The following is a 72,089-nucleotide window of genomic DNA, read 5'->3' on the forward strand; positions in this document are numbered from 1 at the left end:
ACATTTTATATTACTTTATTTCATTTGCTTTTCCCCAGACCCTTTGAGATAAGTACAATTATTACAACCACTTAAAAACATGACACTGAATGCTGGAGAGGCTGGGTACCCTGCCCATGGTCACAAGGTTAGTAATGAGCAGAGTCAGGATTCGAACCGAAAGGCGATGCTATCAGATAAGTTAGGCAAAAGAGAGCCCCGAAGTTGCAGTTGTCTGCAGGTGATTTCCTTGAAGAGGAAGAAAACAACATGGTAGCCTAGGAAGAACCATGAGTCAAAGATCCAGGAACCAGGACTGAGAGAACACAGGCTTGCTTTTCTGAGAACCTTACCACTTGTTAGTTGGTAAACTTAGGAAGTCCCCTTTCCTCCACTGGTCTGTTTCACAGTCTATAATATGAGGGTGGGGAAGGTGGATAGGATACTTCTCCAAACGCCCGTGATCTGTCTCCCTCTCTGGCACCTAATCTGAGAAAGGAAGTGTTCCTTTTCTTTGGCTCCCTCTGCTGACATGGAACAAGAGAACACATTGGTTGCCCAAACCATTTTGGGTTTATTTCAATCATTAATCAAAGGTTTGTCCTTTCCAAGGTCACAGTGGGCACCTGGTTACCTGCTGAGAAAACTTAGACCAGTAATAATTGTAAGTCACTTCCTGATCACCACTCAGCAAAACAAAAGAAGTGAAGGTCTAAAGTAATTCAAGATTTTATTGTATATGTGGGAAATCATAGAATCATCACCACCACCATCATCATCATGATGGAAATAAACAAGAACTAATATTTATTAAGCACAGACAATAGGCCACTATCTATCTAAAGTACTTTCTCTTCTTTAATTTTCAATTTATTCTTAAAGTAACCCAAAACTGCTGTTTATCATCCTCACTTTGCCCTGGAGGGAAGTTAAAATCCCAAGTCCTCCTTTTCCAGTTGAAGAAATTGAGGCCCAGGGACGTTAAGTGATTTACCCAAAGTCATACAGCAGCTGACTGCTGGTAGAGCTAATACTAGAAGCGAGTCCAGAAATCTCTTACTTACTTATTTTTTTTGTCCAGCTTCTTCAATGTAAAGTCTGGCTGAGGAGATAGAACTAATATACTAAGAAATAATTAACAGGAGGAAGCATGTAATTAGAAGCTTAGATTTTGAGGTTGAAGGGGGCCTTAGAAGCTATCTTATGTGAATTTTTGCTTTGACAGAAGCTTCTTGGGGCACCTAGGTGGCTCAGTTGTTAAGCGTCTGCCTTCTGTTCAGATCATGATTCCAGGATCCTGGGATCGAGCCCCACATCGGGCTCCCTGCTCAGTGGAAGCCTGCTCCTTCCTCTCGCACTCCCCTGCTTGTGTTCCCTCTCTCGCTGTGTGTCTCTCTCTGTCAAATAAATAAATAGAATCTTAAAAAAAAAAAAAAGAAAAAGAAAAAGAAAAAAGGAAAAGAAGCTTCTCTTCCTATCCTTGACTTTGAATACTTAGTAGTTGAGTTGAAACGTACCTCCAGTCCCAATCCTGTTCCCTGGAGCTATATAGGGTATATATATATATTTTTTTTAAAGATTTTATTTTATTTATTTGAGAGAGAGAGAGACAGTGAGAGAGAGCACGAGCGAGGAGAAGGTCAGAGAACGAAGCAGACTCCCCATGGAGCTGGGAGCCTGATGTGGGACTCGATCCTGGGACTCCAGGATCACGCCCTGAGCCGGAGGCAGTCGTTTAACCAACTGCGCCACCCAGGCGTCCCTATATAGGGTATATTTAAGCCATCTTCTGTACACAGTCCTCCCGAAATTTGGAAACAACCCTTGTGAACTTGTAAAGCATCATGTCTGTGCTAAAATCCCCGAATGTATTTGTTTTTCATATTATATATAAATCCTAAAATTAAAATTCCTTACAAACCTCATTGTCCTGCTCCAATGAACTCCAAAGATGGCCTCCAGTGAATGACTCCTCCTGGTATCTCTGTCCTTGTGTAGGCCCTCCCATCCTGAATTTTGGCTGTCCTTTGACTGACATTGGCAGAAGTGACTGTGCCAGTTCTGGTATTAAGCCTTAAGAAAGCCTGACACCTAGCGTCTCTGTGCTCTTGGAAGCTAGCCAACATGTAAGAAGTCTGGCTGCCCCACTGGGGAGGAAAGGCCCTGGAGGGTAAGGCACCGTATGGAGGCGGAAGGCCTCAGCTCTGGGAGTGACGCGGCCCTCTTGAATGTTCCTGCCCAAGGGCCTCTAGAGTATTTCAGACCCAGCTGCCAACTGACCACAACTACAAGAGAGTTTCCAAGCAAAATCAAGAGAAGAACCACACGACTGAGAACATTCAACACACAGAATCATGAGAGATAAGGATAACATTTATTGAGCTACTAAGTTTGAGTGGTTTGTTCTACACCAATAACTGAAACAGACCACTCAAAAAAACCTTCCAGAACCCGAATTGGTTGCCCACTGCCGAGGATGGGAGGAATAATGCCCGTTTATCCTCACACTATTAAGGCTGTCCTGGCTTACTTTGCATTTAACAGTCATATCATCAGATTGAATGTGTAGCTAACTACACATCTCCAGCATTTGTCACAGGATGGTTATTTGGCTACTTCTCTTCAATGTCTTCCTGAAAGGTATTAGGGACACAAATAAAAGATTTTATATCTTTTTCCTTGATAATTTTCATCTCGCCTGTTGTGACTCATCATTCCAGCTCGATGAAATTTTTGGAAAAACATTTTGCACCGTTATCTAAGATAATAATGATCTCTTGTGCTCTCTGCAATCTGAGAAACATACCATATATATCTTATTCAAACCACTGTGATAAAATTGTTGAATGGGACCAGGCAGATTTCAAGTCCTTCAGACGGGCACCGAAGGCTTCCATGAGGAATAGGTTTGTTCTACTGATTGGGTGACTCTTAGGAAACGATCGTTCCAGATCCAGGTGTGTGCAGCCTGTTGTTCCCTGAGCTGCTTTTCTTTTGTTCTTCACAACAATATCGCAGAGCATTTGCCTTCCCTGAACTTCGTGGGTATAACTTTCCAGTAAGGTGGTTCCAATTTAGTCTGACATGATTGGCTCTTAATCAACTCATGTAGGCTCCTAACAAACAGGACTTTATTTTCTACACAGTCAGAGACAATTTGTGGTAGAATTTGAACAGCCCAGGTTTGGCGTTAAACACACCTGGGTTGAAAGACTGGCTATTTTTAATTGAGAGCTAAGCCAAATTGTTCAGCTTTTCTGAGCCTCCATTTCAGCTGTAAAATGAGGATAATGATACTTTCTTTAGGGGTTTGATGTGCCGATCAAAATGAGAGACGGTATGGAAAACGTTTAGCGCCTTGCTCATCGTGTAATACGTCAATACATGTTGGGTTTCATTATTTTTCCTGTTTTATTACGGTAACAATGAGTTGTTACTCAATCAGTAGTTTCTAAAATTGACCTCTTTTCTTTGCACTTCTCTGAAGATTTGAATAATATATGCCTATCCCTAGTCTTATAGTGCTGTGTTGAAGAATATAGCAAAAATAAAAATAGTGCTTCCTTCTATCTGCCATCTGTTAACATTAACCATCTGCCCGAAGCTATGGGCCTATCCCTTTTTTCCTTCCTGCTCAAAACACTGATTAAAGTGTGTCCCCCACCTCTGCGCCCAACCCATACCTTTTGTGTTCCTGGCATGTTTCATGGGGCTCAATTCATTTGAGGCTCCAACCTCCCTCAGACACCCATTGGGGCTACTCTCTTGCTCCTGCCGTATTTTCATAGGTCTGTCATCCTGTCATAGGTCTGTCAACCCAGGAGTAGGTTAGGCCAGTACTAGAAGTTACATAGCTCTGCCAGGATGGGGTAGATAGCAAGTCAACCCTAAGAAGTCATGAGATCTGGGGTTAGGGAGTAGGGTTTGGAGAAGCAAGGGAAATTGGGGCACCAGAAAGGGAAATGAAGTAGAATTACATTAGCAAGGATATGGGTACCAAGTCATAGAACCAGACACAAAGCTGATACAGTGAGATCCTAGAAAGTACCAAATCCAGGTTTCCTCCCATACCACCCCCCCACTACCCCTAAGGCTGAAGGTGTTGGATCTTAGGTCTGAGTTGAATTGTAAGTAGAAATAGGTGGACCTCAGTGATGCAGAGAGCCCAGTGAGGTACAAAGATGTCCTCTCAGAGGGTTTCCAAGATTCCTGACACTTGCTTATCCCATCCAGTTCTTGAAGTTGGTTTTGAGTTAAATCCTGGAGAGCCTTTCTTAACCGATTTCTGAGACTTTTGAAACATGGCCTCATTGTAAGTCTAGATAGAAACCTATCAGATGTCTTTCTTTCAGCAAGATGACAATATATGACTACAGCTGAGTGGGATCCAGGTCACTGCTGACTCTGAGTACTCAAAATGTCAATTTTATGTTAGAACAGATCTGATAAGAGTGGAGAGAGGCAGTGATGGGGTACACTTCACAGGGCAGTCATCTTTAATCCACTTTAACAACCTAAGGGAATGGTACTGGTTATAATCCTTCAGATGTCTATAACATCAAGGTGCCCTTAAATGTCACTCAAAAGCCATCTCCGACTTTTACCATTTCTTAACCTTTTAAAGCAAAACAAAACAAAATACCCCTTCCCATTTTCTTTTAAGAGTTGGAGAAATAAACCTCACCACAAGCCCACCTCCTAGAGAGAACATCTCTTAACATTTTGGAGTGTATGTGAGCTAGTTTCTTTCTGCCCCTCTCTCATCCATCCATCCTTCCTTCTTGTCCTCCTCCTCCTCTTTCTCTCCTTAGACCTCAAGGACAGAGAGTTGAATTATTTATACCTCTCAGTCATGGCACATTATTAACATTTGCATGTCCTTGGTTTTGCTTCTATTTTATTTTATTATTTTCCCCCTTTATCCTGAATATTTGTTCCCAGTCCTCACTGCTGCCACTGGTAGCCATTCTAAGATGCTCTATTCTTGTATTTGCATGCATCATTAAAGAATATATTGTATTTGTAATTTACATAAAAGGTACTTGCTCTAGGTCTTGTTCTGTTTCTTTTTATTTTTTAATTCAACACTACTTTTATGATCTATTTAGAGTGCAAAATGTCTGGCTCATTGCTGCTGGCTGCTGTATGGTGGTTGATAACAGACATCCGCCATATTTCATTTATCTATTTCCTGAGTCATTGACTTCTAGATTATTTCTGATGTCCTGCTATCAAAAACAACACAGTGGGGCGCCTGGGTGGCTCAGTGGGTTAAAGCCTCTGCCTTCGGCTCAGATCATGATCCCTGGGATCGAGCCCCGCATTGGGCTCTATGCTCAGCGGGGAGCCTGCTTCCTCCTCTCTCTCTACCTGCTTCTCTGCCTACTTGTGATCTCTGTCAAATATGTAAATAAAATCTTTAGAAAAAAAGAAACAAAAAACAACAACACAGTAAACACGCCCATGCATATGTCCCTATGGATCTGATTACCAGAGGTATATGGATAGGAGTGAGACTGAGGATTCATAAGCATACAAATATCTACTATAACTAAATGCTTCTAGGTTGTGGTCATGTCAAGTGTGCCTGGCTGGCTCAGTCAGTAGAACACGCAGCTCTTGCTCTTGGGGTCATGAGTTCAATCCTCATGTTGGGCGTAGTGCTTGCCTGAAAAAAAAAATGCTAATCTAAATGGTCATAACTTTTTTTTTATTTGAGAAATGACTTGCTTACCATAAAATTCTCTCTCTTAATGTGTGTAATTCAGTGGGTTTTAGATTATTCACAGACTTGTGCATATAATTACAGAACATTTTCAGCACCTCCAGAAGAAATCTGGTTACTATTAGCAGTCACGCTCTCTTTCCTCTTCCTATGGACCATGTTCATCTGTTTTGTTTCTTAAATTGCACATGTGAGTGAAATTCGTCTTTCTCTGACTTTTTTTTGTTAATTTTGTTAATTTTATCTATTGTTTTTCTATTTCTTGTTTCATTAATTTTTACTCTAGTACTTATTATTTCATTCCTTTTGCTCACTCTGTTTTGTTTTGGTTTGGTTTGGTTTTTTTTATTCCAGTATAGTTAACATGCTGTGAGGTTAGCTTGACCTTCTTTTTCAGTATCTTAAGGTAGAAGATTAGGTTGTTGATTGGTGATCCTTCTCTTTTAATATACATATTTATAGCTATAAATCTTCCTCTGAGCAATGCTCCCACTGCATCCCATAAACTTCCATATGTCATGTTTTCATTTTCATTCATCTCAGAATATCTTCTAATTTCCTTTGTGATTTCTTCTTTGACCCATTGATTATGTAATAGTGTGCTGTTTAATTTATACATACTTGTGAATTTCCCATATTTCCTAGTTATTGGCTTTTCATTTCATTTCAGTTGTGGTCAGAGAACATATTTTGTGATTTCATTTGATTTCAATCCCTTTAAATTTATTGGCCTACCTGTGGTCCATCCTGGAGAATGTTTCATGTGCGCTTGAGAAGAATATGGTTTCTGCTGTCTTATGGGTTGAGTGTTCTACAGATACTGTTAGGTCTATTTGGTTTATGATGTTGTTCAAGATTTTTATTTCCTCTGTCTAGTTGTTCTTTCCATCATTGAAAGTGAACTAGTAGTATATTTAACTATAACTGTTGAATTGCCTGTTTTTCTCTTTAATTCTGTACATTTTTGCTTCGTATATTTTGGAGCTCTATTTTTAAGAACATGTATGTTTATACTTCTTATGTTTTCTTGATAGATGGGCTCCTTTTTCATTTTTAAACGCTTTCTTTGTCTCTGGTAACACTCTTCATTAAAACCCATTTTTCTGATTTTAGTATAGATACTTCTCTTTTGATTGCCATTCATATGGTAAGTATTTCAAGTAGTGCAGATCTGCTAGTGGCAAATTCTCTGCTTTTGTTTATCTGGGTAAGTCTTAACTTTTCCTTTATTTTAAAGGATAGTTTTGCTGGACATAGAATTCTTTCTTGACCATATTTTACTTTTATTACTTTGAATTTACTATATTCCACTGACTTATGTCCTCTATAGTTTTTAAAGAGTTCTTGTATTATTATTATTTACACACAGTGAATTGCACCGATTTTTTAAGTGTAAGGTTTGATAAGTTTTGATGTATGTATTCATCTATATACTGTCTAACCCAATCAAAAACTATGAAACTTCCATATTTATAGGAAATTTCCTCTAGCCCTTTTATAACCAATACTATTGTCCACCTCTACAGCATCTACTACTCTGATTTCTTTTTCCTGTCCTTGAGCTCTATAAAAATAGAATCATATATTATGTACTTTTTATGTCTCGTTTTTTTACTCTGTATGTTTTAAAGATTTATCCAAGTTGTGGCATGTATAATAACGTTATTTTTTATTGTTGACTAATGTTTCATTGGAAGAATATACTACAAATTTCATATCCATTTTCCTGTTGATGGTAACTTGGATTTTTTCCAGATTAGGGCTATAATGAATAAAAACATTAGTAACATTCTTTTTTTTTTCTTCTTGAGAGAGCGAGCGAAAGGAAGAGAAAGAGAGTGAGCATGAGTGGAGGGAGGGGCAGAGGAAGAGAGAAACAGACTCTCTGCTGAGCAGGGAGCCCGATGTGGGACTTGATCCCAGGACCCTGAGATCATGACCTGAGCCAAAGGCAGATGCTTAATTGACTGAGCCCCCAGGCACTTCTGAACATTCTTGTATAAGGTTTTTTGGTGGAAATATTTTCTGTTTAACTTGGGTAAATACTTGAGAGTGAAATGCACGGTTATGGGACATATGCATGTGTAACTCATTTAGTCTGTTCAACAGCTGGGTATTGACTCTGGTTCCTACTGGTTAGGAAAGTCCTACATCTGACATACTTTGAGATCTCAAAGGGTTGAGGAATCATGGAGAAATTGTTTTTGGCATAAAAAACATTTTCACAAAGTAGTACCACTTTACACTTCCACTGATAATATATGAATTCAGATACTGTTATTTGACTTTGTCCAGTCTATTCTGGAATTAGCTTTTCTAGGGCCTGTAACATGATGTATTATCGTGATTTTAATTTGAACTTCACTGATACTCTTATTGTCCATTCATATACATTCCTTAATAAAGTGTCTACTTAAGTCCTTAGCTCACTTAAAAATTTGATATGTTTGTCTTTTTTATTGAGTTGAAGGAGTACTTTAGATGTTCTGGGTACAAGTCCTTTGTTAGCTAATAGGTATTACAAATATTTTTTCCCAGTCTGTGGTGCACACATTCATTTATTTTCCATCTTCCTTCCTTCCTTTCTTTCTTCCCTTCCCTCCCTCCCTTCCCTCTTCCCTCTCTTTCTCTCTTTCTTTCTTTTTTTAAGATTTTATTTGTTTGACAGCATGAAAGAGCACAGGCAGGGGGAGCGGCAGAGGGAGATGAGCTTGGTCGATCAGTCTATCTATCTACCTACCTATTTATTATCTATCTATCTATCTACTTATTTTTATAGAGACCTAGAGAGTCAACCCAGTAATTAACCCAGGACTAATTTTGCTTCTCTCCATTTGCTGTGATTAGTAAATATGTTATCTCAGAGAACTTAAATTCCCAGTTTGAGAACTGATCAAAATCTTCGTGAGTGATTTTTGGTGAGTTAAGTAGTTCTGTTTAAGGTGGCTCCATTGTTAAGTCTCTGCCTTTGGCTTGGTCATGATCCCATGGTCCTGGGATTGAGCCCTGCATCTGGGTCCCTGCTCGGTGAGAAGCCTGCTTCTCCCTCTTCCACTTCCCCCTGCTTGTGTTTCTTCTTTGGCTGTGTCTCTCTTTGTCAAATAAATAAACAAAATCTTTTAAAAAAAATTTACAAAGTCTGGAAAATTACCCAAGATTGAACTATCATGACCTTTGGTAGGTTCTGTCCTTGAATCTAATCCTTTTACAAAAATGTTCATCAACAACTTGTTCCAAGTCCTTTATCAATGGCTTTCAAATTATGTTCTGAAGATCCCCTACACACATACACACCTACAGTTTCTTTTCAAAAACCCTTCAGCATTGGGCTGCGTGGGGGCAGACGGCAGTAGCATGATGATACACAGGCAGAGTGAAACTTCTCTTTCCTTCCCCACCCTCCTTCTATTTATAGCATCTTTGGTTTACTAGTGGTTACTATACAAATTTTATTTGACTAGGTTCTGTGGCTGAATAAAACTTGTAAACCCTTCTCTTTAACTGGAAGTTGTATGTCTTTTTCCATGATGGTATTTTTGAGTACCAATGTGTCTTTATGTAAGACTGTGTGTGTGTGTGTGTGTGTGTGTGTAAACAATTTAATTTACAGCTTAAGGATCAGATTTTAAATGTTAAATTTCTACTTCATTTAGCCTGTTCAACTGCTGAGTATTGACTCTGGTTCCTACTGGTTAGAAAAGTCCTACATCTGATATACTTTGAGATCTCAAAGTGTTGGGGAATCATGAAGAAATTGTTTTTGGCATAAAAATAAATGATTCTGTTAAGTTTTGTGATTGACAAGGAAGGGGGGGCATTGTTAAAATTCCACCTCTTAAAGGATCTATTTAAAATATAGGTTATTTGGCTCTACTTGACTTGTGATACAGATCATTCAAACACAAAGACATTCTCTGGCATAAGAATCCACCACAGGCAAACCAACTTGTAAACTGGGGGAGAGGGAGAATTTGAATGTGAACACGTAGAACAAGAAGACTTTTTTCTTTTTTCCCCCCATTTAAAAAAGTCTTCCTGGGACTGATTTCCTAATGTGCATTTTCCTTTCATGATCCCAGTCATTAATCACCAGTTAGTGTTTAATGATCACTTGCATGGATCATAGATTCCACAATCCAACCTGAAAACTCAAAATTTAGGTTGCCGCTTTCTCTAATAATTATAATCCACCAACCCCCAGGGTTGTTCCTCACGTGTTTGGCATTTCTGTTTTTGCAGAATGTGAATCAGGGCACAGGACTTCAGCGTCTTCTCTTATTCCTCCCTTCGCCTTTTCTCAAATCCAGAATCTCTCGACCTCTGCACAAATTGCCATTTTCAGCTGAAGAATTCTTTATTGTGGGCTGTGGGGGTGGGGGGAGGCTGTCCTGTCCTTGTAGAATGTTTAGCAGCATCCTGACCTCTACCCACTACTCACCAGCAACTCTCCCGCCTAACTGTGACAATCAAAAATCTCTCCAGACATTGCCACATATCCCCTTGCAGGAGAGGCGGAAGGGACTGAGAAGGGGGTAAAGCTGCCCATTATTGAGAACCGCTGCTCTCAAATCCATAAGAATCCCAAGCCTGAGAATCCTTCCAGAAATCATCTGGCCACCACTAGACATGGTTCTCAAAGAAACCTTAGACACATGTAATCTAACCAAGTCAATATTCTCGACCCCCACTGTACATTTGAATCACTGCAATATTTACAAATGATTAACTGGGACATTAGTATTTTTTAAGAGCTCCCCAGGAGATCTCAATTTATAGACAGGGTAAACACATGCCCTTAATAGTCACAGCACTCATAAAAACTTAGAAAAAAAAAGCCACCAATTTTATTTCAAATGGGAAATATCCAGGTAGTTTCAGAGCAAAAAAAAAAATTCCATGTTGGTAGATTATAGAACATGGGCCACTGGAGACATTTCACATTTGCTTTTTGTTCTGTTATCATCACAACGCAACTGGGAACTGGACACCTCTGGGAATGCTGGGCTTTTTAACAGTTTGACTGAAGGTGCATCGTTTGATGTAGAGCAATCTCTCTGGTGCTTGTAACTCACCGACACTTGTCACCAAAGTGACATCAATTAGGGAACTTCACAGGGAAGAGCCTGACCAAGGGGAAAGTCCCCACACGTAATCTTTGTGATTGGTGGGGAAGGAGGGGCGAGAGTTAGAAGGAGCAAGGGTGGGCGAGGAAGGGAGGCCTTCAGACAATGTTTTTCAACACATGAAAAATAGGACCTAATTACTATGTCTTTCCTTGGTTAGTGTTTCAGTAGCGGCAGGAATAAAACCACACGATGAAGGTCTTTATATTTTAGGGTCCCAGGAACATTATATCCAGAAGGTGTACACATTCTGGCCACTGCCAGCCCCATATCTTCTGGCCAGCCAAGGAGGGCTGGCCAAGATTCTTGACTAGTTATTGATCTTCTGAAAGGTGTAGGATGCATTAGATGAGGTTCAACTTTCCATGTGACCTTAGGCAACTCACTCAACTTCCCTGAGACTTTGTTTCCTTGTCTGAATAAATGGGCAGCACAGCATTTACCTTGGACAGTCATTATGAGGATTAAATGAAATAATAAATGGGAAAGTGTTTTTGTGAATGGTAAAGCTCAATAAGGTAACACTATCTTTCTGGGGTTCTTCTCTCCTGAAGATTCCACTAGACCAGGATCCCATGGCTTCCAGTTTTGGCTTCTAGGGCACGTGTAGAACAATGGATGAGTGTAGCCATTGACTTAACTTGTCAAATGTCTGTCCTCAAGTGGACAATTAGGAAAATGCATTTGAGTTAAAAATATAGGGTGATGTAATTTTCATGACTGAGGTTACAGCTGTATTTTAGGTTATTATATACTAAAGACAAGAAAATTAATTGGCGCCCTCTAAAATGCAAAGAGCAAGAGATTAATCTGATAAATGGTTTCCATTAAAAAATTCCATTTGGTTTCCCAAATTTATCTTGTCTCCTGAGGTTTCTGAATGCCACAGTGTCCTTCCCCTGTGCTTTCTAGCTGTATTCTACTGTTTCCCATATCCCTAGGTTTGAGGAGTATCTGTATTTACACAAATATAGTGGCAGAATGTAACCGCACAGTTGACCTACTAGCTCCCTAATTCATGGATATATTAACTGAAATCACTGTTTTGTCTTTCAATTTAGTTTTGGTTGATACTCAAAACATAAACTTTGTGGAAAAACAAAGCTTTCATAATGCTATTACATACAGGTAGTGCAGCTGAGATCATCCAAATAAGTCCACGGTCAAGGTTCTAAGTTATCGGTGCTTGCCTAGTAATAAGGATTCCCATCAAAGGATGAAACAAACAGAGTAGGAGATAAGGCTATTTCAGGGGACAGTCAGTGTTATTCTGGGGGAAACTGGTGAGGAAGAGGTCAGCAATTGCTAGCTTTGACTTGAATGCGTTTACAATTGTGCACCTCACATGGCTAGCAGAGAAAATTGGGTGGATTCCATCCTACTCTTATGAAAATACAGACACCTGGATGCCATCTTTTCTGATGAAAATACTAGTGCAGCCAATTGTAACCCCAACCTGAGCACACGACTACATTATCACACTAAGTTCATATTTATCTGGTTTGTCCTCGGATGGTTCTGTCTCGAAGTCTGGGTCAGGATCCGGGTGGTGGATTTCAATGACAAGAACATAGATGAGGCCTCCAATCACAGCACCAACCAAAGGGCCCACTACCGGAATCCACCAGAAGTTATTTCCAGCTCTGAAAACAAACAAGAAGTTAGTGATACACCACTTGGATCTTCCTCCTGGTATTACTAGCTATTCCCTAACAAGCCAGTGTTTCCCATGCTCATGTTTCCCTTTTAACTCAGCAAGAGCTAAGCGTAAGGACATTCACTGTAGCTTGGCAAGCATCATCCTAGATTTTTCATATACCTCATTTCAGACGATCTAGTCCAATGTGCTATTAGTACCTATGAGAGATTGGTCCCCTTTATTTTCCTTTCAGGAAATAGAGTCCCTGAACCCACTGTCAAAACTAAAGTCATCTAGGGACAGTGCTGGTTGATTATTCAAGAACTGCTTTGCCCTCATCCTGAAATGATGAGTCCTGGGGATTATGAATGGAAGGATGTGGAGAGGTTCCTGGATAGTTGGTCTAGGAGGGCAATCACAGAGTAAATAAACAGGAAATGTTTGCCAATGAATGGATTTTAAAAAATGAAAGGTGGATATATGAATTACCTACTAAATATAATTTAATTTCATGCTTATTTTTTGAGGTCACAGCTTTTTTTAAAAAGATTTTATGAATTTATTTGACAGAGAGAGATCACAAGTAGGCAGAGAGACAGGAGGAAGCAGGCTCCCTGCTGAGCAGAGAGCCCGATGCGGGACTCGATCCCAGGACCCTGAGACCGGGACCTGAGCCAAAGGCAGAGGCTTTAATCCATTGAGCCACCCAGGCACCCCAAGGTCACAGTTTAAAATTACTCTCTGATAAGGATTTCCTGCCATGATTCTCTTTTCTGCCATGATTCCAGAAGTCCTCAATCACAGTACATTGTACTGAAAGTAGAGTTCCGGAAGAAAGCAGGAGCCTTTGTAAATTGTCACCATCTTCTTCAGAGGCAGGAAATCCATTTAAATAACTCCATAGGAAGGAACACAATGCTCAGAAGCATGCAAAATTATTCAATAATACTATAAAGTTATTTAAGGGTATATATATTTCAGATAAAACTTTCAGGGGCACCTGGGTGTCTCAGTGGGTTAAGCCTCTGCTTTCGGCTCAGGTCATGATCTCAGGGTCTTGGGATCGAGCCCTGCATCAGGCTCTCTGCTCAGCAGGGAGTCTGCTTCCCCCTCTCTCTCTGCCTGCCTCCCTGCCTACCTGTGATCTTTCTCTCTGTCAAGTAAACAAATAAAATCTTAAAAAAAAAAAAGAAAAGAAAACAACCAACTTTCGTAAAGCAGGGGAATGATAATCACCACCGCTGAGAATAATGCGGAGGAGGCAGGGGAGACAGCAGGAGCTGTTCGAGGACTACACAGTTGGGGAAAGGCTTGCGGCTGTTCTTTTTACCATTATGCTTAGTCACCACATATATGTTCCAGGTGGCCTTTTGTTTGTATCACATTTGGATTAGAAAGAATAATAAAGGAACTAAGCCCCGTGCTTAACCTTCATCCTTCCCTCTGTCTGGTGATCCCTTTCGCCTGGATCGTCCCTAGAAATCTTAGCTCATGAGTGCAGGCTCAGGGGAAGGGCCCTGAGGTTGAGCACAACGGCCACCAGAGGTCACTCTTACTGCGCAGCTGAGATGACGCTGTGCTTCAAGGCTCTCTCGGTGTCCCCATATTCAGGAGGGGTGAGCCCCCAAATCCAGGAGGACTTTCCTGGGAAAGGCGCATGGGCTTTACAGAGCTAGGGACCTTCTCTTGGGCAAACACATGAAGCACGTATAAGCCACCTTATTTGTCTCTCATTTCTTTTCTTTCATTGTGACTTAGCCACTGAATCTCACTGTCCTCGTCCCAGGTCCCATGTATCTGCCAGGACACATGTCCTCCTTTCAGTGGCCAGACTCTTCCTTCTGTCGGGGCTGAATGTGTTGTGCCAGGGTCACAGGTCAGAAATGGAGGACTTCAAACGTGGGTTCCTGCCTGGTCCGGTCTTAGGGGTCCTCAGTGTCATTCACACGCCATGATTTGGGGGATGTCAGGACAATGTCTTTGTTACTTGCTTAAGGTATGGACCAGCATCGGGGATTCATTCCTTTGGGTAATATTTAAAATATTAACAATCTCCTTGAGATCCTTCATCCATGAAGTCATGAACACCTTAATGGGAATTCGTGGAGAGCGCTTAGATGGAAAACACTATAATGTTGAAGGGAAAGCCGGAGTCAGCCAGGGTCTATTGACAGGCCCTTGTCTGGTGATCCCCTCCCCTGGTCACCCTCAGTGCTGGCCAGACTGGGGCGAGTGGGGACCTGAGAGTTAGGCAATCTTGGGGGTAGACCCAAGCTAATGTAGCTACTGAGATGCTTACTGGGGATGAGGAACCCTGAAAAAGTGGGATGATCTAGGAACACTTAGGAGATCTGTTATCCCTCCAAGGTTTTCTTGGGCATTTTTGAAGATTACCAGCCAGCCAGCTCTTTCCTAACTGGCTTCTACTCCTCTACCCTCTCCTTTTTAATCCATTTTAGATGGTGACATCAGATTAATTTAACTAAATTGGAGTTCTAATCATGTCAAACATCCCCTCTTCTTCTTCTTCTTTTTTTTTTTTTTTAAGATTTTATTTATTTATTTGACAGACAGAGATCACAAGTAGGCAGAGAAGCAGGCAGAGAGAGGAGAAAGCAGGTTCCCTGCCGAGCAGAGAGCCCGTTGCGGGGCTTGATCCCAGGACCCTGAGATCATGACCTGAGCCGAAGGCAGAGGCTTTAACCCACTGAGCCACCCAGGTGCCCCTCAAACTTCCCCTCGAAAATCCTTTGCTGCTTCCCATAATCTAAAAAAGATGGGGCATGGAGCACTGGGTGTGGTGAAAAAATAATGAATACTGTTCTTCTGAAAATAAATAAATTAATTAAAAATAAATAAATAAATAAATAATAAAATTTTAAAAATTAAAAAATAAAAAAGATGGGGCAGCCCAAACCCCAAGTTTTCATTCTGGGAGTCTAGATCCTCTGCGATCCAGCACACTGACCTTTCTAGACTTCTCTACACACCCTTCCAGCTAGATGAGATCACTTGTTACTTAAACATAATAAACAGATCCTCTCTGCCCGCAGTCTCCTCTCTGTCCCCCATTCAGGCACATCCAAACACTATAAAATGCCCCTACTTCCACCCCCATAATTCCTAACTTTAGAGCTGCAAACCTCCCACGTGCTGAAGTGAACGAGTCAATCTCTTAAACAACACTGGACAGCTTCAGCCTGCGGAAGCGGCTAGGCTGAGCCCGCTGAACAGAGCACAAAGGAAGTAGAAAGGCAGCTGCTGGGTTTCATCCTCTCAGCCCAGGGCCTGGACCAAGAGCTCAGGTAGCTGCAGGGGTGAATAAATGAACGTGTGAGAGGAAAAGACCCTGACATGGAGGGACAGGGACGTGGAGCTCGTCTGGCAGTAGGGGATTCTAGCATTTTGCCAGATGCGATCTACCATTGACTTCACAAAGCCAAGAGAGGGTAGACAAGACCTTTATCTATCTTAGAGTGACCATCCCTCCGAGAGTTCGGGTGAGTCCTGAAACAGGGCTCAAAGGGAGGCTACGAGGCCTCTTTGTTCCAGGGATCTGTGTGAAGCTAACAGGTGACCAGGTCGTGGGGGCAGCGTGGGGGCAGTATCCTAGAGTGAGGCTCTGGGAGCTGGGATTAACGAAAGTCAGGTTAATTCTGGACTCTGAGAATCTTGCTGATATATGTTTTGCATTCTTTTTTGGAAGGATACAAAAGAACCTTCCTGGTAGGGGATGTTCTGTTCAACCTTTTCATGTCCTAATGGTAATCATTCTGGAACAAGAGCTCCTCATCTGTGGAGCATTCTTTCATTTTTGGCCAAATAATTCTTTCTTGTGGGAATCTGTTCTGGGTGCTGGAGGATACTTGGCAATATCCCTGACCTCTCTCTACCCACGATGCCAGTAACAACCTTCTCTTCTACCCTCCCCAGTTGTGACAACCAGACATGTCTCCAGGCATTGCCAACCATCTTTGCGTGGGGGAAAAAAATCACCTCTAGTTGAGAACCACTGCTCTAGAAAACTCATTGCATTATCAGTTTCTTAAAGATGGGGGATGTTGCTTGATTTTCTTTGCATTCCTCATCTCCTGGGACATGTCTGGCACATAACATTTGCCCATTCTTTCATTCAGGCTTTTATTAACTTCTCTGGAGACTCTGTATATGCCAGCCTCTGGTCTCATCACCGTGGGGACAGTGGTGAGGAAGCTGCTGGGTCCCCGTCCTCAGGATGCTTACATTCCAGCAGCTCTCAGCCCTGTCTGGGGTGGTGATCTGACTGGTGTCAGTTATTTAAATAACTACTTTTTCACACTGGTGAAGGCAGTCTAAACTTTCACTTAAATAAGTCATCACATGTGTATGATTATACGTGCAGGTCAGCCTTTAAGGACATTCAAGTCTTTTCTCACAGCAAATGTGAACCTAGAATTTCCTCACATGTGTCTTTCCTACTTCTCTTTCTCCCTGTTAGAGCCTTGTTTCTTGATGAACCAACGTTGAGTTCCTCTCCCATAGAGAGATATGCTAAGTGGATGGGGACAGACCACTGTGGTTGCATGGGGGCAAAAGCGGGAAGGAATAAATGGGTACAGTGTGTCCTGGAAGATTGGTACCAACAGCTGACGCATTTCCTCAGCACATTCTGAGGTAGAAAGTATGGTGTCTTGCCATTTCCCGTGCACGGGCTCTCTTTCATGTATGTTCTGCCAGGGATTTCCTACTCATACCTCAAGACCTGACTCAGCCCTCACTTCTTTGGTGATGCTTTTCCCAACTTCCGAGGTGTAACTAGTCACTCTCTTATTGCGTTGGCTGAACACTTTGTTTTGTCGGTTGCCAGAGTTCTTATTGTATTGCTCAAAGCTAGGGTTTTAGCTGATTTCGAAATCTCCCTTTACATAGCACAGTGACCACAGCGCAGATAGCATTCAGTAAAGATCTGTTGAATGAGTGAAGCATAGCATGGTTCACTACCAAGAACCCTAGAGTCGTATCAGAAGATGGAAACTCTAGGCCCAACTTTATCACAAAATTAATCTGCAGACAACTTGTACAACCAAAATATTCACATAAAACCATCTACCAACTGAGTATTATTATTATATAGGCCAAGCCCATCTCTTTTGAATTTACCTAGAGCCTCTCTCTCCCTGTCTCTCTTCCTCTTTCTCTGTATCTGTGTCCATATGTGTCTCCTCCCACTCCCCTCCCTGCCCCACACCCCATATCACAAAGCACCAGGGAAACAATCCATGCCAATGACCAGAACATGCACACTCCCAACTGAACTCTCCTAGACCTCCAAGTTCCAAGCGCAGCCCTTCCCAGTAAAGGCGCAGCGTGACTCTCTCTTCCCCCAACACCACCATTACTTACGTGAAGACCTCAAACCCCCATCCTGCCAAAGCAGTGAAAAGTCTGGGACTCAGGTCTCGAGCCGGGTTCATGGCACAGCCACTGTTCAGTCCCAAGGAAGAAGCAATGGCAATAATCAGGAGGCCGATGACAATGGGCTCTAGTCCTTTGGGGACTCCCAAGTTTCTGGAGTCAAAAATGGCGAAGACAATCATGAGGAGGAACATGGTAGCCACTACCTGGGGGAGGGAGAAAATGCACAAGGGATTTAACTTGTATTCTTCTCACTCGCCCACCTCAGAACTCACCCCCTCTGGTGAAAAACAAACGTGGTAACAAACAACACGCACTGGTGGGCACAGCAGGCCAGGCTCTCTTCTCATAACAGTGAACCCTGATGTGGGGCTGGCATCGTTTACACATTCGTGACGTGCCGAGGTCGCCTGCCCAGTCAGTGGCAGTCAGGTGTGGACCCCGAGAGCTTGGCTCCAGAGACTTACCTTCGAGACAACTATCCTGCTAAGCTACCATCGTGCTCAACAGAAAGGCAAGCCACCAGCTGGCAGAACAGTTGAGATGCCCCGTTGGACGGGCAAGAAAAACAATATGAGGGGTCAATGGATAAACGAGCAAAGGAAATGAACAGAAGTTCATAAGAGAAAAATAGAAGTAAGAAACAGATACGTGGGAAAAACTGATTTGTAACGAAGAGATGCAAACAGTACTAAACGTTCGGGGAATGACAGCAGTTCTCTCAGGCTCTTCTAGAAGAATGAAACCTGCCACTTTCAAAAAGAATGAAGACACTGTCCTTTTCAACGCAAGCCAAGGTTTGAGAGAGAGAATGTCAGCATTCTTTCTTTCTTACCTCGAATGGAATTCACATGAGAAATCTTGAAAGAGAAAGCCCAGTCCCGATTGTTAGAAAGGTCTTCTTTTTATTAAATATAATGTAACTTTATCTCACCATAATTTCATGGGCCAAGAATTTTATAATTAGTATAGAAATATTAGTGTATACATACTACATAATTAATATGTAAGTCTATTAATCAATATTTATTGAGCACCTGTTATGTACTAACTTCCATCAAATCTCCAGGGAGCGTGTGCATACCAAGTCTAACTTCTTTTGCACTTGACACTCCTTCAACTCTTTGGAAGCTACTAGTCCATCTTGTCACCTCCGTCCCCCCAGCTCCCGCACACACCCCCTAGGGCAAACATCCCCATTCTCCACTCATTGCTGTGTGACATCTTTTGGCTCATGTCTTTTAGTAGTATATGCCGTCTTGAACTGTGACATTTGAAATGAATCTAATATTCCCATACGGAATAGAGTGTACGACCCTAAACTACTTCATCTGAATACTATCCTTCTATTTTTCCAGCTTAGGAGAACATTCTTTTTCTGGAAGCTACAGCTCTCTGTATCTTTTCCATCAGAACTTTTCTCATCATCCCAGCTCATTTAGGCTCTTGGTGCCAAATGACTATTGTGACTCCTATAGTCTCATTGTCTTCGCTTTTGCGTTGTTCCTTTTGTCTTCAGGTGATCATTTTGTTCTTTATTTTATTCAAAATTCCTGGGCAGAGACTGTTTATAATGCATTTTCCTCCTATTATTCACTTCATCCTTACAAAGTAATCTGATAAGTGCTCATATTATCCCCACTTTACAAATGAAAACATGAGACCCCCAGAGCTCGGTAATCGAGCTAAAGTTTCTCAGGGAGTTGGCACAGAACTGTTATTTTAATTCCGGCACTCAGACTCCAAATCTCGGATCTTTCCGTCTCACATTTACTTGTCAGTCCCTCAAGTTCCAGCCACGGGGCTGAGCATATGGAGAGAGCTCAAGAAAGACTTGTTGCCTGTTTGGTTTATTGATTAAAGTGGAGAGGGAAAAGACCGAGGGCATGAGGGCATGGGTTTTCTCATCTCTCCATTAAATGGAGGTGGACAGAGTTGGCAATCTGGAAGTTCCATTTTATACACATGCCCGCTCTAGCCTGCCCCATCGTGATCACAAGAGAATGACTGAGAGTTGCCGGAGATGTCCTCCCTCTTTGCCCCTCTCCCTCCTTTCTTCCTTCTGGGCTGACCAGCTGGCTTTCTGGGCTATGGTAAGGGAGGAAGAGGCCCTCAGGTTGACAAGGTTGGTCCTGCCACAAGGTGGCCAGAAGAACCGTGCTGTCAGCTACATCGTAGGTGTCTGGGTGCAGCTTGTTAAGATGTCCACAGAGCAGAGACTCTTCTAACTACCTTGAGGTTCGATAAACCTATGTGCCTGAGGAGACTCAGAGGATCCAGCGATGCCCTAGTTTCAACTGTCACACTTCATAGTCCTTGAACTGTGATGGAAATGTCTTTCCTTGTGGCCTCCATGTTCAGAGTGTGGAAGAGACAGTGATCAGAAAGCAAACCCTATTTGCCCCTTTAGGGGTTGAAATGTCCTGTTGTCCATTCTTTTCTGGACCTCAACCAGTGCAAAACAAGTGTATGCAGGTTTTTTTAAAGACTTATTTTATTTATTTGAGAGAGAGAGAAAGAGCAAGGTGAGAGGCCGAGGGGGAGGGAGAGAATCTCAAGCAGACTCCCCGCTCAGTGGGGAGCCCGTGGTGGGGCTCTGTCTCATGACCTTGAGATCATGACCTGAGATGAAATCAAGAGTCAGACACTCAACCAACTGAGTCACCCAGGTGCCCTCAAGTGTATCTATTAACAAGGAAGCAGAAAACTTTGTTAGTGATATCGACTTTGGTAAAAGGAAAAACTGGTCAAAAATGCCTGGGTTATGCCTAGTGACCTCTGACTTTGGGAACACAGCCTTCCCAGTCTGACGGACTATAATGTTCCTGTGCATTCCCCTTATGAGATCGTATCTTTTCCCTGAAGTCCAGTCTTTGGTAAACAGGCATTTACCTGGTCTGCAAACGCATTTGTCAGAGACAGATATGGAGCGGGGTATGTTGCAAAAATGTGGGCTGTTGCATTTTCTCCCACGATGAGCAGTTTTCCACCGGCAAAGGCCATAAGTCCATCTGTGGAAGAAAGAACTCTGGCACATTAGTGTTCTCTGGGCAAAGCTGAGGGAGGCCTCTGCCGGGTCTTGTGCAAAACAACCACAATCAAACACTCAGGTCCAGCTTGGTGGACCTATCCATTTCTCTCTCCTCATTTCATAGCCTGGCAGTTTTAGAGATGCCCATAGAAATTCTAGGATGTCACGTCAAGCCCTGGCTGCCCTCCATGGTTCACTCCACACTTTAGTCAACCTTAGCCAGTGGGTCAGGAAACTCATATTCTATGGGGGTTAGACAGAAGGAACTACTTCAACAGTTGATTTCATGCAATCTCAAGATTTTTTTTGTTTGAAGGGTCTTAGAAGTCAAGTCCCTCATTTTGCAGAGGAGAAAACTGAGACTGACAAAGTCAGATGGCTTACATTAGTCCCCCAGCTACTTACTGACATAGTACATAATTAAAGTCTGGGTCTTTGATCACCATTACTGTTACTCCTCCAGGACTGTTGGAGATCAGATGTCCTTGTTGTTGGACAGAATGGGGAAGAGATTCCCCACCTAGCCTATTCTCAACCATGCCCTTTCCTTCAAAGACTTCGTTCCAGGTTCCTGCTCTGAATACTTAATCACAACCTTTGCTACCAGTCAACACCCTCTCTCCCAGCCAAGTCAGAGAAAGCTTATGGGGAATCCACTGGCCTATCGCTAATTTTGTGCCTGGTCACACTGTAGTACTGATTGGACCTAAAGACAGACTTCTAGTTCTGCCCTCCATTTAAATTGTGACCATTTTCTTAAGAGACTTTGTGAATTTGTCCTAATGATAATGTTGGCCACATTATTCAGAACTTCGAATTCTTAGAACTGCCTGCTGAATGTGGAACACTTCCCTGTTCCTGCCTTAGCTCATCTGTTCTTAACAAGTAATTCTGACTCCCCAGTCAGGGCCAGCTCTCCCTAACCTCTGGGCTTAGGAGCCCTACTCACCATAGTAAATGCCAAAGAGGGCTGCAGCTCCTGCAAAGGCTCCCAAGAACTGAGCTCCCACATAAAAAGGAAATTTGAACCATTTCATTCGTCCAAAGAGACACATTGCAAAAGACACAGCTGGGTTGATGTGGCCACCTGCAAGAAAGAAAGACGGTTAGGGATGTTAGCAGCAGGCCAGGGAGAATTCTAACACAGAAAACCTTATCTAGAAACCTCAGACAGAACTCAGTCTTCTAGGTAGAGAACTGTGTGAAGAGACAGAGGCTTACGTATAGGTGAGTGTGTGAGCACAATGTGCACGTGTGTGTGTGTGTGTGTGCATGCGTGTGTGTGTTTGAATGGGGAGGAAAGGGAGACCAGTAATCCACATGAGCCATTAGACATTGTCTAGGAAGTTTAGCTTTCTGAGAAGGGAGTGACATGGAAAGAAACTTGTACTCAAGAGGTTCATTTTCTGTCTCTATCGTCGATCTACTGTCGCTATCAATGTCGTCGATCAATGTCGCTATCATTGACGTCCCAGGCTTTTATCTGTCTATGAAATAATTACCTCCAAGAGATTGATATAATCTGTTAATATCAATATATTTTTAAGTCAATATATTTATACAACATATTGTTTAATATTTAAATCTGCATCTAGCAGTTCCTCAGCCCATGTCCAGAGGAGATACAACAATCTTAAGATGGAAAAGAGATGTCTAAGGGAGAAATGAACCTTGGTTGGTGGACTGTGCCTCTCACTGAGGTAAGGGGCTCCATGTACTTTGAGGTGATCACAGTGTCTGGATTCTGCTCAGTTCCTCTGCAGGAACAATGTGTTTCTCTCACACACGCAAATGTAGCAATGCTTCCAACACCCCAGTATAAGCTCCCTCTAGAGAATCAGCCTCCTGGTTTCTCATTTGGTCACCAGATCACACAGAGGGTTTGCTCAGTGGTAGGTCACCAATACCCCCGTGGCTTTGCTAGTAACAACATTTACTGAACATTTGCCATATGTTATTATTGGGGTATTATATACATTTTACCCTTATAAGAACCCAGTGAGGTGGGTATTACTCTCTAACTGGTGAGGAAACTGAGGCACAGAAGTCAAGTAACTTTTTTAAGGCCACATGATTAGTTAAGTGGTGGAAATCAGATTCAAATGCAGGTTAATATGAATTCTAGAGTCTGTGTTCTATGCTATACTGCTTCCAGACATGGAAGTGGTATACACCATGCTCATAAGCCTTCCCTGCCTTAGTGGGCAGAAAGAAAACCACATTTCAAATATCGTCTTTGAGTGCAAATGGGGTTAGTTCCTGAAAATGAAAGATGTTCATTTGTTCCGTTAGCCAGCATATAGTGCATCGTAAGTTTTTGTTTAGTGTTCAATGATTCATTAGTTGTGTATAACACCCAGTGCTCATCCCAATGAACATAATAAAAAATAGGAAAGTAAAAGTCTCTCCCCCACAAAAATAAGAAAGAAAGATGTTCATTCAAAGAGTACACTTTGTGTGGAGGGGGAATTAGAGTCACTGTCAATGTGACCACACTGAAATGTAGACCTTTGGGGTGGGGACATGGTTGTGAACAACAGATGATGATGATGATGATGATGATGATGATGGCGGTGATGATGATGAAGGAGGAGGAGGAGAGGAGAAGAAACTTCACCATCTGACTCTATAAAACCTATAGGTCATCCTGTTTTTAGAAGGCCTTGGCCTATGAAGAAAGAATGCTTTCTTGAGTCTCCAAGCCCAAGTGGGCTTGTAAGGAGCGGTTCTCACTGTTGGCTAAGCCTCAAGGGTCCTTTCTTCACCCGCCCCTGACTCTTAGGGGCTCATCCGAGTAAGAAAATGCCAGTATATCAAAGCATGGGTGATCTCCTGATGCCTTACAAACACCTCAACTGGTTTGTTTTACTTTGAAATCTAAGAGAGCCCCAAGTCTGGCGACCAGCAGGAGCACCACTTACTAAGGTAGCTGGGAACAGGGGTTAGGAGACGGGAGTGCACAGGCAGTGGAAAGTTCCCGAAGCCAGCCCTGTTTCTCTTTTCCCAGAGGCTGTTTGGAGGGGAGCCAGCACCCAGCCAGCACAGAGAGATCCACTGTGAAAGGACAAGGGCCCATAAGAAATCAGCCCCAGTCAAAAACTGCTCCCCGCAGATGAGCCAATCAATGTGAGAGTTACAGAGTTCCGTTTAGCAAGCTCCTCTTCCAAAATAAAACTTCCTGCGGGTAGGTTTCTGCTTTTTAGCCCCTCACAAGCACTCATTCTTCATCTTGGACTTTACACAATGCAAGGCAGGCAGTAGGTGTTCCAAATATGAAAGTTGAGTCAGTCAATGGTCAAGGGCCTTTATTTGGGTAGCGCAGACGGTGAAGGCCTGCCAAGAGGGAAAGTTGTTTAGGAATCCGAGAGGGTGTTTCCAGGAGAGTGTGTTGCAAAGCAGCAGGAAGATTTCTCCTTGCAGGGGTGAGTGCCCAGCCTGGCTCACTGCCACACAAAGCAGAGCAGTGTAGTGGAAAGAACACGAGTGAGGGACTCGGGGAGCGCTGCCCTCAAGTCTTGGCTCCATCCAGGTTGTTGTGACGATCAGATGATTCTTAAGAAGAGCCCAGGGCAGAGCTGGAGCCCACCAGGCCCGAGATGAAAGTCTTAAGTGAGCAGAATGAACCCTTTCAGAAGCTCCCCTGGGAAGGTCGCCTCCTTTCCCACACTGTGATAGAGACAACCTTAATATTTTATTTGTTGGGATGCAAAGTTCTTTTGCTTTTGCAAGAATTTACATGGCTTACAAAATGCTGCATCAAAAACAGCCACCATATAAGAAGACAGCATATACAATGTTGGATGCTGCATCATTAATGGGGGAGTCATGAGTTCTGATTGGCCAGATTCAAGGGACAGACCACTGGCATGTTCATAGGGAAGAAAGGTGTAGTAACTTCCTTCCAGGAAGGTAATGTTTTATATTGCAAAACCAGATGTCAGTTGACCTCACCAGTCTGTGACCACAAAATGGGATCTTACTTATGTTTATACCCACTATGCATTGGTTATTTTTGGAATCCTCAAAGTGGGCCTCCTACATGCTCACAAACCAGTATGTTAGCTGTAGCCACAGGAGAAAGTCACCTCTTCTCCACAACAGTCTTCCTGTCCCATTCCTGTGGCTGCTTAAACCAATACTGATGTCTGTATGCGTGTCAACGGTGGGCTGGTGTGTGGTCTCTGCACATTCCCAAAACCACCCGTCCTCAAGGAGCCAAGGATCGCTAGGTTCCAGAGATGGGGAGTTAAGTTTCCTTTCCAGCCCAATACTGCCTTGTATCAACCAGGCTCAGAAACTGCTCTACTTATATTTTGGGGTCTCACAGACTCTGGTGAACAATTTGGTTGGCTCTTAACCCTCATCTTGGAAAGAACCTCTGGTAGAAATAGTCCTATAGGCTCTAGCTCTCACTCATCTGAGCACCTGGCCTTAACCCCATTCCAGGGCCCAGATGGGAAGGCTTCATGCCATCTCCCACCCTCTCGCCCTCTGCCTGTTGGTCTCTGCCCTTTTTTTTCCTATGGAGACTGCCCAAATCCCTGAGTATATCAATAGATGCAAACAGACATGGGCCACGTTGGTGATGCAAGCTATTACCTACACTGGTTGGGTCTGGGACCAATTTCTTCTAAATAAATATGTGATGATGTTCAATTCAGGGTATTATGCAGGTGAAATATTCCAAAACCATGTCTCTACCCCAAAAGTACACCCACCTTTCTATTCCCCAGTCTGTGGCCACCAGCCTTGTGTGAACATAGTGGGAGCACAGAGGGGCAGCAGTGGAATGTCTCGCAAGCTGATTTAAGGCCAGGACTGATCTGTGCCCGCTGTCTCCTGCACTATCATTAGGAGAGTCCCCTGCCTACTCTGGTGTCTAGGTGGACACTACAGTGCTGGGATCACAGCAGAGACTTGACAAGAGTGTGAACATAGACACAGCTCATGCCGAAGCAACCACACACACAGGCATCCCTAACCCGCAGCACTGCACAATCTGAGTCTACACGCTCTGGAAAGGGGGCAGCCAGCAGATGACTGTTCCAGGGGCCCAGCCCAGTGGGGCTCCCTGGGGGTCGGGGCAGCCATTCTTCAATGTTCCGGTGGCAGCAGCTGCCACCAGGCCGGCTGGCTTGACTGCAGGATCCTCTGCCAGGGTTGTTCTGCCCAAAGGCCCTGCTTGCAATGTCATGCCCTGCCCAGAATAGACCATTGCGAACACTGTGTAATGGTGGGGACAGGAGCTCTGCTGTCATGTAGATCTGGGACAAGTTTTTGCTCTGCCTCTGTGGAACTCTCGCCGTTGTCTTACTATTTCTGAGCTCTGGGTCAATTGGGGGCGTGGAGATTGGAATGCCTGCTGCAAAGCGCTGCTATAGAGAAAAGGGACAGAGTATGCACAGCAGCCTGCACAGAGCCCCGGCGTGTGTGGGCTTCCCTGTCATCCCTCAGCCTCGGCCAGCTTGCCTCAGTGTCCTGACCAGGCTGCTGGAAAATTCTGAGCGCCTTTGAGAACTGCATCATTTCCACAGATCTCTCCGGATCTGCATTATTTCATTTTTGCTTCTCAGAACTGCATTAAGTAGCATCATTTCATTTTTGCTTCTCAGAACTCTGTGAATGGTTTCTAATCAGCCCATCCCTCAGGGCAGAATTCAACCAAGAGCGCTGCTCTGTGAGACAGGCCCACGCACGAGAACACCAGCCATTGTGCAAGTAGCCCAGACTTCTGTGATTGCTGTGGGTAAAGGTGCAGGGGCTTGGCTCTGTTGGAGTGATCTTCACTGGGCTCTGTGCAAGGTCTCTGGGAATGGCTTCCAATCATGGGGTAGAAACAGGAAAAGAGCATACTGGCGCATGAAGAACAGGATGTAGGAGTTCCATAGGAATTAGCCAGTTCAGGGGTGCCTGGGTGGCTCCATCAGTTAAGCGTCTGCCTTCAGCTCAGGTCATGATCCCAAGGTCCTGGGATTGAGCTCCGAATTGGGCTCCCTGCTCAACAAGGAGTCTGCTTCTCCCTTTTCCTCTGAGCCTCACCCTGCTCATGCTCACACACATACACTCTCTTAAATAAGTAAATAAAATCTTAAAAAGAAAGAAAGAAAGAAAGAAAGAAAGAAACCAGCTATTTCTGAGTCCTAACCAACATCTCTTGTCTCTCTCTTTTTTTAAATTTTATTTTTTTTCACACATGTTGTTTACTGTCTTCTTAGTTTTGGCCATTCTAACTGGTGTAAGGTGGTATCTCAGTGTGGTTTTGATTTGAATCTCCCTGATGGCTAATCATGAACATTTTTTGATGTGCCTGTTAGCCATCTGTATGTCTTCTTTGGAGAAGTGTCTGTTCATGTCTTCTGCCCATTTTTTGACAGGATTATGTGTTTTGTGTGTGTTGCATTTGAGGAGTTCTTTATAGATCTTGGATATCAGCCCTTTGTTTGTATGACATTTGTGAATATCTTCTCCCATTTTGTGGGTTGCCTCTTTGTTTTGTTGACTGTTTCCTTTGCTTTTGATCTTGATAAAGTTCCCCACCAAAAAGGAGAATTTCAGACCAATATCTTGATGAATGCCAAGATTCTCAACAAGACCCTAACTAACGGGATTAAAACGATTGTCCACCATGACCAGATGGGATTTATCCATGGAATGCAAGTGTGGTTCAACATTCGCAAATCAATCAATGTGATAGAACAAATCAATAAGAGGAGAGAAGAACCACATGGTCCTCTCAGTTGATGCAGAAAAAGCATTTGACAAGATACAGCATCTGTTCCTGATTAAAATGATTCAAAGTATAGGGATAGAGGGAACATTCCTCAACTTCATAAAATCTATGAAAAACCCACAGTGAATATCATTCTCAATGGGGAAAAGCTGACAGCCTTCCTTTTGAGATCAGGAACATGACAAGGATGTCCACTCTTGCCACTGTTATTCAACATAGTACTAGAAGTCCTAGCAACAGCAATCAGACAACAAAAAGAAATAAAAGGTATTCAAATTGGCAAGAAGAAGTCAAACTCTCTCTCTTCTCAGATGACATGATACTTTACATGGAAAACCCAAAAGACTCCACCCACAAACTACTAGACACCAATTTGGTAATATGGCAGGATATGAAGTCAATGTACAGAAATCAGTTGCTTTCTTATACACTAACAATGAAAAAATAGAAAGGGAAATTAGAGGATCGATTCCATTTACAATAGCACCAAGAACCATAAGATACCTGGGAATAAACATAACCAAAGAGGTAAAGGACCTGTACTCGAAGAACTACAGAATACTCATGAAAGAAACTGAAGAACACACAAAAAGATGGAAGAGCATTCTATGCTTATGGATCAGAAGAATAAACACTGTTAAAATGTCCATACTACCCAGAGCCATCTATACTTTCAATGCCATCCCAATTGAAATTCCATGAGCATTTTTCAAAGAGCTGGAACAAACAATCCTAAAATTTGTATGGAACCAGAAGAGACCCTGAATTGCTAAGGAAATGTTGAAAAAAAAAAAATCATGTTGCCTGATTTCAAGCTTTACTACAAAGTTGTGATCACCAAGACAGCATGGTACTGGCACAAAAACAGACACATAGACCAGGGGAACAGAGAAGAGAGCCCAGATATGGTCCCTCAACTCTATGGTCAATCTTTGACAAAGCAGGAAAAATATACAGTGGAAAAAAGACAGTCTCTTTAATAAATGGTGCTGGGAAAATTGGACAGCTATGTGTAGAAGAATGAAACTCGACCACTCTCTGACACCATACACAAAGATAAACTCGAAAGGGATAAAAGACCTCAACATGAGTCAGGAATCTATTAAAATCCTAGAGGAGAACATAGGCAACAACCTTTTCGACATCAGTCACAGCAACTTCTTTCAAGATATGTCTCCAAGAGCAAAGAGAACAAAAGTGAAAATGAACTTTCAGGACTTCATCAAGACTATCTCTTGTCTTTAGCTAAATGCTGCTTTTGCACAAGTCACTCACTGCTGGCCATTTGGGTTTTAACATCTATAAAAACAAAATCAAATACATATTCTTGCAGGGTTTCTGGGATGCAAATACACTGGGTATCCAAAGCCCCCAGCGCTGAGCGAGCACGTCAGAATGGGTGCACGGCAGCTATTACTCTTATGACTTACCAGAGACACCTCCAGTCACATAAATGGCCATTACCACTGCCATGGCAAATCCAACATTGATAGTGACAATTCCTCCAAAGTGTCCTCGACTGAGGATAGCCTGGGCGACAGAGCCACAGCCAAGGACCTGGAAAGAGAGGAAGCTCAGTAACTAAGTGAATTGGGGGGTGGGGGACACAAACATTCTGATTGTTCCACCGTGTAGTTCCTAATGTTTAGAAAATGGGTCCCATATCCTCACTGAACAACCAATCAAAACCATTTAATCCTGGCCCACGAAGGAAACATTTGGTGAAGGAGTGTATTGAGTAAGACAGAATAGTCACGAACAAGTCTGGTAGTAAAATAATGAGACAGTAAATGGCCATCGGCCATCCTCATGCTGTGGTTTAAAGAGCGAGTGTGGCCCTGGGGGAGGAAGTTCTGGACCGTAGGATCATTAAATCATAGCTCTTTATATGTTGAACTGGCCAGACTTTTTCTAGAATACACAGCCCAGCCTGGGTTTCGCAATGAAAGAGCAACCGACTTTAGGAAGAGCTCAGCATGAGGCAATGAATATTGTTTAAGGGCATATGAGGAAAGGTTTCAGGATCAAATATGCATAAGGAAAAAGAGATTAAGAAGGTGGATGCTTCTTATCAAGAAGATAATAACCAGTCACTGCTGTCTCTCCACAAAAGGATGAGAAGGGGAAGTCTGAGCTTGAATTATGAGAGGTTGCATGTGAACAATTTCCTGACAGCGATGAATTAATTCTAAATAGCTCCCCCAGGGTGCCTTTGTGAGGTCTTTCATAGAAATATAATTTACAAACAATAATTTAATACATATAGAATGATTTTAGTTTATCCCTCCCTGAAGGCAGAGAAATTCTCTTGATCTTTCAACAGCTTCTATAATCCCCAATTCTAAGACATATTGCCTCATCTTAGTTCCACCGGCTGGACAGGAGGGTTAAGTACGTGGGCTTGGCATCTTCAGGGAAGCCCTTGGGCTACACATCACATATGCACACGCTAGGCTCCGGACCCTGCAGTGAATCCTTACTAAGGTTGTAGTAGTAACACGTTCCCTTTTCCCTATTCAAAAACATCGCCTGGGTTCATTCATAGCCTATCGATTCCATTTAGACTTAACCTATATTTTTTTCTAGAATCCCTATCTATTAGAATAATACTCTGCATTAAAACCAGCACCACATTGGCATCTCTCTTTTTAATTTAAAGCCAATTAACCACCCCATGCACAACTTCTAAGTTAGCTGGCATTTTGACAGCATCTTCTGAAAAGAAGAATGAAATGTTACTGACAGCTGACATGACCTGATTTAGACAATGGGGCATAAGAGGAGACACATCCAGACAAGGGCCGGTCCTGACATAGTACTGCGTCCTGTATAAGCGTCTTCCCTCTTCTGAGGTCTGATGCGCGTGCCCCTGTGCTAGTCTAGAGGGGGCAGAAAGCTTTAAATGGCTCGGGTGGGTTTAGGGAAGGCTCTGCCCTGTCAACTTCCACTATGATAAATACTCTCCTCTTCTACTCTAGATACTGAAATTGTTTTTTGTTCTTTCCTTGGGAGGATAATTGATGCAGGGTGTTGCAGGAAAGGAAGGGGGAGAAATGAGCAATGTGGGGGCTTCAGTGACCTTCATCAGAAATCGCCACCCAGAAGATTTCAGCCCAGATTCACATCAATGCTTTTTATTTTAATTTTTTAAAAATATTTTTGTTTATGTATTTGAAAGAGCGAGAGAGAAAGAGAGTAGAAGCACACACAGGAAGGGGAAAGGGCAGAGGAAGAATTCAGAGAGGCAGGCTCCCTGCTCAGCAGGGAGCCGGAGGCGGGGCTAGATCCCAGGACCCTGAGATCAGGACCTGAGCTGAAGGCAGACACTTAACCGACTGAGCCACTCAGGTGCCCCTAAATCATTGGTTTTTAGTTTTAAAATATATTTATTGGAGTGCCTGTGTGGCTCAGTGGGTTAAGCCTCTGCCTTTGGTTCAGGTCATGATCCCAGAGTCCTGGGATCAAGTCCTGCATCATCAGGCTCTGCTCAGCAGGGAGCCTGCTTCCTCTCTCTCTCTCTGCCTGCCTCTCTGCCTACTTGTGATCTCTCCCTCTGTCATAAATAAATAAAATCTTAAAAAAAAAAAATCTATTTATTATAGCCTCAAAGGCAATGAGGAAGTCAGGTAACTACCTTCTAGTATCATCTCTTGCTTGCCTCCTCCCTGCTGCATCCACGCACCAGGCAGGCAGACAGACCTTGGGTATCCTGAAGTACCGCGGCCAGACTGATGGGAAATTGGTCACCCACTCTGGTTTCTCTCTTCTGTGCGCCTGGTATAATTTTTTCCCTTCCAAAATGAGAGATCTGTCCTTCATGGTATCATGGAGAAGATTTCCAACATGACTCCCTGCCCTCACCTTTAAAGGAACTGCCCTACCATTCCCCTTCTTAGATATAGAAAAGAGCTTATTATTATCTAGCTTGTTTCAATTTTCTGAGCCCCCTATCTGGAAAGCTGTTTTGGACCCATTACTCATTCATGCTCTTGCCACACTGAACCTGTGTGCTCTGAAATTCAATTGTACTCTCCCTACTATACAATTAGTGCTTCGTTCTTTTCCAAGTGCCAGAGCTTGGTTCTCCTTATCTAGAAAATAATCTCGAAGATTCCTTTCGGTACCAACAGCAAACAATATGTGGGCTATCTCGTTTCATTGTGTTTCCTTAGGTGTTATGTTTCCCAAGCCCACCACCCTCTCCTCCTGCGCTGGCCATCTACACACCTCCAAGTTCTCTTCCACCTTCTTGTCAGGATCTGGCATCTGTTCAGTCTAGCTTCCTTCTCCGGGAGATTTAGAAAACTCACAGAACCATGCAGGGGAGGGAGGGTATGACAGATCATGGATCCAGTTCTCACTGTGCCCTTCACTGTGCCCCCAAACTCCTCACTCACCTCTCATTCATATTTGCCCAATAGCTTCACCAAGCTTTGTCTGCTCTCAGTCCAGTCCCCCAGCCCCCCTTTCTGCAAAAAACACCAGCTTCTACTTGACTCCGCACCTGTGAGTTGCCTTGAAGATCAGTGGCAATTTAGAATAACACATAAACATCATGTCCCAGTTACCTAGCCCTATGTAACTACCTCCCAAATTTACTGGCTTAAAATGGTAACACTTAATTTTGCTTGTGAATCTGGAATTTGGCCAAGGCTGGGCAGGGTGTCCCATCTCTGCTCCACTTGGTGTCAAGTGTGAAGGTTCAAATTTGGAGGATTAGAATGATCTGAAGACTAACCCATTCGCGTGTTTAGTGGTTGATACTGGCTGTCAGCTAATGCCTTGGCTGAAGGGTTGGCCAAAGCACCTACAATGGCCTCTCCGTGTGGCCTGGCTTCTTCACAGCCCCATGGCTGGCTTCCAGGGGCAAGCACCATGGAGTCTCCAGAGCCTGTGGTCTCAGACACCATGCTCTCACCTCAGCCTCAGCCCTACACTAGTTCTGAACTCAATGGCACAGATACTGGATCTGATAGACACAGGCATTTTTTCCCTACAACATCCTAAACTGGCATTCATCTGGTCTGTGTTGGATTACTGTGAGACACGGGGAGCTTATTACCACATCAGGCAGCTAGTTCTAGATATTTTTTATTGTTCCAGTAGCTAGGGAGTCTTTCCTTACAGGAAGTTGGAGTCTTCTCTCCTGTAACTTCTCTCTGTTAGCTCTCATCCCACTATTGGGACCATAAATCATAAACCTCTTCCACACTCCAGGTCTTCCAATAACTGGAGGGAGTTCACTTTCCTGGACCCCTCTCCCTTCATCTTTGATTCCTGGTGGGTGTCATCCAGCCAAGCTCTGTCAGTGTCTCTTTTAAAACACAGAGCCCAGGGGCACCTGGGTGGCTCAGTGGGTTAAGCCTCTGCCTGTGGGCTCAGGTCATGATCTCAGGTCCTGGGATGAGGCCCCGCATTGGGCTCCCTGCTCAGCGTGGAGCCTGCTTCCCTTTCTCTCTCTGCCTGCCTCTCTGCCTACTTGTGATCTCTCTCTGTCAAATAAAATCTTAAAAAACAAAACAAAACACAGAGCCCAGACATGGACACAATCCTCCTGTATTTGTGCATTGCATTAGGACCGGGTAAGTTAGCCTGTACCTTCTGCTCATTGCTTCTGTTGCCATCTAGTGGGACATTCATGCACAGGATGTACTTTAACTGCTTACGGATCTATGCCCGGTTTTTCCAATTTTATCAGGTTCTCAAGATCCTGTATGAAACGTCTTTGTCTCTGCACAGCACCTAGTATATTGGAGGAAATGAAATAACCAGATTCCAGGTGCTATTTCCAGGTATGACAGTATGTCTGTGTAAATGACACTTCTCAGTGTCAGCTTGATCATCGATTAAAGCATAATAATGATACCAGCCAGGCTTGTCTCGTAGGATAGTTTGGTAAAGGTTCAAACGCGAGAACAATAATGAAAGCACTTTTTAAACCACAAAGGGCAATGGAAAGTGCAGGATATTGTTGCTCTTAGGATAAACTCAAAAGGAAACCCCCAATGTAGGGTGAATAAGTTAAGACAAAGGGACCCGTGAACTTAACCGCTGACTCACTGACTGGCAGTAAGAATAGGGAGAAAACCACATCTGTGACAGATGCTAGAAATAGTTGCTGTTTCATTCCTAGTCACAGGATCAAAATTTGCAGAAGAGGGGAAGTGGGAAGCTGACGAGAGCTTCATGTTGCTTTGCTTACTTGTGATTCCTCTGGGTCCCTTTGTAGTTGGCGAGATTTTAGTGCTTTGGGTGGAAAGCCACACTAGAAAAGAGGAGAGGGTAAATACTGTCACTCTCCTCAGGTGCCGCACACGGCAGGAACAGGAGAAAGAATTTCAGTGGGAAAGCAAGAAGGACATTTGAAAGGCGGAATTCCTACAAAAGGCCGACTGGTGGCTAGTCATTCTCAATCACCCAGGCCAAACATTCTGAAATCATTTCATATTCCTTCCTCTTCTCTCCCTTGGCCACCTATAGTCAGTCATTCCCAAATCTTTGGAGGCTTCTTCTGCAGCCCCCAACCAGCGTCCCTACCCCCAGTGTCTCCCCACTCAGTGACCCTGCTGGATGGAGCATGACTTAACACCCACCCCCCACCCCCCACTGTTAGGTGGGAAATGGCAGCACAGCCCTTCCCTGGTATCAGGGCTCTCCAGGGTCTTGCCTTTCAACCCCATCCACTTCATGCCCAGTTGTCTCCAGCAGAAATCTGCATCAGCCAGGCTGGCATCCCTGTCGCTGCGAGTCCTTTGAGCTCATTGACACTCGTTCCCGCCCTGCACACTGGCTCGTGCTCTCCTGTCTGGCAGAATGTCCCTTCTCTGTCTGTCCTTTTCCACAACCAAACTCCATGTACTCTTGACACTGAGCTAAAATCTTGTCTTTTCTGTGGGGCTTTCCTTTGACAACTCAAGCCCTCAGAGGACTCCTCTGCTTCATCTACTATGTCTTTACGATAGCATTTTGTGACAGTCCACTCACCTCGGGCCACCCCGACAAGACTGTGATGTCCACCACAGCAGCTCATGTGTCTCCATATGCCACGCTCAAACAATATCTGATGGAGCATATGAAAATGTCTAAACATAAGCCGGGGGTGGGGGGTCCCTATGTGTAAATATCTTTTTTTTTTAAAGATTTTATTTATTTATTTGACAGACAGAGATCACAAGTAGTCAGAGAGGCAGGCAGGGGGGTGGGGGGAAGCAGGCTTCCCACTGAGCAGAGAGCCCAATGTGGGGCTCGATCCTAGGACCCTGGGATCATGACCTCAGCCAAAGGCAGAAGCTTAACCCACTGAGCTACCCAGGCACCCCTGTAAATGTCTTTTCAGTAGAAACAGGGGATAGGTTGTGAGAAGTGGTAGGTGTAATTTCTAGGAAATCTCAATTTCTAGGAAATCTAGGTGTAATTTCTAGGAAGTTCCCAGTGGAGCCATGACCCCTAAGACAAGCTGATTACTGGACACAATGTAAAACCTAAAGAGGTAAAGCGACTATCACAAATAAATCATAACTACACAGATTTTATTTCATTTGACTGTTCTCAATCTCTTGCCTATCTAGTACCTTGTTTGAAGTTCAAACTAAAGGGCATCTGGGTGGCTCAATCAGTTGAGCATCTGCCTTTGGCTCAAGTCATGATCCCAGGGTCCTGGGGTCAAGCCCCACATTGGGCTGCCTGCTCAGCTGGGAGCCTGCTTCTCCCTCTCCATCTGCTGCTTCCCGTTTGTGTTTTCTCTCTCTTTCAAATAAATAAATAAAATCTTTTTTAAAAAGTGCAAACTAAGATGTTCCTAACACGGATACAGTGTATAACAGACACTGAACAAGTGTCTGTTCAGTCAGTAGGTACAAACGGAGCCCTTTCGGGAAAGCAGTAGTTAATAAAGGCCAAGGATTCTTTAGAAAATGTTTGCAGCTGCACGCAATGTGAGGCCAGAGATCACCAGGGGACCCCTCTGATTATTGCAGGGGGTCTGTGATTCTCTGTTCTCATCAAACATTGTCCAAAGAAGGAAAGGGTAACATGTCTTGTATCTACCTTCTGTAGTTCAGAGCTTTCAGAATTAATGGATACTGAGAGAACAGTTGAAAGGGCTTCTGGGCCAGTATTGTCATGGACTTTGGAGCTAAGGCTGTGTGAAATGTTTAGTGTCTGTCCTCATCTGTTTAGGGCAGTATGAGCAAAGAAGTACAAACACCAGGTACACTCTCTGTGCCCAGACCCAAATACCTGTACCACTTCATCCTTGCCAACATCTGCTCACCCGGGGAGAGGAGGACAGGATTACTACCTCCACTTTATGGATGAGCAAATCGAAGCCGGGAGAGGCCAAGCAAGTTCTCCAGGTTTGCATAATAAAAACACAGGAGACAGAACCTGGGTTGGATCCCAGGTCTGTCTTATTCAGAGGCCTGCGCTTTTAACCATTGCACAATGGATGGAGTGAAAGGTCACTGGTAGAAACCAACACCCCCAAGAATGCATGGCCACATCCGGAGAGACCAGTGAGGTCCCAGGAAAGGCGGGGTTGGAGCACCAGCTTTCCCACCTGCACACCGCAGGTGAAGGGCTGGCCGGGAGTGCCGAAGGACCTGGAGAGCCAAATAGCCATCCGGTACCCATCTACGCGACCCTCACTCTAAACCAGACGCGTCAGTCTGAGGAAAAGGGACTGAGGATGAAGCTCACTGGGGAATCTTCTTGTAGTTCTGGGTTTTTGTACTAGGACAAGTTGCCTTTCTGGTGACAACACGTGGTCCCTCTGGTTCCGAAAAATACCCAACACTTGGGTTGTTTCTCCAAAGCCTCCAGTGACCTAGGGAGACCTCCTCTTCAGCCCCATTTGCCTCCTTTCTCAGAGGGCGATGAGACAGGCCAGTGATTAAGAGCAGCTTTTCAGTTTACACAAAACCAATTTTCGCTGAGTACCCTTGGCTTGCTTTCTAGCTCCTGCCCACACAGACAGCTTCTGCTAGATGACTAAGCACTCACCAGGAGAATACTAGACCAGAAAGCCCATCAAACCCTTTTCTCTTGTTCTCTGTGGCTTGCTCCTTTTCTCATCGTGTCTCCCAACTTTGTGGTCAGCAGCAGCAGGCACGCTCATGCCCCTAATGCTGGCCAAACTGGCCGGCGCGGGAAGTGAGTGGGCTGAGATAATGGTGGGGCGGGCCTTTGTGCACAGATGAACCACACCCACGAGCCACAGACATTTCTTGTGGCACTAGCCGGCCTCTCCAGACTTAATAGCGCTCATATCTGTTCTCAACACCAAGACCTGAGAAGCCAAGCACTTCTCCACTCCCACCTGCCCCTTTAAGAGCCAAAGAAGTGGGGGCACCTGGGTGGCTCAGTGGGTTAAGCCTCTGCCTTTGGCTCAGGTCATGATCTCAGGGTCCTGGGATCGAGTCCCACGTAGGGCTCTCTGCTCGGCGGGGAGCCTGCTTCCCCCTCTCTCTCTACCTGCCTCTCTCCCTACTTGTGATCTCTCTGTGTCAAATAAATAAATAAAATATTTAAAAAGAAAAAAAAGAAAGAGCCAAAGAATTGACCCAAGTGGCCACTAATAATAAAATGCCCCAGTAGCTTCCAACCTCACCTGGCTAGTATTTATTTATTACCATTCTCCTGAAACCTTTTCTAGGAAGTTAGTATCCTTTAATCCAGTAGTGCCAGTCTGGGGCATGTTTGCTGTGAGTCACGTGGGCGGCAACAATGGGACCCAAGAATGTGAGTCATGTACAGCTGTTGACCTTGTATGCTGCTGCCTGTCTTCTTGGAAACAGGTAAGCACTATATTTTAAATAAAAACTATCCTACAGTAGAAAATTTGTCATTTAACATTAAATGTTCACCAGACCGAAGTCAACATTAAAAGAGTATAGCTGGGGCAACATTTGTGTTTTAAATAAACTGCTTTCTTTTGTGTTTCAAGAAACTGATTTGTTTACCCACGCACACATTACAAATCCTCTTTTAGTCCCCACAGTAATCTGAGGGGGAGGAAAACTCTACTGTTTTCATCCAAAGAAACCTTAGGACGAAGAGATTAAATAATTTGCTGGAGGACAGGCAGCTAGTGAAAAGATCTTTTGGAACCTGAAATTAACATTTGGGTCCAAAGGTTGTGTTTCTTCACTTAAACTAAACTGCCCTCAACCGTTCCTGAGCCAAATAAGCAGTTTGTCCAGATTATGTTTTATACGTCTGTCTTTGAAAAAGCAAAATTGGAGGAAATTAAGATCCTCGATTCTGCAAGTAGTCCTAACTGGAATTTGGCATTCCTTCAGCCATTCCTTCCTCTCTTCACTTCTTCCTCCATATATAGGTCCATTCGAAAATTCTCAGTGCTATGCATGATGCTTGGTGGTAGCAGGGAGGCCAAACAAATCAACCAACCAACCAGGCACAGGTCCCCTGGGAGCTCACATACTGGTAGGAAAGGTAAGATAGCTGAGAACTGGTAAGAAAAGTATGGATGAAGGATAGTACTGTTATTTAAAATTGTAGTCTTGGGCGCCTGGGTGGCTCAGTAGGTTAAGCCGCTGCCTTTGGCTCAGGTTATGATCTCAGGGTCCTGGGATCTAGTCCTGCAACGGACTCTCTGCTCCGCAGGGACCCTGCTTCCCCCTCTCTCTCTGCCTGCCTCTCTGCCTACTTGTGATCTCTCTCTGTCAAATAAATAAATAAAATCTTTAAAATTGTAGTCTTATTATTAAAAAAATGCCTTAAGCATTTACACCTAGGGAAAGTGTACATGAAGATGTGGTTTTATAAGTTTTTATAATTTTGCCTTATTAAGTAGGAGATGGTTTTTTTTCCTTCTAAAAATGTAATTTAATTCTTACTAAAGGAATATGTGCACATAATTTTAAAAAGTCAGGTGCTACTCCGTGACATATAAGAAAGTCAGCAGTTGTCTGCCCCAGCCTTCTGAAAACTTCCATTTCTGTTTCCCTTCTCCACAGCTCACAAGAAAGGTTTTAAAGTTTTTAGTTTCTTTCTTTCTCTTTAAACTTTGATATTTCTATACAACACATTTCTATTACTAATTATGATTTTCAACATTTTAGAAGTCATCTAGGACTTCCCATTTCTGAAATTTTTAAAAATATTTTTTTAATTTATTTTTTATTTATTTTTAAAGATTTTTATTTATTTATTTGACAGAGAGAGATCACAAGTAGGCAGAGAGGCAGGCAGAGAGAGAGAGGAGGAAGCAGGCTCCCTGCTGAGCAGAGAGCCCGATGCGGGGCTCGATCCCAGGACCCTGAGATCATGACCCGAGCCGAAGGCAGAGGCTTAACCCACTGAGCCACCCAGGCGCCCCCCATTTCTGAAATTTTATTATGTTTCCTAGACAGCCATACATCCCACCCCTGTCTTCCCAACTTAGTCTATCAGTTTTTTGTCAAATCAGTATTTTGTATTTCCCGTCATTGTGGTTATGCAGATGTTGTTCACAGCTAGAACATGCACTGTATTAGGATTTTATTTCCCTCATTACACCATTTTGTATTCATTGCCTTACTTTTTGTTTACTTCGTTTTATAGCAATTACTTATCCCCAATTCATCCCCAAATGTTCTAAAAGAACGAATGCTCCCTGCAGTCAAATGTGCCTCCTAACTGATCAGCTGTAGGGTCTGCCATCTGAGCTAGACCTGCTGGGCCCAGCATTCACAGACTGAGAGGGGAGGGGACCTAGGGGATGGTTATTTTGACATTAAGTCTCTCCAATTCTTGAATCATTTGATTAATACCCCCAAATTATTGAATCATCGGACATAATACTGTTAAATCTGAGATATACTAATATATGCACATGACAGATTGGCCTCATGAGAAACCTGATTAGAATTACATAAGATCAAGATTTCTCTTCTGGTATTGCCAGAGGGGGGAAAAAAAAGTGGTTTTCACGTGGTGACGGGGTGGCTCAGTCAGCTAAGTGTTTGCCTTCGGCTCAGGTGGTCGGGCTCCCTGCTCAGCGGAGAGTCTGCTTCTCCCTCTGCCCCTCTCCCTGCTTGTGCTCTCTCTCTCTCAAATCAATAAATAATATCTTTTAAAAAATGGTTTTCACACGATTGCCTCAATCAGTTTTGCCAGGTGTTAGGACAGGAAAAGAAAAGGACAACCCTCTCGTGTGCAGGAATTAGATTTCTCATAGCCAGGCCTCTTATAAAACAGATGATATTGAACAGAAGGCTGAGACCCTCACAATCTCTCCATTTGCCCTTTTCTGGTGAGAATATTGTGTTTTTGAAGAATTTGGTTAAGGACACTTTACAGCAGAGTCACAAACTGGTGGTCCGAAGCTGAAAACAGCCTATGAGTGGGATTGACTCAGAGATCTGTTGGTTTGGCCTACGTGGTGGTGCCTTTTTTTTTTTTTTTTCTTTTTCAATTTTAGGAATTGTTGCCAGTAATACTGTAATAAAAAGAGATAAATGAAGATAAATAATAAATAAATAATAAAATAATCAATAATTATAAATAGAAATAATAAAGATAAATAGAGTAATAAAAAGAGAAAAATTGCATAGAACTTTGAATTTCTGACCCCTTTCCTAGTTGGCCACAGTGGAGAGAGCCTGGGAGACAGAAGCATCCCAAGAGAGGACATACATGGTCCCTTTCCTCCTTAAACCCACCATGTCCCCTTCACTCATATATGTGACCTGCCTCATCTCAATAAGCTTTGGGGCTACTCACCCCCATCCAAAGTCCTGGGAGGAGAAACCCATTGAGCTTCTAGTGCCAGTGAATTTTTGATCCCACAGATGGCATGATGATAACATCTCTGCGATGAGAGGTAGCACAGCCTCTTAGTGGCTTAGTTCCTGGAGGGAGAATCTGTGGGGACCTTCAAATAAAGGACTGACTGTGGGCATGACTTTATCTAAAATGGCTATGATAGGGAGACCAAAAACCCGGGGCCCATTCTTTTTTTTTTTTTTTTTTTTTTTAAGATTTTATTTATTTATTTGACAGAGAGAGATCACACGTAGGCAGAAGGGCAGGCAGAAAAAGAGCGAGAGAGAGGAGGAAGCAGGCTCCCCACTGAGCAGAGGGCCTGATGCGGCCTTGATTCCAGGACCCTGAGATCATGACCTGAGCCTAATGCAGAGGCTTAACCCACTGAGCCACACAGGCGCCCCCTGGTGCCCATTCTTGAGGCAGGAGTCGCTTTAGGGCTTTGCCAGTCTTTCCCCACTTCCTAACTTTTTTTTTTTTTTTTGTAACTGGAGAGGAAGAACAGATGCCCTTCTGCCAGTATATTCTCTGCAAACCTTGGTCCTTCAGCCCGTGCTGTAGGTATATGTTACCAGAAGTCGCACACCCTGCCTGTCATAGATCTCAGTTTATGTGACTGTATCCACTGAAACACAGAATGATCATAGTCACAACAACAACTAATGTTTATTGCGTGTTTTTTATGAGCTAAGCACTTTCCATTCATTAGCCCATTGGTCCTCACAACAACCCTGTGAGTCAGGTCCTCTTACTTTCTCCATTTCGCAAATAAGGGAATGAAGTTTTTAGATGGGTTAAGAGAATTTCCCATCTTCACATGGGTAGTCAGCGGTGGGGCCCAGGTGTGACTACACATAATTCTGAGCACTGGATAGGGGAATAAACACACCTTTATAGCACGTATACCGCGCTGTCATGCACATTACCTGCCGACATTTAACCTGAATTTCAAAAGTGGAAGACTGGAAAGAGGCAACCCAGAAACAGACTCAACTCTAGAGAACAAACTGATGGTCCCCAGCGGGGAGGTGGTGTGGCGGGGGCGGGGGGATGGGTGACATAGGTGAGGGGGTTAAGGCGTGCGTTCGTGATGATCACTTGTATTGCTCGGATGTGTTGATTCACTATATTATACACCTGGAATTCATATTGCTCTGTATGTTACCTAACTGGAATGAAAATAAAGACTTAAAAAGCGGAAGACTGGACAATTTGACAAAATTCATATGGCTAGTAAGTGGCAGAATCTGAACCCGGAGCCAGGTTTTCAGATTTCTGGTTCTGTGTTCCTCTTCTGACAATTGCTACTGTTTCTGTGGGTCTGCTTGTTCCCAGAATGCATATTCATGTGCGGCTTTCCAGTCAGTTCATTTTCCAATTGGAAAATAAAATGTTCTCAGTCATAACAAAATAGTCACACACAAAAAAAGAAAGAAAGAAAGAAAGAAAGAAAAAACCCAAGACTGAAACCTGGATATTCTGGTTAAAAATCATTTGGTGGCACGTAGCCTGAGAATATCAGGATAAGATCAATCACCACTCAAGAACCAGCTGTACTTGAGAAGAGATGATATTAGGGTAGGCTCATAAAAACTGAGGAATCCGAGACTTGAGAAGCAGGTGAATGGGCAGATGGCCAACCTCAGAGCTCTCTGAGTAGAAAAGAGTACCAAGAACAAAATTGGGCCTCAGAAATGTAAGGAGATTATACACCATTATTTCTCACAAGCTAAAAAAAGAACAATGCTCTCCTAGTCCGACCTACATCAGGCATTCACATCCCTCAACTCATCCAAATAATGCTAGCTTGGACAAGAAATTGATCATGATGCCAGGGCCTGAATAAGGAACTAATTAAGTATTTATTAAGGTGTGAGTGTTCATATTAAGATAACCATGGACTGATTATGCTGAAGGTGGTTGGAGGGTTGCTCAAGACAGAGTGGTCTAACAATGATAAGTACACCTTGGGTCACTTTCAGTCTGGAAGATCCCTGAAGACAGAAGAATTCTGGGGCTGATTAGTTTCTTAGATTCATTCCAGGCCCTGCAATTCCCAAAGTATGTTTCACAGATCATCAGTTCCATGAGATACTCCTCAAAAAAGGGATTTGTGCAGGTGCCATGCAAATCTTCTTTGTGTCATTTCCATTTTTCTCCAAAGAAGATATACACATGGCCAACAGACACATGAAAACGTGCTCAAAATCACTCATCAGCAGGGAAGTAAAAATCAAAACTACAATGAGATATCACCTTACACCTTTCAGAATGGCTAAAATCAAAAACACAAGAAATAACAAGTATTGGTGAGGATGTGGAGAAGTAGGAACCTTTGTGCACTGTTGGTGGGAATGGAAGCTAGTGTAGCCACTCCGGAAAACAGTATGAATATTCCTCGAAAAATTAAAAATAGAGCTACTATATCATCCAGTAATCGCACTACCAGGTATTTACTCAAAGACTATGAAAACATTGATTCAAGAGGGTATATACATCCCTATGTTTATTGCAGCATAATTTACAATAGTCAAATTACGGAAGCCGCCCAGTATCTAATGATAGATGAAATGGATAAAGAAGATGTATATAATGGAATGTTATCCAGCCATAAAAAGGAATAAATCTTGCCTTTGCAACAACATGGGTGGATCTAGAGAGTATATGCTAAGCAAAATAAGTCAGAGAAAGACACACACTGTATGATTTTACTCAGATGTGGAATTTAAGAAAGAAATCAAACGAACAAAGGAAAAATGGAGACAAACCAAGAAACAGACTCTTAACTCTAGAGAACAGATTGGAAGTGGGGGAGGGAGGTAAGTGGGGGAATGGGTGAAATAGGTGAATGAGATTAAGAGTACACTCATCTTGATGAACACTGGGTAATGTAGAGAATTGTTGAATCACTATACTGTACATCTGAAATCAATATAACACTCTATATTAACTCTACTGGAATCAAAATTTGAGAAAGAGATTTGTGCTCAAGTGAGTCCGGGCACATCTATGTATTCTATTCCCCTCTTAGAGTTTATAGTGAATGTTAGAAGCTCTGATAAATCCTATAGTTGAAAAAACTGCTTAACTTAGTATAATCTACTGTTTTCCAAACATATTTGGGAAGGTCAGCCTATTTTATTTCACAAATTTTTATTTGCATCTCATGGAACTAGTGTTCTTTAGAACACATTTTGAGCAACTCCCTAAAACACCTGGAAGGGAGAAATTCTGCTCAGTGAGCTCATTTAGGAGGAGCAGGAGAATGAAGAAACTATACATTAATATGTAAGATTTTTTTCAATTACAAAAGGTGTACCATAAGATATAAGAAATTTGTTTCTTTTCTATCCCAGATTTTATATTTTCTTCTTTTTTTAAAAAAAAAAATCTCTTTGACAGAGAGAGAGCACAAGCATGGGGACTGGCAGGCATAAGGAAAAGTAGGCTCCCCACAGAGTAGGGAAAGCCTGATATGGGACTTGTTCCCAAGACCCCAGGATCATGACCTGAGCCAAAGGCAGTCACTTAACCAACTGAGCCACCCAGGTGCCCCTTATGTTTTATTCTTTATGGTAACTAATATCAATACTTTCTGGCATATTCTGTCAAAAATTGTGTGTGTGTGTTTCAGGAATATTTTATACATACCATTTTCTTCCTGGTTTTTTAATTCAATAGTTTAGTGAATCTTTTCATATCAGCATATAAAAATCAGCTTCATTATCTTTAATGGCTACATAGGTGTCCATTGTAAGGATACACCCTAATTTCTTTAACTACTTACCTGTTGATAGAGGTATAGGTTTTTGGGGAGGTTTTCTCCTAAGAAAATTTAAACTTCAAAATAGAGACTAACACATGTGGGCTGATTCTAGGCTGAGAAGGACTAAGCCCTCAGGTCTTTTTTGGTCTTGGCTGGCCAAGCCAGGACTGTGTGTCTTAGTATGTTCAGTCAATCTATCAAGAAGGGGCCACATTTTGTTGGCATATTTTCTTCTAAAGCATTTGCTTTGCTTTGTGGGTTCAGTGGGCTTAGGAATCCTACTTCAGGCATGAAATAAGGTGCCCACAAGATGTACAGAGTAGCCTTCATTTGGGGGCTGTTTCAGCATTTTGCTCAGCTCTATCAGTTACCTCACTTTTATGAGGATTATCTCCCTCATGGTCCCTCACTCTATGTGGTGTCTTCGTCACAAGCCTGATGAGTGAAGAGGAGGCAACTTCTGCTCTCATGTCTATGTTCTCCTTTCTTGTCAAGTAATGGGAACATGTTGCAACGGGCTCTGTCACTAAAGCAAAACCAGCCAAACCCATTCTGGAAAGTAGAAAACAAAAGTACTTCCTCATAGAAAGTCAATGAAAGCGGCAAGTTTTCTGAGCCAAAATTCAAACTCAGGGATCAAAAGCAGAATTCTGTTTGGCAGAAGTGTTTGGCTTTAGGTATCTGTAATCTTCAGATCAGTGACCCAGCATGGACTTTTCTCCCCAAGTCCTTTGGAACTCTGAAATTTTCCGGGCTACTCTGGCCCTTCATGTTCACTGCTGACCAGGGGAAGTCTATAGGAAAGTCCTCCTTCAGCTGATCCTGACTCAGGTTCTAAGGACTTGAAAAGAACCTGCTTCATTTGGAGAAAGCATGGGATTTTCTAATCATTCATGGTCACACATCCCATGTCGGGGGAAGGGCGTGGAGAGCCATTTTGGGGGGAAAGTTCTCTTCAACGGAGTATGCACATCAGTCTTCCTTTTCCAGGTTTCCACTTCACACTAATCATATCTGGTAGGTGATATACCTGGGCAACATAGCAGAAGCAAATGCAAACCTCTGTCAAAGAATGACCCCACAGCTCAGGCCATATAGAATTCCCACAGAAAAGAACAAACTTTCCTGAAGAGTTTATAATACAAATTTACAAAACACTAAAGGAAATGATCCTTTGTCCATGAGAGTTAGTAGATAAGATAAAGAGGATTATTAGCTCCCTCAAAACTTGATATGACAGACTCATCATAAAATACCATAAATACATTAGACTTTAGTGAGTTAAAGAGACAAAAAGAAACAATCGCAGAAGAAAAGAAAAGCAATCTTTAAAAGGAACCAAACAGAACTTCTTGAAATGAAAACACGAATGAGGTGCATAAACAACGAATTTTGGAACACTGAGGAATAATAAAATTAAATTAAATCATAAAATTCATCATGGAGAGATTAAGAGATACAGAAATGAGAGAATGGTTAAAGACATAAAGAAAAAAAGTGAGAGAGTTGGGCATATTTGCCTACATAATAGAAGTTCTAAAAGGAGAAAACAGACTGGGGAAAGGCAAAGTAATGCAGTGGAGAATTTTCCAGAACTGGTAAAAATTATGAATCTTTAAGTTCTGATAAACGATGAATCCTGAGCACTACAAATAAACCTTAGTTTCATTGTAGTGAATAACTCTTAGTCATATTGTAGTGAAATTTCAGGGGAAAAGAAAGAGAAACTCTTTTTGTTATTGTTGTTTTTAAAATTTCAGTACAGCTGACATGAAGTGTTACCCTAGTTTCAGGTATATGACGTACTGATTCAGCTTCTCTATAGGTTATGCTATTCTCACCACAAGGGTGGCTTCCATGTGTCACAGCACAACAACACTATTACAGTACCACTCACCATGTTCCCATATATACACATGCTGTACCTTTGGTTCCCGTGACTTATTCATTCCATAACTGGAAGCCTGTATCTCCCTCTCCCCTTCATGCATTTTGTCCGTCCCCTGCCCTTCCCGCCGGCATCCATCAGTTTGTCCTCTGTATTCATAGGTCTGATTCTGCTTTTTATTTATTCATTCATTCATTATGTTTTTTAAGATTCTATATTTGAGTGAAATTATATGGTATTTGTCTTTCTCGGTCTGACTTATTTCACTTAGCATAATAACTTCTAGGTCTGCCCCTGTCTTTAAAAAAAGACAAGATCTCATCCTTGCTTTATGGCTGAAAATTTCTGTGTGTGTGTGTGTGTGTGTGTGTGCGCGCGCGCGCGGGCTACATAAAGAAACTCTTAGTAGTAATCAGAGGATTCAGATGAAGAACAACAATTAGACAAGCAACAGACTTGTCAACAGCAACAAGAGACACTGGGATGACACCTGCAAAATGCCAAGCAAAACCAATCATCAACCTAAAATTTATCAGCCAGTCATTGAAACTTGAGAGCGAAATAAAGACAAACTCAGACAAAGACTGAGAAAGTTTATCCCTCATACACACTTCCTCAAAATTTCCCAAAGAAAGCTTTCTTACTGCGCAAAGAAGGAAACTGCACCTAAAAGAGGTGCATGTATGTAGGAATAATTAGCAAATAAACCGATAAATGATAGCAAACTTAAGCAAGTGATCACTATTAAAAACACCAGTAATAAAAATAATGAGGGTAGAATTAAAATGTCAGGCAATAATGACGTGTGAGATGGAATGGTTGATTACGGTCAGGATTTTAAAAAGTTTTCCTGTTGATCAGAAGGAAAGAGATGTTGACTCACTTTAAACTTTGTTAACTCAAGAATACACATTTGTACATTTTAAAAACGTCCAAAAGTGTAGCATTTAGTCTTCCAGGCAACAGTAGTAAAGGCTCAAAAGCCTATGTGAGAATAATTTGAGCACGGTGAAGGAAAAACTAGGATTTGACTCTAATCCCTGCTCCGCCACACACTTGCCTGTGGGCAAGGGGCTTGATGGTACTAAGCCTTCATTTCCTCATCTGTAAAATAAGAACAACTCCTTTACCTCATGGATGTTTCCAGAATTAAAGAGTATCAAATAAAATCTTTTTTTAAAAAAAAGGTGGGGGGCGCCCTGGTGGCTCAGTGGGTTAAGCCTCTGCCTTCGGCTAGCGTCATGATCTCGCGGTCTTGGGATTGAGCCCCGCATCGGGCTCTCTGCTTAGCAGGGAGCCTGTTTCCCCCTCTCTCCATCTGCCTGCTTGTGATCTCTCTCTCCCTCTCTCTTTCTGTCAAATAAATTAATAAAATCTTAAAAAAAAAAAAAGAATTAAAGAGTGTCTGGGTATAGTGTGTGCTCAATAAATGTTATCCCTTTCCTTGTCTTTTTTCCTCATCACATTGCCATCCTTGAAGGGAAGGCATTTCCTGCTCTGGGCCTTCTCACACCTTCATGCCAGCTGAAGGCCCAGGGCAGGGGTCCACACATCCTGCCATGTTCAGCGCTTCCTCATTTTCATAGTTAGAAGAGCGCACTGTCTTAAAGTAACAGAATGCCCCCCCCCACAGCAGAGGTGTAAGTCAATGAGAAGCTGAGAACCAAACATAAATCATAAGTAAATCATAGGAATCAGGTGAGACCGACTGTGCAAGTTCTCTCTGATGTCCTCCTGTGGTGGCAAAAGCACTTGAAAGACTTCTGTGATCATGTGGGTCTCCGTTTCCTCATCCGAAAGACACAGGGGCAGGACGACAGATGCCACTTCATTTCTAAGGCAGTGCCCGAGAGCCTGAGGACAGAGATTCTCCCACTGCTCCCACAGACATGCCATTTGTGGCCAGAGTCTGCCAGGCAGTGCTGACGGCAGAGGCTTCTGTCCTATCAGCTGTGGGAAGACTGACAGCTCAAGCTCAGTGAGACCCTCATCCTGGACATCCCGGCTTGGAGTGGGGCAGGTCTCTGCAAAGCAATGAGCCAGACCAAGCAAGGAGGAATCAGAGGAAGGGCAAGTGACTTCTGAGTCGGAAAGCAAGAGAGAGGAGTTACGGTTTCTCTTTATGACCATTGGCCTGTCAGTCCTTTGCTCTGAGCCACAGGGTGGTCTCAAGGAGAACCCAAGAAATAGAAGCACTAGAAGGAACACAGTGTAATGCATGGTCAATGTGTTCATGGGGGACATGAAGATATAACTGAACCACCTCAGAACCCCCATGTGACAAGAGGTTTGGATGTGTTTGTAGGTACTGAAGTGGCCCATAAACTCTATGCTAACAGATCTCCTATAACGTTTCCCTGCCCTGATCATGTCTGTTCCATATAATCGTCTTTTGATGCCTTCACTGTCTAATGTATTTTACACTATAAAATTAATAAGGTTCTCTTGGGCTTTCCCAGGAAAGGAGTTAATTCCCACTAAGCAATGGCACATCAGGAATAACTAACATCAAATATCAAGCCCAGCTCTAGCATTCATAAGCTGGATGACTTGGGCAAACCTCTTAATTATGTCACACCTGTTTCTCCACCTGGCAAAATGGAGTTGCTCTCTCTTTCTCCCCCCACCCCACCTTCCAGGGAAGATATAAATATAAAAATAAACAAGAATCTATATGAGATTTGCAACAACGTGGATGGATCTAGACACTATAATACTAGGCGAAGTCAGTCAGAGAAAGACAAATACTACACGATGGTGCTCGTGGGATTTAAGAAACAAAACAGACAAAGGAAAAAAAAAAGAGACAAACCAAAAAACAGATTCTTAACGCTAGACTGATAGTTGTTACCAGAAGGATGGTGGGCGGGGGGATGGATGAAGTAGGTGATGGGGACTACGGGCACACTTGTCATGACGAGCACTGAGGACTATACAGAATAGTTGAATCGCTGTGTGGTGCACCTGAAACTAATATAACACCGTATGTTAACGATACTGGAACTAAAAAAAGGAAGAATGTATATGAGAGAGCATTCTATGCCGCTTGGAGGAATGCACAGTGGAAACCAAGGGCAAGTGCATGTTTACGGCAGGGCACCTGGGCTCCACACTGATTTAAAGGACACAAGATTGCATCGGCTGGTGCCTCAGCTTCCCCATCAATGAAGAAGGGCAAGCAGCATCTATCTCAGAGCTGTCCTACTAGTACCTGGGGGTTCTAAATTCCTAGCAGTCCAAAATGTCAGAATTATGCCCTGCAAAGCACTTGTTTTGAGAACTAGCTTATTTGTTATATAGATTTTTATTTATTTATTTGACAGAGATCACAAGTAGGCAGAGAGGCAGGCGGGGGGCGGGAGGGGGGGAGCAGGCTCTCCACTGAGCAAAGAGCCCGAGGTGGGGCTCGATCCCAGGACTCTGAGATCATGACCTGAGAGGTAGGCAGAGACTTAACCCACTGAGCCACCCAGGCGCCCCAAGAACTAGGTTATTTTAAGAATTTTCCTATTTTACTCTAAATGCTAATCATATATTCTTTTGTTTCAAAAGCTCTCTAATCTGCACTCCACCCACTCCAAGATCTGAGCACGCTTTGTAATAATAATTTTAAAGCCACAGAATTTCTGTAGTCAGCATATCTGAGATCTCTTCAAGACAGAATGACCAACTCAGTGACTCTGGCAAGGTGGGGAATTTGGTCATGTAGTCGTGGAGGAAGGCAAGAGCAGTTTCAGAAAACACTGTGGGGTTTGACATTCCTCACGTACCGTCCACCCCACTTCCGCCCTCTCTCCTGTGCGGCCCATTCCCCGATGCCCTCCATATCCTATGTCCCGGGTCTCTGCTCATCCTGTCTCCCTTCGGGGCACAGATCAAGGCTATAGTAAGTATTTACATTTTTTCATTCTTAGAGATGCCAAAAGGTAGATCTCTAATGTGCAAGCTTGACAGAGTGAGACAAGAATTTAGTCTTTCTCAATACCCAAGTAGATAATTACCCACTCATAAATCCAGCCCCGGAAGGACGCCGTTTGGCCGCGGGAGGAAATATGGCTCCTTGTTCGCTTCAGCATCTAGGGCAGGGCGAATGCTGTGTCAGAGAATCCCTCCTCTATGTCACTTCACTATAGAATAGGGAGGAGTGAACACAGCTACTGCAAGGAATGACTAGAGATTCTGGGACGTAACAGCCCCTGAAAGACATTTTAATTGAACACCCCTTTGGGGGGGGTCCCAGTCATGTACGTGCAGAGTTCTGTGGCAGATGTTGGTGGAAAGGACCCTACAAGATGTCTGGAGGGAGACAAAGCAGTTCTTTCAGACACTACAAAAACTCTCAAGTGGAAGAGGGGAAGGCACGAGGACTGGGACAGGGAGCCAACATTTAATGAGTGTTTCGTACATAGGGAAATTTCCATGGAGTGGATGTGTAATGTGCAGCTTGAAATCCCCAGGCCACAAGCCATGAGCAGGGGACTGAGCAGTCCCCTGTGCTCTACCTTCCCCTCATATCTGTTGGCTCCCACGGAGCTGTCTTTTCTGCTTCAGACAGCTTTGGGGTACAACTCATGGTCTGGTCTTATCAGGTCCCCATCAGCTAAACTGAAATGCCCATGAGCCAAGGAGAGCTCATGCACAGTTCCGAGCTACGGAGATGTTAAAGTAGAAGGAGTCGGATTTACTATCTATCAGGGACACTGGGGAAGGAATTCCAGCAGTAGATGGGAAGTGTATGCTCTAGAATTAAAAGGGATCCCAGTTCAGTTCTTTCCTGGTTTGGCCCAGTTGCTTCATCTCTTTGAACCCTCATCTCTCCAAATGTTTATGAGTGTTAATAAAGCCTTCCTACTGCAGCTATTGTAGGGTTAAACAGACGTATATAAAAAGCTAACATATGGGAGGTACTTAAACATGCTCTCTCCCTACCTTTACAGCCTAAGGCTTCAAAACCTCTTCTATGTATCAGGGAAGATACATTACAAACCCAGCAAAGGCAAAAAGGCCTTCTTATCCCATGACTACAAGCCCAAATTAGAGCTAGTTCATTGGCTTATGACTTAATCATTGCTGTTTTTAGTTGTAGTTTACAGAGAATTTTTCATGGACTTCAATGGTAATGATAAGTGGGCCTCATCGGTCATTTACGCCATGGTGTAAATGAGTTTAAGATGCTTCTCCTAAGAGCAGGTTTTGTGAGGAGGGGGGAAAATGGCACCAGATTCCCAACATCTGGGGGCAAACCATATCTGAAGTACTGGTGTGTGCGGTATATCCATTTTTATGTTCCCTTTTGCCCATGGATTATCAACGCGAAAAGCTTTTTACTATACAGAAGCATACTAAACATACCAACAATGACTTTGGTTAATAGTTGAGCAAAACCACAAAGACTAATTGGTTAAAAAAAATACTGTTTTGTGCAAAAATGCCTTGTTTATATACCCCTCAAGCCTCAATAAAAAGATTATAATCAGAATTATGGATTCCATCAGAGGTTGCCTTAAAAAGTAAATGTACAATGTAGATGGAAATGAAACATTTAGGCAATTATTTGCTTTCACCAGAAGATACAAAGTTTTATTTTCAACATATAATATGAAAATATTTCTTTAGCTCCCACCTTGAATACTAGAGGAAGATATGCTACTACTTATATGAGTAGAATGGTGAACGTCTGAAAGCAACTTTAATTTACTCAACACAGAGGGGATAGAATTACGAAACAGCTTCTCAGAGATCACGACCTGAGCCAAAGGCAGACGCTTAACTATCTGAGCCAGCCAGGTCCAGAAACAGCTTCTTATTAAGAAATAAAGGAGGTTTTAGCTTTTTCAAGTTGCAAAATGGGTGTTTAGTTCACTTCCTCCTGTGTTTTCTGCAGGACCCTGCAGATTATAACTGAATTTGCTTAACTTCTCTGTACCTCAGGTCACTAAAGAGCTGAATCCACTCTCCTCACTGGGACCAAATTGTCAAGTAACATGACATGTCTCACTGAGGGTGATGTTCCAGAAAGCACTGAGTAAGATCAGAAGAATCATGGGCTTTTATTTTCTCTCTTTTCCTTCAAACTACTCACTTTATCCACATTCCTAACTCAGGTAAGTGAGGATAGTCAAGAAGGAGTTGTCCATATGCCTTGAAAATACTCAGTGCAACCTCTTTGGAGAACAGTGTGGAGATTCCTCAAGAAATTAAAAATAGAGCTTCCCTATGACCCTGCCGTTGCACTCCTGGGTATTTACCCCAAAGATACATATGTAGTGAAAAGAAGGGCCATCTGTACCCCAATGTTTATAGCAGCAATGGCCACGGTCACCAAACTATGGAAAGAACCAAGATGCCCTTCAACGGACGAATGGATAAGGAAGATGTGGGCCATATACACTATGGAGTATTATGCCTCCATCAGAAAGGATGAATACCCAACTTTTGTAGCAACATGGACGGGACTGGAAGAGATTATGCTGAGTGAAATAAGTCAATTATCATATGGTTTCACTTATTTGTGATGCATAACAAATAGCATGGAGGACATGGGGAGTTAGAGAGGAGAAGGGAGTTGGGGGAAATTGGGAGGGGAGGAGAATCATGAGAGACTATGGACTCTGAAAAACACTCTGAAGGTTTTGAAGGGGCAGGGGGTGGGAGGTCGGGGTACCAGGTGGTAGGTATTATAGAGGGCACAGATTGCATGGAGCACTGGGTGTGGTGCAAAAATAATGAATAGTGTTATGCTGAAAATAAAAAATAAATTAGAAAAAATAAAAAAATAAAATGAAGATAATAATATCAAAAAAAATTAGAAGAAAAAAAAGAAAATACTCGAGTGAATCCAGTAAAAAGAGAATCTCAGAGACCAGAAAACTTAGGACTCTCTCTCAATTTACATGAGTTCAAATGTTTGAGTTCACACTTGTTTCTTGCTCTTAGGCTTATCCCCTAAATTATAATGTATTTATACCAAGCAAAGAACTTTTTCTTAAAGATATAGCTGACATATAACATTATAATAGCTTCAGGTATACAACATAATGATTCAATATTTATATATATTTCAAAATGATCACCACAGTGAGTCTAATTAACACTTATCACCCCATAGTTACACATTCCTTTCTCCTGATAACAACCTTTAAAGACCTATTCTCTTAGGAACTTTTTTTTTTTTTAAGATTATTCATCATTTGACAGAGAGAGACAACAAGAGAGAAGGAACACAAGCAAGGGGAGTGGGAGAGGGAGAAGCAGGCTTCCTGTTGAGCAGGGAGCCCAATGAGGGGCTTAATCCCAGAACGGTGGGATCATGACCTGCGCTGAAGGCAGATGCTTAATGACTGAGCCACCCAGGAGCCCCTCTTAGGAACTTTCAAATATATAATACAATGTTACTAACTGTAGTCACCATGCTGTCATTACCAGAGACCTTTTAAAGTAAAAAATTTATGGACAACTCTCTATAACTTTAAGAAAAATGAAATTATTAATACCTAAAGTAGGTAATCTTTGAGCAGGGTTTTTTTTTTTTAAGAGCTAGTTCAAGTTGGTAGTTGTTGCATATGAGAATAATTGAACATTTCATTTTTTGCTCACAAACGGTCTGGCTCCAACTAAAAACTCAGCATCCAAAGAATACGATGATGTGCAGTAGGACGGAAGCCTAGAGCCCATGCCACTTTAGTAGACTGTCCAGTCTTCTGTTAATAGCTGCACAATTTCCTGGCCAAGATCCTTGAATGGTTCTTAGAATCAGTCCTTCCTTTGTATATAGATCTGTCTCATTAAAGACCTTAGGGATTGGCTTAAGGTAAACAGAGGGGGGAAAATCATGTGAAACCAAAGCTGGAGGGTTGCAGAAAACATATTTCTATCTAGGGAAATTTCTGACTAAAAGTCAAGTGCTCTGACAACACAGTCCTTTGCTAAGCATTTGTACTACTGAGTTGTTTCTTGCCATTCATATTTATTGACTGACGATCCTTATTTAAAGGGACTGAGTCACCTCAGTGTTGTGGGAAACAAACAAGGTATACATCAGTTAATCAATGAGAAAAGTTTCTATCGACTGGCTTTCTATCAAAGCCAGCTCAGAGTCTGAGTAAATCTCTGAAATGAAGAAAGTAGTTGACTCCCCTTCTCCTACCCCCACCAACTCTTGTGAATAAATGAAATGAGTAAATGGAAACCTAACCTGTGGCCAGTAAATAGCCCAAAATAGCCTGGAAGTAATGTGCTCTTGCCTGGAAAAGATGACTCTCGTGACAAACTTAAAGAAAACAAAACATCCACCACCGGCTGAGAAGGAGAGGCATAATTGGGTCAAAATCCAGGAAATACTTACAATCATTATAAAGGTGCCCAAGAACTCAGAGATGGTTTCTTTAGCTAAGCTGCTCTTCAAGACCAGCCTTTGCTTGAAGCTTTTCCCCTTTCTTCCCTTCCCAGGCTGCATCGTGAGGTTTCTCCAAGGATCACTCTCTCCACCAGTACCCGCTTCTTCTGGTCCTTACTTCACTCGCACGTGAAAATGGAAGTTTTGACAACTGCTCACAGATTCCTGGAGATGTCTGGTGAGATTCTCTGACTGTGCAAACGCTGTCCCAATTAGAGCCCGTGACTTAATCCTCTTCTGGTGAAATTGTCATCCCCTGTCCACGGCTGTTTACCTGACTTAGCAAGTTAGAATCTGAAATCCCCAAAACGATTCTTTCTGTGCCTGATAGATTAATCATTACCTTTATTCTCAAGGTATTTTTTTTTCTCTGTTGGTTTTTGTTTTGTTTTGTTTTGTTTTTAAGAGATGAGAAAAGAGATGTTGTGCTCGTTGTATTGCCAAACCACAGCGATGGGCTCTGGTCCAGAAGAGATTTGCATGTTACACAATTGCAGGCTTCTGGGTTTTTTTTTCCCCTATTCAGAAGTGGGTGGTTGGGGAGTAGTTTGGGATTATCAAATCAGGTATACATACATCCCATGTAAACATTCTCTTCTGAAGGAACTTTTCATGCACGTTGGAGAATATGGAGAAAATACAGATGTGGCGTTCTGCAAGATAAAATCACTCTTGTTTTCTTCCAATATCATTTCAGTGATTTAAATGATCCCTCCCTAAGGGGAGGGGGTGGTAAAAACAATTGTATCCATTCTAGAGATGGGGAAATTAACATACAAAGAGACCACTGGAAGTTTCACATTGTAAGACTTTAGGACAGGATGGCTCTCCTCCTTGATTACTGTAGCTGGGTTTCATCTACTGAGGACAGACCGGGGTCCAAGAATCAAAATGACGGAGAGAGCAACTTGTTGACCTTCTTCTAAAGAAGGATTCCAGTTTGAGAACCAAATTTCTCCCCTTCGTTTTCCATGAAATATTTAAGCAAAATACATAGAAGATAAACTTGAAACCACACAGCTTGAAGATCAGAGAGATACCCCAGTTAAATAAGAAAGGGATTAAACATACTGAAACAAGGCTTCTAGGTTATATCATTTAAGTGTGATGAATTACCATCCTTGCAGACAACAGGCTGTTTAGGACTAGCATTCTGCCATGTCAACTTTCCAGCCTTGCTTTTCAAAACAAGTTTGTCTGAAGAAAGAGAATCCAGCAGTTGTTTCTGAATACCAAGCCAGTTTCATGGAATTAGTACCCATGCTCTGTGCTTCCTCCCAGTCCCCCCACAGAGAAGCCAGTTCTGTTTCAGGCCTTCCCCTCCCTTTGCAGGAGGCCTACAGTCATTTCCAGCTGAGGAGGCAGGAAGGGAGGAGAGATCTAGAAAAAACAGCTATTGAGAGCCCAAGTACAGAGGAGATACCCAATCTATAGGTAAAATACAGAGTTGAGGCCTAAAGAAATTAGAGCTTGCTGGAGGGCACGCCATTGCAGAGCCAGGACAAGAATGCAGCGTTTCGGCTTTAACTCTTGGTTAAGTTATCATGGATACCTTTGTCTAGAAGGATTACTTATGACTGCCCTATTCCCAAGTCCCAGTGGATGGACCAGAGGAACAGGACTTTACAGCTGTGAGGACAACAAACACCACACAAGGGTGTTCTTTGGTCTCTTCGTTCACTCATCTAACAAATATTTATGGCATACTTATGTGCCAAGCACCGCACTTACCAAAGCACACACTGTTCTTGCCCTTTACAGAACTCGGAGTCTAGTGAGGGAAGTAGGTATAGTGAAATAAATCACACATGCAGGAATATGATAATCGCAACAGAGATGTATGCTTATAAAGATGGAAGACACATTTCTATGAGCAAATAAAAGAGGGGGATTTCACCTCAATAGATATCTCTGATGGCTTCTCCGGGGAGATCATGTCCGTGCTGAGATCAGAAGGAAGTGTAGGGTTTAACTGCATGAAGTGGGGAAGGAAGTGCACATACAATGGCCTTGGGGAGTGGAGGTGGGAACAGCATGATGCCTGTCCAAGAACAAAAGAAACCTACTGCTGGACGCCCAGAGACAGTGAAGGAACACGGTGCAAAATGAGCCCAGAGCCATGGGTGGGAGTCAGACCACACATACTGAGCCTATAAATCATATTCAGGCTAAAAGCAACGATTAAGTTGCACGGTGGTTCAAGCGAGAACATGACACTACCAAATTTGAGTTAAAAAAAAGAAAAATTGTCCTGGCTGTGAGGTGGAACGGAGATTGGAGAGCATCTAAAGCAAGCATAGGTAGACCCATTGGGGGATATTACAGAATTCCAGGACGCACCCATTGGGGGATATTATGGACTTCCAGAACTGGGAGGCTTTGACAATGGAGAGAAATGCAAGGATTCAAGAGTTCTTTATATCTTAAAATTGGAAGAACTTGAAAGTTTGGCTATGGAAGGTGAGGAGAGGGACTCAGCAAAGTTGATTGCTGGGGAAGGAGGTGCTAAGTACTGGGAGAGAAAATACCCAGAGAGGACCAGGACTGCTGCAAGCAGACCATGACTTCTGTATGGGCAGATCAAGCCTCAGGGGCTCTCTGGTGCTTCGGAGAGAAGCCAGTGCGTAGGAAGGGATGCGGTATTAGAGTCAGAGGAGAGGTCTGTGTGCTCATAGATGTGATAATTGAAGCCAAGAATAAAGGTTAGCTTGCCTGAGGGCAGAATTTGAAGAAAGCAGAGGTTGAATTTGCAGTATTGGACATCCCATGCTCATGTGGAGAATTAAATCCTTGTTATCTGATTTATTCTGCTTCCAGATGACAGCACACTCTCGCCTGCCTCACCATGAACAACTTCTTGACAAGCATAACTCACACTCTCCTTTGCACCCTCACACCAAATTTCCTATTGGAGATATAGGGGCACTTAGTTTCATTCATCCAACCATCCATCCATCCATCCATCCATCCATCCATCCATCCATCCATTCCTTCATTCACTTACTCATTTAGAAAAAACTTTCATTGAGTATATACCATGTGTCAGATATAGGGGACTCAAAAATTAGGAAAACAGATGTCTAGTGCTAAAGCATTATTATAATCTAAGTGACAAAGACTTCCAAGTGAATACATCATATAGTAAGATAGAAGCACATGGAAAACACTGAACTAAAATTCCCCCTATCCCCACATGGACGTCTGAGAGATCACAGTACATTGCCAACATATTGACTCGTGCTGCCACCAAGAATTCTAGAACCATGCTCCCCTAGATGCAGTGCCATGCTGATTCTCCAGGGCCAGGCTACCCATTTCCTCCTGATTCTGTCACTCCATGACACCAGTGTTCTCTTCTTCTCTATCTGGTTGGACCTTGAGTAACCATCTCTTCCTCCATTCATGGGATTCAGCAAGTCTGGTGTTCATCAGAAGAACTATATCACACTCTGACCTCACTTCCTCAACCTCTTCTACTTGGCCAACTCTGTTTCCACTCTAGTTAAGAAGCCCCTTTGATGGCCATTGTTGGGATGTGTCACCATCTCCTCTTTGAGAATCTTTCACAACACAGCACATCTCACTGACTAAAACTTCCACTTCTCACTTTTCACTACTCTGACTTTCGCAAATGTGCTACACATCCTTCTCATAAATTTCAGTCTCTCGTTTCCCTCCTCTCCACCCAGTTCTTAACCTCATGATCCTCCAGGTTAACAATGTGCTTACTAGTATCTCAGGATCCACTGACACTGATTTCATTCCCCATCTAGGTTGCTAAAGCCTAATTCTGAGTATACCTAGCCACCTGTTTCTCTCAAATACTCTCTTCCCGGCATGTTGAATGATGCTGGAGAATATCATATTGATTTTGGAGGCAAAGGCGGTTACTCAAGATCATGAGAGCATGGTTCTAGAACTCTTGGTGGCAAAACGAGTCAATATGTTGGCAATGTACAGTGACCTCTCAGATGTCCATGTGGGGATAGGTGGAATTTTAGTTCAGTGCTTTCCATATGCTTCTGTTTTACTATATGATATTCATTTGGAAGTCTTTGTCTCTTAGACTATATAATGCCTTAGCACTAGACATCTGTTTCAGATCATTGTGATCTAGCATCAGCAGTACGTGCATATTCTTAGTAAACCATTTATTTCAAAGGTTCTGGACTCTTGTGTGCATTAAGATCACTCACCTTCAGAGATAATGATTTAGCAAATGCGGGATGGAGTTCAGGGATCTCATAAGCATATACCTGATGACTCAGATACCATGCTTTATTTCATTTTATGCAGCAGCAGTACATTTTCTATGCCCCTCCAGATAGCTGTCCCAAACCTCTTGCTCAGCTGATATACTTTTCTCTGAATCCACTGGGGAAAAACATGGGTTCATTAGCTATAGTAGCTTTTGTGCCTCTCCTACTCAAAAAATTTGCCCTAATTTTATCTGTGTCATCCTCCTTTTCTTTCCTTCTTTCTAAGCCTAGCCCTGATGCCTCTGTACTGTTCTAGCCCCTCTAGGATCTCCGCTGATTAATAATCTCACACTTTCAATCTGTTTCCTCCGTTGATTTCTTTCCCAGTGCTGACAAGCAACTTCAGGTCTTACCTGTCCTGAAAAACATTACTTTAGAGTTGTTCCACTTCAAATTCCTTGTTTTATCATTTGGGCCATTACAACAAGACTGAAATTAAGGTGCCAGTGTGGTTGGGTTTGGGTGAGGGCACACTTCCTGGTTTGTAGATAGCCATCTTCTTGCTGTATCTTCATGTGGCTGAGAGACCTCCTATCTCTTTATTACCCGTTAAGGACACCAGTCCCATGATGGGGACTGTGGTCTCAAGACTTCATTCAAAATCAGTTTCCTCCCAAGGGCCCCACCTCTGAATCCTAGCACATTGGGGATTAGGGCCTTAAACATACAAATTTTGGGGAAAACATAAATAAGCAATTCTGGGCAACCATTTCACTGGTTTTCTCCACATTCTTTCTTTTCTATTTGGGGAGAAAATAGCCAGCATAAAATCATATTACATTGAAAAAAATAAAACTAATTCAGAAATATTTAAATTAAAATATAAAAACCTCCCCTAATTCTAGCCCTCAGAGATAACCACTGTTAACAGGCTGGAATATATATCTGCAGAATTCTTTTTCAGTAGCTCTATATAAATACTTTTTTCCCTTGATATTAGGCTAGTGGATTTTTTCCCACTTAAAATATTCTGTTCATCTTTCAATGCGAGTGTACAACTCCCAATAGGGGGCTTGAACACAGGACCCTGAGATCAATACCTGAGCTGAGATCAAGAGTCAGTTGCTTAATTGACTGAGCCACCCAGGCAACCCTGTATAACTCATCTTTTAATGACTGCATAACATTCCATTGTACAAATATGCCATAATTTAACCAGCTCCTTTTGATAGACAGTTGTTTCTAACTTTCCACCATTAAATTAACATTCTTCTATATCTACTTATTTATCTCTTGGCACAACTTCCTTGAAATTGAATTATTTACTTATCAAAGAATATGCATCTATCAAGTGCTTTAAAAATTTGCTTTTATTGCTCCCATTCTTTTCAATATTGGTTAATATAAATTTTTTCAATGTTCCCCTGATAAAACAGCTAAAAAATAATATTGTTTTAATATGCATTTCTTTGGTTAACAGTGAGGTTGAACATCTTTCCTGAGTTAGCTATTTGTATTTATTCATTTATGGATTTCATGTTATTGTTCTCTATCAATTTTTAATACAATGATTAATTTTTTATTCATTTTTGTCACTCTTTACAATATAGGATATAAATCTTTTATCTGTTATATGTGGCAAATTATTTTCCAGTTAATCATTTATTTTTAACTTATGATGGTATATGGTTGCCACATAGAAATTTAGAAAATTTATGTACTCAAGCCTATAAACCTTTTTATGGTTTCCAGTGTTGTTATTTATTCTAAGAAAGACCTGATCAACGCCAAAATTACAAAAGTATTAAATTTTGTCCTATATTTTTTCCAATATTTTCATAATTTTTCTTTTTATACTTAAATTTTAAATTTTTCTAGAATATGATATATAGCATAAGGTAGGACTCTAATATATTCCCCAATTATTTTGACATGTTTTCCAACACTATTTGATTTGAAATTTCATCTATCTTACATAAAAAATTCCCCAACATAAAATTGTGATTTTTTAAATTACTCTAGTCCTGCTGTACTTTTTGATGTCTTTCTGCTTAGAGTAGGTAACCTCCTCATTATTATTTTCAAATATTTATTTGCTAGGTGAATTTTGAATTATTTTTTAAGTTCCTTCTCTTCCCAACTGTAATGAATGAGAAAGCATTAACTTTATAAATTTATAATATGAATTTTCCCATTCAGATATATTATTCCCATCTCACCATTTATTCAAGTCTTTTTTGTTCTCAAGCAAAATTACATTGCACCCGTTCTCCATTGGGTCTTGCAAATTCTTAAGTTTATTTGATACTTGGTTGCATTTATTTTTGGAGTTAGGAAAGAATCCTTTATTTTATTCTGTTTTCAAGCTGACTATTACAAGCAGAAGTCTATTTCTATATATATATCTATTAACTGTTCATCCTAATGAACTTTCTTATAGTTTCACACAAGATTCTAGTTGATATTATAGTGAAAATTACTGATTGCCTACTTGGCATCTATTAAATCCTCCTTCTATATGTGCTACTGAAGTGAGCACGAATAAATTCTCCTTCTAATAGTACCAGATTTTCATTTGGATCTCTACCCTTTATTCTACACAATTATAGGCTTTGGGTGTAAGATCAATTAACCCAGGTTTAAGGGTAAGCACTGATTAGTCTAAACCTATCAGAATCATGCCCCTCCCCCGCCCAAAAAAAAATGTCTGGTTCAGGAATAAAAATGTGATTGAATTTGAGCCTATTGAAGAAGAAGCTTTCTAGGGTTTTGCAAAGGAATTCCTCAGTTCTTTGAAAGCTATAAGAATCCAGGTCTCTATCATCTCTCAGACATTAACAGGGAAGCTTCTAGCCTCAATTCTTACAGATACTCATCCTGTGGCCTTGGAGTAAATTAGACTTCTAATTAAGCTAGTAGAATATAATATGAACTATAAATAACCATCATTTACTCTTTTCCTTTTTAATATTCCTATTTGTTTTTTTTTTCTTGCCTTATTGTATGGGCAGAAATCACTATAAAAATGTTGAATCATAATAATGAAAACAGACACTTGTATTGTTTCCAAATTTGAAGACAATGTTTTTGTTATACCATGCATTAAGTTTTATATTTCCCATTTATCATACTAAGACTTTTTGAAAATTTACTAAGAAATGTTATTTAAAAAGAGGAATGGATATTGGGTTTTATCAAATGTCTTTTGAATATTTAATGAGGATAGTGCATTTAAATAATTATTCTGTTAATCATTATGTAATTAATTAATTATACTGTATTTTAATGTTCTACTGTTAAAATACCTTGCATCCCTGAAAAGACCCTATTTGGTCATGATACACATATACAGATACTGCTAAATATAATCTTCCAATATTTAGTTTTTTATTTTTTGGTTTGGATATTTACCATTAAAATTATAAATAGGTGATTTGTGTTTTATTTGTCAGACTTTGATATCAAACTAATACTATCTATGAACAAATGAATTGGAAAGATTTCCATATTTCTCTGTTTTATGGGACTATTTAAATAGTCCAAGAAATATCTGTTTTAATATAATAATTCCAGAAATACCCTAAAAAATGATGGACTACATAAAAAACTAATGATGTGCTATATAGTGAATGACTATAGTGAATGACTACATCAAAAACTAATGATGTACTGTGTGGTGACTAACATAATAAAAAAAAATAAAATGATAGGCTCCATTTATATACAATTATGAGCCAAGCGCCTTTTTGTATAGTAAATCTTTGAGAATGTTTTCCTATCTATCACAGTTACTGCCGTTTATATGTCTTAAGTAATTTTGGTCAGTTATGTTTTCCCATAAATTTTTTTATTTAATGTATATTCTCAAAATAATTAATGCAGATACATCATATAATTTTAAAGCATCTTTTTTCATTTCAAACATTATTTATTTACACTCTCCTCTCTTTTCTCCTTGATCTCAGTTGCCAGAAGTGTACCACTTTTATTGTTATATTTGAAGAAATATGCCTTGATTTTAGTTGTCAATTGTGATTTTGTTTTATTTCAAGTCAATTAGTTTCTCATTTTTTCATATATTTCTCCTGACTTATCTTAATTTCTTTTACTGTTCTTATTTATTTCTTTAAGTTTACTGATTAATTAATTTCCATTTTTATACAGTTGTTTAACATATTTTTAGGGACCAAATTTAAGTAGTAGCTCTATGAAGAAATGCAAAGGTATGATAGACTAAAAGCTCAAGATAGGGGTTAGGGTTAGCTATCAGGTAGTGGGAGAAGGGAGAGATTTGAAGAACCAAACAGAGAACTGTCAGATAATGGTCCTATTCCTCATCAGAAACTGGGAGGTGGGTTCATAGATGTTCACTCTAACCATGAATTTTTACTTTATATTTGTTTTATTAATAGAGAAAAAATTAAAAAAAATTGAAAATAACAGGAAAAAATGAGTTCCTTGCTTCCTTCTCCTCATTGAGTCACCCTATATATCCTTGAGAAAGAAATCTTTTTTTTAAAAGATTTTATTTATTTATTTGACAGACAGAGATCACAAGTAGGCAGAGAGGCAGGCAAAGAGAGAGGGGGGAAGCAGGGTCCCCGCTGAGCAGAGAGCCTGATGCAGGACTCAATCCCAGGACCCTGAGATCATGACCTGAGACGAAGGCAGCGGCTTAACCCACTGAGCCACCCAGGTGCCCAGAGAAAGAAATCTTTTTAAAAAAAAAATTATTTATTTTTTAAAATTTCTTTTCTGTGTTCCAGAATTCATTGTTTATGCACCACACGCTGTGCTTCATGCAATGCATGCCCTCCATAAAACCCACTACCAGGCTAACCCCACCCACCCCCAAAACCCTCAGTTTGTTCCTCAGAGTCCACAGTCTCTCATGGTTTGTCTCCCCCTCCGATTTCCCCCAACTCACTTCTCTCCATCTCCCAATGTCCTCTGTGTTATTCCTTATGCTCCACAAATAAGTGAAACCATATGATAATTGGCTCTCTCTGCTTATTTCACTCAGCATAATCTCTTCCAGTCCCATCCATGTTGATACAAAAGTTGGATAGTCATCCTCTCTGATGGAGGCATAATACTCCATTGTATATATGGACCATATCTTCTTTATCCATTTGTCTGTTGAAGGACATCTTGGCTCTTTCCACAGTTTGGTGGCTGTGTCCATTGCTTCTTTGAACATTGGGGTACAGATGGCCCTTCTTTTCACTACATCTGTATCTTTGGGATAAATACCAGTAGTGCAATTGCAGGGTCATAGGGAAGCTCTATTTATAATTTCCTAAGGAATCTCTATACTGTTTTCCAAAATGGCTGTACCAGCTTGCATTCCCACCAACAGTGTAAGAGGGTTTCCTTTTCTCCACATCCTCTCCAACACATGTTGTTTACTGTCTTGTTAATTTTGGCCATTCTAACTGGTGTAAGGTGATATCTCAATGTGGTTTTGATTTGAATCTCCCTGATGGCTAATGATGATGAACATTTTTTCATGTGCCTATTAGCCATTTGTATGTCTTCTTTGGAGAAGTGTCTGTTCATGTCTTCTGCCCATTTTTTTCTGCCCATTTTTTGACATGATTATTAGTTTTTTGTGTGTTGAGTTTGAGGAGTTCTTTATAGATCTTTGTCTGTAGAGCCCTTTGTCTGTACTGTCATTTGTGAATATCTTCTCCTGTTCTGTGGGTTGCCTCTTTGTTTTGTTGACTGTTTCCTTTGCTGTGCAGAAGCTTTTGATCTTGATGAAGTCCCAAAAGTTCATTTTCGCTTTTCTTTCCTTTGCCTTTGGAGACATATCTTAAAAGAAGTTACTATGGCATAATTTTAAATAAAATATTCCTTCCCCTAAAATTCTTTGACTCCCCATTCTCTGAAGGATCAAGTCCAAACTCCCTAGACTGACAAGGTCTTCCACAAATATCACACTTCTTCATATGCCCAAATGTACATATCAGTATCCCCCAACAAGATGCACTCCATTTTATCTTAGAACAGCCCTTAGAGTTCTCACTAAATGCTTTGCTCATTTCTGCCTACAAGTCCTTGCTTGTATTCTATCCCTTCATCTGGGATGCCCTTCCTCTGCCTCTCTTCCTGTCCAAACCATATTCACTTCTTCTTTTAAAGGCCAAGTCCACTTTCTAACTCATTTATGAACTCTCACAATTCCACTGAACAGTGAAACATCCCCCGATCAAATGCCTATACCACTCATGGTGTAAATTACTCACTTCACTCTTAATCATATAGCGTTTCTTAACCCTTCTTATTTGTGTGTGTGGATATATGTATGCATGCATGTGTTTTTTTCTTCCCATTTGGTGATAAAGTCTTCACAAGTAAAAGCTATGTTTTATATTTCTTGGTATGATCTAAAAGGCTTAACACAGTAAACATTTGTCATACAAATAAATAAGCTTTCTCAATGCTTTTTTCATGGCATGGAATGCTTTGAAAATAACTCAAACTCAAATCAAATTTAGAAACAGTTTTCAAAATTAATTCTAATATTAATGCAGTGGAATGTGTCTAGCTTATAATTACGTGCTATGATATTAAAATTTCCTTCCTTTCAGAAATACTCTCGGGCACCTGGGTGGCTCAGTGGGTTAAGCCGCTGCCTTCGGCTCAGGTCATGATCTCAGGGTCCTGGGATCGAGTCCCACATCGGGCTCTCTGCTCAGCAGGGAGCCTGCTTCCTCCTCTCTCTCTCTCTCTGCCTACTTGTGATCTCTCTCTGTCAAATAAATAAATAAAATCTTTTAAAAAAAAAATGCTCTCACTTACGTGACACTCCAATGTAGCAATTTTTACTCAGGCACTATAGTATAGGGACATTTTTACATGACCCAAGAAACAAAGTTTTAGGTGTTCAGCTTAAACAAAATTGACCAGTAAGGTGCACAACAGATCCTCCACCCTAATCTGCACCCTGTGTCCTGAGACTTGCCCTACCAATAAAACCCCCGGTCAGTGGGCTTCAAGAGTAAGATAGGAAACGGTGTGTCATAAAGTTTGATGGAAGGGGTGGATGAGGCTTTGGGAAAGAAAAAGAGAGAGTACAGAACCTGTCAGAGAGTATAGGTGGTCCTATCAAATATTCTACTTTGGAAGTATTTTAATGTATTCCAATTTCATGAATTAAGAAAACCAACAGGGGCATCTGGGTGGTTCAATGGGTTAAAGCCTCCACCTTCAGCTAAGGTCATGATCCCAGGGTCCTGGGATCAAGCCCCACATCAGGCTCTCTGCTCAGCAGGGAGCCTGCTTACCCCCCCCCCTGCCTGCCTCTCTGCCTAATTGTGATCTCTCTCTGTCAAATAAATAAATAAAATCTTTTTAAAAAAAGAAAACCAACAAATGTGTCTTTACCAAACACACAAATCATCTCACAATAAAATGATCATCATAGAAGTACAATTTAATAAATATATATGGAGAATGAAGTATGGGCAGAATGCTGGGCCTTTTTAAAATTTTATTTATTTATTTGACAGAGAGAGATCACAAGTAGGCAGAGAGACAGGCAGAGAGGGAGGAGGAAGCAGGCTCCCTGCGGAGCAGAGAGCCCAATGTGGGACTCGATCCCAGGACCCTGAGATCATGACCTGAGCCGAAGGCAGCGGCTTAACCCACTGAGCCACCCAGGCGTGCTGGGCCTTTTTTAATAGATTTTCACAGTTTATCAAACATTTGCATAAATCACTTATTTTTATCTCAAAGCAATTATGTGAAGAAAAAGAAGCAGATATAAATTACAACTTTTTGCTAGCCCCTGTCTATCATTCCACACGGATCCTTAGGAGATTAGAAACTACATTGACTGTGTTGGCTACCCAGCACCCGATGTGCCCAAGGCATGTAATCTTGAATAAACACATGTGGAGTTGGGGAGTGAAGAGAATCCTCACTTTCAGTTCAAGAAACTGAAGCCCAAGAAAAGCAGGGACGCGTCCAAAACCATGCAGTTGGTGGGACAGTGAGGATTCCAGTCTGAACCTTTGGACTCTGGATCCAACTTACCTTCTACCATTGCTCAAACACAATAGAGGAATCTGATTTTGTCACAAACAGAAAGATTTTGGCATATGGATAGAAGTTTCTTCAATCTTTCCTAATTTTTTTATAAGTACGCTGTTTCATAGAATGAACACACTGTAATTGGGAAAAGATTTCTTGGGTAGAATTGCAGCTCTGTGAGAATGAGGCCAAAGCCAAGGCCTTGGGCAAGTGCTACTTGGTCTGGATGGACTCCACAGCCCCGGCCACGTGCATCTCGCAGTCACAGCAAGCTAATCACACAGGCCGGGAGTGATCTACAAATTCATCCCCAGTACCGCAAAAACAAAAAAGCAGCGCACTTGCAACAACAGCCGTGTAGAGCCCAGATACCCATATAAATACAACTTTAGTATTTTAGGACACAAAATTATTCATTGGGATGCAGATCAGGGTGAGGAGTCACATGTCCCACAAGGACTCCCATTGCTCTGGAAGTCCATGCATCCCCCCACTAGCAAGGATGCTGGACACAATATCCTGAGAAAGGCACTGAAAGCACCCCCCACCCAACCATGTCTCTCAGCCACTGGGATAGGAATGCATTACTTGTTTTTCAAACCCTGCCAGTAGAGAGCCCCAAATGCCTGCTGGTTGCTGTCTGATAGCCCAATGTGCTCTCCATGCAGTCCTGAGAACCTGGGCGCTCCCTCTGGTTCTAGCAATTAGCTAGCTCTCATTCAGTTGGTTATATTGTCAGTCATACCCATGAAAGCGCTAGATCAGAAGGTTTGCCTTTTATATTTTATTTTATTTTACTTTATTTTATTTGACAGAGAGAGAGGGAACACAAGCAAGAGGAGTGGGAGAAAGACAAACAGACCTGCAGAGCAGAGAGCCCAGCTCCAGGCTTGATTCCAGGACTCTGGGATCACGACTCGAGGCAAAGGCTGTCAGACACTTAAGGACTGAGCCAACCAGGCATCCCAGAGGGCTTTCCTCTTAGAAGCTACTCCACAAATTTTAATTCTAACTGCTCCATTAGGCCAGAGAGCACCAATATCTGTTTTCAGAGCTCTTTTCAGGGTAGCCCTCTTCTCTTAATTATTTATATTTATATTTATATTTATATTTATTGCATTACGATGGCGAGAGACAGCAACGATCATGGGTGCACTTCTCAGTGAAGAGATTAAACCAAGGGTTTAAGTAGAAGCTGAACTTTAGCTGATCCTCAGAGAAGACGTGGCACCTTAAGCTGAAGAACACCCTGGAGCTTTCTCTCTAAGACTGGCAGGAGACTGAGATACCAAGGAGCTCCTGGGAGGTAGGTTTCCCTAATCTCCTGAATCCACTGAGGGTTTTATTATTATTATTACAGTTTTTAAAAATTAACTTCTTAGCTGATGAAAAATATAATGACCGCTAAGAATCTTAAAACAAAATCATATTTTCAAATAGACCACTATCTAGGGGCTCACTGCAAAACACACCACTGGCACCAAAACTTTTGTCCTTGGTAGTAAGTTAGGAGTTTGTTCTGAAATGCTGTATTTCTCAATGGAAGTACACTCTCAAAATACCTCTAAACAACTTCTAGTTTAATACAAAGAATTTAGACTATGATCGTGGCCACCCATACAGACCCTTTCCAGATTAATCTCTAAATAATTGCTCAAATCCCCACATGGCTGAGTTACTTAAACCATTGAATTGATAAAAGTAATGAATCAATGAATAATTACATAAGCAATACAGAAAAAATCTAAAGTCAGCTCCATTTTGACTGAATCATCTCAGTTGAACACAGACATAACTGATGTGTGCTCAGTGAAGGGATCTTTGATTCCATGATTTTCATGACCTCCATGATCTGAGTTCATTGATCTTCCGGGTACAAAGACGAAGAATATCTGTTTACCCAAATGTTTGCTCAGAGAGAATTTGTTTAAGGGAAAGAGTGTTGACCAAAAGCAGGGTCACTTTTATGTGTGTTTGTTCTATGATATCAAAGGGTTTGACTGTTGAAATTTGGTATGCCACTAAAGAACATGAAGGAAAACATAATAGTCCATTGGAATGGCAGTCCCATTTTCCAAATGAGTGTTTAATCTATCATTTTAAAAATCTATTATGTCTGTACATAGAGAGAAGGAAAATGGTATCTTTATTCATGACGTGAGACATATGGGGCATATTACCTGTGTCGTCTATAGTCTGGTCCATTGCTCTTATCCACATTGATTCAGTTCAGTTCAACAGTTTTTGAGATACAAGTGCCTGCCGCTGTGCTAGGTTCTGGGCACAGGACGATCAATGAGAGCAGCCTGGACCTTTAGGATTATCTCAATCCACTGAAGAAACCACCTAGATTGTTGGTAAATTTGACAAATGCATGAAGGATCGAACTGGCTGAACTCTAAGTACATAGAATTCCTGGAACTTCTTGTCCCTAAAAAGATGTTAAAGAAGAAGTCTAACTCTCTTACGAAAGGAGATTGTCCTTTGAATGGAATCAACTAAGACCCAGGATGTTGTCTTCAGCTTCATTTTACTATGTTTCCTACGTGTGACTAAGCCCAGGAAGACTGACTCAAGTTACCAAATTCATGTGGTGCTGTCTAATAAATGACATGCCTGCTTATCAGTTTGTAATATGAAAAACCACCACGTCACTCCTCTTGGCTGATCCATACGCCCACACCTCTTAAGTAGTACCATCTTCGTGGAAGCCAACTTGGAAAACATGGATTAGCACAGGAGGATCTGGCTGCCTTAACAACCGCTCTTTCCACACACGGGCTGGCCCCCTTCAAAAAAGGATCTGCTTCCCAGTCCGCACTCAGGGATTCTCTCTCCAGGCTCCAGATTCACCTAATTCTGATGACTGCATCTTGTTGGCTTCTTTTCATACCTTTTCCTCAACCAGGTTTTCATCTTTCAGTTCTACTGATTTGGGATTGATATTTCCTGAGATGGTTCCTGGTTTTCAACCTGACATTCACCCTTGGCTTCTGTCCTTCACATAACTGTTGGCACTGAATTTACCTGGTTCCAGAAACCAGAATCCTTCTTCAACCCATATCCTAGCACCTTCCTCCTTATTACTTTTCCCTGGAAAGAATTCAGAAAATAATCTGATTCAGGTACCTGTTTCTACTGCTTCTATGTATCTGTGGAAGGAATTGGAAACATGTGTCCCTTGGTTAGGACTCCATTAGCAGTTCTGGAAACCATTCTTTATTTTGAGGCAGAGAGAGAGAGAGAGAGTAGATTATGGGGTTGAATGTGTAGGCCCTGGAGTTAAGAGAGCTTGAGTATCTATTTTCCTGTCACCATTCAATAGGTGTGGTACTTTGGGCAAGTTATTAGCTGCTTTGCACTTCAGCTTCCTCATGTGTAGGAAGGGGATTATAATAGCTTATACCTCAGAGGACTGTTTTGAGGAATAAATGAATTCTTTTATATAACACAATCCATAGGGCACACAGGAAGCACACAATACTTGTTTCTGCTCTTCATCTATACTTTTTCTGTATTCTAAGCAGCCCTCTTCCTTTAGGACAGCACAATGACCTGAGATGTTTCACAATACAATTGAGTGGGTTATAGTTTCAGAGTAACACCCTCTTGATTTGATCCAGGACTAGATTAGATTAGACAGTGCACTCACATTTGCATACCATTTCCAGGGTACACAACTGTGCAGGTGTCTAATCATAGTGACAACAGCCACCACTTATGGAGCACTTTTTATGTGCCAGGTACCACACAAATTGCTTTATGAATATTACCACACATAATGCTGACAATATCCTTGTAAAGGAAGGTATTGTTTTTGCAGTTCTAAAGATGAGGAAACTGGGCTTCCTGGCCTTAGGACATTTTCCTGGGACGGGTAACAACTGGAGGAGCCCTGATTTGAACCAAGGTATTCCTAGTTTCAGAACCCATGCTTTTTCCAGAATGTTCTGTTGTCTTCATAAAATTCAGAGTGATCCTTTCCTTAAGTTGTGTGCATATTGTAGGGGTACCTTCATATTGACTCCCCAAGTAATGATACAGGTCTCATTGTCCATGATCCGTTCAGGCCAGATGCCCAGAACATCTTGGGACAGCCCTGGTTGTACTTTTTGGCACTAGGGTGTCCTGCATTTTATTTATTTCTTTTGCCTCTATTATTCCTATTGTTATTTTGGCTCCAATTCAGGATTCCTTATCTTAACGGGAACCAACGAACTGAACTTTTCTGTCTGACTGGCCCTCTGTTTCTATGTATCCATGGAAGGAATTGGAACCAATTTACTCATCATAGAGTTAATCAATTCTTAACCTAGAGTTCTAAATTCCCCTCCTGCTGTGGACAGGATTGGTTCTGGGGTAGACTGCCAGGTAGGAGTCAGCATATCTATTAGAGGAATTGGTGGCTACATATTGAGGGCATCCTCCTCGTGGCCATGAGGCTTTCATGGCATCTTCCATGGTGGTTAGCCCATATCTTTTCAGCTCTACTCAATTCCTGGCTGAGGAAGCTGTCCCCAAAACGCTGTCCTGGGGTGCTCCCTTGAACCTGAGTCTGGCTTCTGGGTGTTCCACACACAGAAGTGCTCCCCGTGGAGATCCTAAGTCCTGAGATAAACTAGGAACTTGGATGTTGGTGCCAAAGGGCAGGCTTGTAACTGGGGCCCATGGGTGCCAGAGTGCTTGGCTCTGGGGGTCGCAAGTAGATCAGGTTCAGCCCCTGCCTGCTGACAAAATCCAGAGGTGGAGCAATGAGCAGTGGCGAAACCAGAAAGGAATTTATTCTGTGAGGCCAGCACCAGGAAGACAGCAAACTAGCATCTCGAAGACCTTCTCCAAAGTTCCAAAAACACTTCCAGGCTTATGTAAGGACAACGTGGGACAGAGGTTTGTGGGTATGTGCAGGTGGGCAGTACAGGTCAGGTCAATCCCTGTCTTGGCGTTAGTTTTGCAGGGTCTTGCTGGCTCAGGACAGTCATTATTGCTTGAGGGGGTAGTTTCAGTTCCCCTCAGGGGATGCTTTGCCCGCAGGGTCTTTTGTCTTCATTAAGAGGTAAGCTGGAAAGAAGAACTTAATCAGTTAGAAAGTACAGACTGAGGTCAGAATGGAGGTAGTTGAAGTCCTCTTTCAGACTCTGTATCATGGGTGTTCCCCCATAACTTCTGGGCAAACTTTCTTGTCTTTACACCTTCTCCATTCCTTGTTAACATATCTTCATTCTCTTGGTCTCTCAGATTTACAGTCTTTGAGTCACCTTCCATGTACGTTTGTCCTTTGACTGCATGCCTAGCCTTCTACCATAGTTGCTTGTACATTTATATCATCTTTTCCTGTCTCACTGTCATAGCTCAAAGCCTTTTCATTATTGTATGAGGTATCAACATAATCTATGAGCTCCAGAGCTTTCAACCTAAGAA

At 42.0% G+C, this 72,089-nt stretch overlaps 1 protein-coding gene across 1 annotated transcript; it reads right to left on the reverse strand.

The window, feature by feature from the left end:
• Nucleotides 1-10,540: 10,540 nt before the first annotated feature.
• On the reverse strand, nucleotides 10,541-54,834 carry AQP9 (aquaporin 9). Its single transcript, XM_044229870.1, has 6 exons — nucleotides 54,385-54,834; nucleotides 29,052-29,178; nucleotides 21,841-21,978; nucleotides 20,753-20,871; nucleotides 17,849-18,066; nucleotides 10,541-12,470 (listed from the first exon to the last, which is right to left on the reverse strand). Exons 1-6 carry the CDS (start codon nucleotides 54,493-54,495, stop codon nucleotides 12,296-12,298), a joined length of 888 nt encoding a protein of 295 aa, XP_044085805.1. The 5' UTR covers nucleotides 54,496-54,834; the 3' UTR covers nucleotides 10,541-12,295.
• Between the last annotated feature and the right edge of the window lie 17,255 nt (nucleotides 54,835-72,089).

The sequence above is a fragment of the Neovison vison genome, chromosome 13 (genome assembly GCF_020171115.1).
Source record: "Neovison vison isolate M4711 chromosome 13, ASM_NN_V1, whole genome shotgun sequence".
NCBI classification, from domain to species: domain Eukaryota; kingdom Metazoa; phylum Chordata; class Mammalia; order Carnivora; family Mustelidae; genus Neogale; species Neogale vison.

Excerpts from the sequence above, each read along its gene's own strand:
- AQP9 (XM_044229870.1), bottom strand. The coding sequence starts at position 54,495 with ATGCAGCCTGGGAAGGGAAGAAAGGGGAAAAGCTTCAAGCAAAGGCTG. Across the intron at positions 20,872-21,840 it reads CCTCTTTGGCATTTACTATG|ATGGACTTATGGCCTTTGCC; the intron begins GTGAGTAGGGCT and ends TTTCTTCCACAG. Across the intron at positions 18,067-20,752 it reads CAAATGCGTTTGCAGACCAG|GTAGTGGCTACCATGTTCCT; the intron begins GTAAATGCCTGT and ends TCCCTCCCCCAG.